This window comes from Mercenaria mercenaria, chromosome 9, assembly GCF_021730395.1.
Source record: "Mercenaria mercenaria strain notata chromosome 9, MADL_Memer_1, whole genome shotgun sequence".
In the NCBI taxonomy this organism is placed as follows: Eukaryota; Metazoa; Mollusca; class Bivalvia; order Venerida; family Veneridae; genus Mercenaria; species Mercenaria mercenaria.
Genome location: NC_069369.1, coordinates 7948104 through 8020192, shown reverse-complemented (window position 1 = coordinate 8020192; position 72089 = coordinate 7948104). Strand labels below are relative to the sequence as shown.

At 35.7% G+C, this 72089-nt stretch overlaps 5 protein-coding genes and 1 long non-coding RNA gene across 6 annotated transcripts in view; 3 read left to right on the top strand and 3 right to left on the bottom strand.

Moving 5' to 3' along the window:
- Positions 1 to 27776: 27776 nt before the first annotated feature.
- On the top strand, positions 27777 to 31078 carry LOC123528781 (uncharacterized). Its single transcript, XM_053550790.1, has 2 exons — positions 27777 to 28057; positions 30047 to 31078. The coding sequence occupies exons 1-2, from the start codon at positions 27900 to 27902 to the stop codon at positions 30504 to 30506; spliced, it is 618 nt and encodes a 205-aa protein (XP_053406765.1). The 5' UTR covers positions 27777 to 27899; the 3' UTR covers positions 30507 to 31078.
- A 1039-nt stretch (positions 31079 to 32117) lies between these two features.
- LOC123546427 (uncharacterized) lies at positions 32118 to 47284 on the top strand. The gene is made up of 13 exons (XM_053550789.1): positions 32118 to 32271; positions 32808 to 32884; positions 33305 to 33430; positions 33701 to 33758; positions 34917 to 35051; positions 35653 to 35790; positions 37433 to 37573; positions 38024 to 38158; positions 38533 to 38673; positions 38955 to 39098; positions 41540 to 41674; positions 44887 to 44973; positions 47108 to 47284. The coding sequence occupies exons 1-13, from the start codon at positions 32163 to 32165 to the stop codon at positions 47194 to 47196; spliced, it is 1515 nt and encodes a 504-aa protein (XP_053406764.1). The 5' UTR covers positions 32118 to 32162; the 3' UTR covers positions 47197 to 47284.
- A 123-nt stretch (positions 47285 to 47407) lies between these two features.
- LOC123547671 (uncharacterized) lies at positions 47408 to 49648 on the bottom strand. The gene is made up of 3 exons (XM_045334935.2): positions 49557 to 49648; positions 48695 to 48872; positions 47408 to 47715 (listed from the first exon to the last, which is right to left on the bottom strand). The coding sequence occupies exons 1-3, from the start codon at positions 49570 to 49572 to the stop codon at positions 47571 to 47573; spliced, it is 339 nt and encodes a 112-aa protein (XP_045190870.2). The 5' UTR covers positions 49573 to 49648; the 3' UTR covers positions 47408 to 47570.
- Positions 49649 to 50078: 430 nt separating this feature from the next.
- Positions 50079 to 51721, bottom strand: LOC128559670 (uncharacterized). Its single transcript, XM_053551998.1, has 3 exons — positions 51537 to 51721; positions 50471 to 50761; positions 50079 to 50215 (listed from the first exon to the last, which is right to left on the bottom strand). Exons 1-3 carry the CDS (start codon positions 51706 to 51708, stop codon positions 50079 to 50081), a joined length of 600 nt encoding a protein of 199 aa, XP_053407973.1. The 5' UTR covers positions 51709 to 51721.
- Positions 51722 to 57225: 5504 nt separating this feature from the next.
- LOC123547715 (uncharacterized) lies at positions 57226 to 68597 on the bottom strand. The gene is made up of 8 exons (XM_045334975.2): positions 68374 to 68597; positions 66914 to 66963; positions 64940 to 65129; positions 63926 to 64122; positions 61428 to 61715; positions 60926 to 61021; positions 58989 to 59166; positions 57226 to 58549 (listed from the first exon to the last, which is right to left on the bottom strand). The coding sequence occupies exons 2-8, from the start codon at positions 66948 to 66950 to the stop codon at positions 58405 to 58407; spliced, it is 1131 nt and encodes a 376-aa protein (XP_045190910.2). The 5' UTR covers positions 66951 to 66963; positions 68374 to 68597; the 3' UTR covers positions 57226 to 58404.
- A 2374-nt stretch (positions 68598 to 70971) lies between these two features.
- Positions 70972 to 72089, top strand: part of LOC128559393 (uncharacterized) — a 2606-nt gene continuing 1488 nt past the window's right edge. The window contains exons 1-3 of the long non-coding RNA XR_008372315.1: positions 70972 to 71408; positions 71629 to 71734; positions 72027 to 72089. The exon at positions 72027 to 72089 is cut by the window's right edge and continues 39 nt beyond it. This is a non-coding gene — a long non-coding RNA (uncharacterized LOC128559393). The remainder of the gene's footprint in view (positions 71409 to 71628; positions 71735 to 72026) is intronic.

The window sequence follows — 72089 nt, the reverse complement described above, 5'->3', positions numbered from 1 at the left end:
TTCAACGTTCAGAGCAGTAAGCGAAACGCTTTTGTCAACCGTAAACAGCAAGCGTCTATTGACGTCTAACTGATTAATTACTATTATCGTTGCGTACTGGAAGAAACCCGAACAACTCCGATTCCAAAAACTTACCACGATTTTTCAACTCGATAGTAATTCAATACACAGTTTTATTCATTTTCTTTTTCACACGTTAACCGTAATGCGACGCTCTGCTATTACAAGTTGCCTGATTGGAGGTATTTATCTATATATTCCATTGCATACAAATCCTTTTCAGGGACCTGTCTAGCTATTTATGCTTTCAGTCATTTTCTGGCCATCTAATATAAAATAAAGAGTGGCCCGACTTTGAATCACTTGCCCCTGACCACTGTGGGATCGAGCCCCACTCAGGTCATCATGTGAAAAAGATATCCACCTGGCTGACGGAAGGTAGGCCATTCTACCCAGATGCCAATTCTTGCCTGAGATGATGCCCAGAGGAGTACCTGGGGTCTTCCAGCACCATTTAAGTCTGGAAAGTCACCATATGGCCTATAAAATTGTGTCAGTGTGACTTATAACACAACAAATGAATATTAAAATGTATTAAATAAAGATCTTGGTCAGAAAAGTTCATGAATTAAAAATAAAAGTATGCACATGCTAAAAATGGAACCAGCCGATCAGACCATTGAAAATTGCTATTCAATCATCAATTTAATTCTCGCGGGAGATGTTATGGCCAAGGGCAAATAGTACCCATGCCCAAAGAGTGATTTTGTTAAAGTTTTTGAAATCATCAATTTTATGTTCAAGATAATAAAAAAGTTAAACACAGAATGGTAATTTTCTTTGTATTACATGTTAAATGCGTATTAAAGAAGTGTTAAAATCCTTTCAGGCAACACATTTGAAGTGATAACTTTTCGTCTGTTGTTTCAGTAATTTTACTGCCTTTTTATTTTTATTTTTTCCCCTCCTCCTGTCAACATTTTTCTGCCCAAAATCCGAGTAACAAAAAATAAAAAAACTCTGGCCTTAATATTCATGCCAAATATAAACAAGATTGCTCCATGCATGTCAAAGTTATGGTCTTGACAAACGTTATTTAATTTTTTTGAAAATTGAAAATATTCACATTTTGTTCCCATGGTAACAACATTTTGGAAGTAGATTCCCAAAACTTTTATTTCATATTCTGTAACAAGAGGTATTTTCCTTTCATAGACCAAGGCTTTTTGTTCCCAATGTGTCTGCAGGAAATAACAGCAGTTAGTTGAAGATTACGCAAAATCAAAGTTTTTCATATACAAGGACCACCCCACAATTCTGAGTGTACGCTTGACAATCACAGCTGTTTAATTATATACAGACTGGTCATTTTTTCTTTTAAAACAATGTATTTTAACACAATAATCCCATTTTCATTCTTTTTCTGTTTGTTCCTAAAAATTAACAAGGGTTAAAAAGTGGGATTTCTTGCCAAAAATATGCTGGAATCCTAGCATAGAATGTACCTGTTGGTTACCATGGCAACAGAAGCACGTATCACTAAAAAAGAAGTAGATTGATATAGTACCATCAAATAATGACAATATGCAAATTTTTAGGAAAATTGAAGGTCATGCCTGCCAAACCCCCTATATAGCTGGTTAAGTCATTACAGAGAATGACTGTTAATAGTTATATTTGTTAGTCCCTATAGAAGTATTACCAAGAGAAAGTGCCCACTCTTATCTTCACCCCCTCAACCCCACCATAACCTTAAATCCATCAGTGAGTCTATCAGTAATACTTTTTAATTACAAGATTTTTATGACATATAGATAGATAGAGGGCCATAGGCGTATGTGCCTGTCCGTCCGTTCGTCTAAGTTTTGTTGTCATACGTAGGGAAAATAATATATGTTTGTCTCAGTGAGATGAATTCTTGTGAGCATGGTCCTTGCCCAACCCCTTCAGCCAAGTATGACATTGACCTTTCAGATAGACATGTATGCTTGCTCGCGATAATCCATCTCACTGAGGCAAGCATAAAGAATTTTCCAATTGTACGGCAAAGTAATAATCTGGACAAAAAATGACGGACGGCCTGACGGACGCCCGCATATTGCCTTGTATATATGTCATGGAAAAGCTTGATATTTAAAAGTTACACATCATGTCACTGACGGACTCAGTGATGGATTGAAGGTTGGGATGGGTAAGAGTTAGCAGTTTCCTCTGGTAACATTACGTTTGGGCTGACAAATGTATCATAACTATTAATAACTATTACCACTTTTTATCTTCCATTTAAATAATACAATCATGTCATACCGGAAGGCGAAAGGTGTTCGGCAGGGCGACGTTCGGCGGGGTCGAAGTTCGGCAGGGCGCAATAACAACGTTCGGCAGGGCGACGTTCGGCGGTGCGAAGTTCGGCAGGGCGCCATAAAGGCGTTAGACGGTGCGACTTTCGACGGGACGGAGTTCGGCAGGGCGCCATAACGACGTTAGGCGGCACGACGTTCGTCGGGGCGAAGTTCGGCAGGGCGCCATAACGACGTTCGGCAGGGCGATGTTCGATAAAGTTCATTGTATCAACAAGATCCAGGAAAGCGAGCCGCATTCTAGCTTTTTTAAAAGGTAGGAATGTATTCGAAGTATAGCAAAATCTTGTTTACTTATTTGTCAATCAGACTTTCAGGGAATATTGTTAAGGGTACTTTATAATAAATAGATTTATTTTTTACTTTATTGGATTTTTATTTCTCCAGTATTAACCTGGTTTCCGAAAGATCAGAGACATGAGATCATATATGAAAATGAAATCTGTTTTTAACTTAAACTTAGGTTTGTTAAGTCATAACATGATATTTGTAAAATATGATGAATTCGTTAATTTACTAAACAAATAAACATATTTTTTTTAAATTTTCGGTAAAGTGCAAAATAAAATGTTCATATTTGGTTTAAACATATTTTATTAGCGAGATAGTTTACAAAATACATATACAATCAACAGAATTCACAAAAACGCTTAGGATAGGATCGAAAGCCTAAGGCTTATATAGATCTTTTCCTGTATGAACAGTTACACATTCAGTTAAAAAAAAAAAATTGAAAATAATAAGTGTGAGACATGAAGACTTGACGAGAATGGGCAGATGGTTAATTTCAAGTATTATTCAAAACGTTTAGAAGACTCATTGCACCTATAGACTAATTTAAATATTGTAGTGTTTGTATCATCTGTTAGGTAAGAATTGCCATAGAGTAATATATCAGTAGTAATATCAATATCCGAAGCAACTGAATTTACACCATCCAGTAGAATATTTCTTTCATCAATGTAAAACGGACAAGAGAGAAAGTAATGAAAATTCGATTCCTCACTTCCGCATTGGCATTGCGGTGAATCCACAATATTCCTGGCAAACAGATGCGCATTCAATGCGCTACATTCGGTGCGCAGGCGGGTATGGAGAATTTGAAGTTTTCTTGGACCGAGAAAGAAGTAAGAGGGGACTTGTGGTGGCTTATTTATATTACTTAGAAGGTTATTGAATATATTCAAGAACGGGGCATTTCTTAATTCATCAGGTAATGAGTTCCAGGCTCTAATTGTAGACGGAAAGAAGGAGTTGTAAAACAAAGACGTTTTACTTGCTATGGTGGGGATACAGTCTGGATTACGTAAGTTATATCTGGGTTCACTAATTCTCGTAGGGATAAGAGAGTTTAGGTAGTCAGGGACAAGAGAATACCGATTTTTGTAAAACAATGTGAGTTTATGAATATAACGTCTATTTTCAAGCGTCTGCCAGCCTGTTTCATGATAAAGTTTTTCAAGTGATACTAATCTGGTTGTACCTGTCACGATTCTTGCCGCTTCAGTCTGAATTTTATCGAATTCTTGTTTTTCATATAAATAACAGTTATCAAATACAACATCATTGTATTCCAAAAGAGGTCTTATAAAAGAAAAGTAAATAGTTTCTAATGACTTTCTATCAAGTTTGAATTTGAGTGACCTAATAACATTTACTCTACCCCAAGCTTTGTCCAGGATATAATTAAAATGTGAACGCCATGTACAATCATTAGAAAGAAATAGTCCTAAATGTTTATGTTCAGTTACTTCAGCAGTTTGCTGATCTTTCATGACTATTGGTGGATGAAATGGTTTGTTATTTTTTCTAGATATTATCATAGAATTTGTTTTTTGGGCATTAAAAGTAACTAGCCATGTTTCAACCCACAATTCTATTTTCTGTAAATCACTATTAAGAATATTTGATGCATAAATAGGATCGTCAGCAAAAAGTCTTATATTTGCTTGAATATCGCGCACAATGTCATTAATATAGATTAAAAATAGTAGGGGACCTAAAATAGAACCCTGGGGAACACCTGCTTCAATTTTGGCCGACCTTGACGATTTACCATGAAGTTGTACTTGCTGATATCTATTCGACAAATAATTTTCAAACCAGGAAAGAACTTTATTTGACAGTCCAATTGCCTTAAGTTTTAAAAGTAGTCCCTTGTGCCATACTTTATCAAAAGCTTTACTGATATCACAAAATACAACGCGCAATTCTTTACCAGAGTCCACAGCTTCACAAAATTTATAATATAAATATGTCAACTGGTTAGTGGTAGAATCGCGAGGTAAGAATCTAGACTGGTACTCTGTGTTCATATTTGATTTGAAGACATCTTTTAACTCCAATTTTAAATACATCTCCATGGTAGATAATCGTTAATATGTCATCTATATCAAAGTACAGCTGGTATTTTTTACAAAAGTATTATTAATCCATATGACATATTTTTGAAAATATTTTTTTAAGAATTTTCGAAAACAAAATTTTACTCTTTTTTTCAGCGTTTTTTTTTTTTTTCGTCTCAATCTTTTTAAACGTTTGGACTTGCGTTCTGGTGTCAACAAATGAGGGACCCACCTAGAACAAAGCTTCTTTAATTTCAAACAGTCAGTCAGAATAGGTTTGACGGTCCCTTCTGTAATGCCTATAGTGTGACTGTTACTGGTTTGAAGACTAGTATTACCCCCTTGAAATTTTTAAACCCGACGAAAATATGTTCTTAACGTCACTACAGAACTACCGTGGACACGACATAGTTAAGAAAATTTCTTTCGGAGATATCCGCAAAGAAACGCGAGCTTTATTGTAAGCCCTGATTTCTATTTCTCTTTTCGTTATCGCGCTTAGGGATGTCGGTCACACATAAAAATGCTATCGGACGAGCCTGTAACACATTTGTGAGCAAAGTGTATCATGAGTATATATAGCAAAGTTCACCCAATGCCTTTTTTTAATGTCACGGGTTTCATGACGGCATATTCTTCTGTCACTCATAGGTTTCTGTCGACAGTTTTACAGATTTATGACTTAGAAATATTGGTGCTTTGGACATTTTCTTTATTGAAAATTCATCGATGCATGTAACAGACATTTCATGTGAGTGCATTTCGGTTCTCACCAAGTAGTTTACGTTTATCAGTTAACGTTGGTGAAAGTACATACCCGAGTGACAAATTTTCAACTAAAACTGTTGAAAACTTTTTACCGGCATCTTTTCACAACTTCTATGATTGGGAAATTGCCAGTGGTGCATTTTGCTCCAATAGTACAAACGTGATAAAACGTTATGCCGCAATCCCGCGCATTTCTTGGACATTTATAGGTTAGAAAGTACTAAAATGCCTCAGGTACTATTTTTACTAGTATATAGTGTGCAACCTACTTTTTTGACCACTCAGAGCAAGTTATTTTTCAAAAAAAAATGTGGCTTCTTATTCCTGAAGACCAATGTGACTGTAGCAATAATTTTCGAAGAACAGCTCTACACGCTGAAGAGCATCGTCACGGCTGACTCTGCAATTCTGATCGGTCAAACGTAGATTTCACACTATGTCAGATAGAGTCCATGAAGAGAATTCTTCGAGAAAAAGAAACCTCGGTCGGTCACTCCGCTACGCTCCGTTTCCCTCCCTATCGGTTTCTTTTTCACGAAGAATTCACTTCATATACTCTATCTATAACGTAAACAACAATATATATCGAGTTTTATTAGCATTTCCAGCCTTTTACTTTTTGTGAGACAACCTTTGTCCTGAAGATCTGTCTTCAGGCAATAAAAAAAACCCTACAAATATGAAATTGACCATAATGCAATGAAACCGTGGTAACGTGACTGAGACATGTGCTGAAAACTATAAATAAGAGACATCAGGAAATACCTACTTTTAGTTAAGAGTGTGAAGTTGGCGAGAAGTTCGACATTAGACATTTAACATTGGATAAAAGAACGACATTGGACATTTAAAGCGTGAAGTTGGCAAGAAGTTAAACGTTATACATTAGACATTCGATACAAGAACGACATTGGACATTCAATACAAGAACGACATTGGACATTCAATACAAGATCGACATTGGACATTCGATTTCAGAACAACATTGGACATTCAAACCCAGAACGACATTGGACATTACATACAAGAACGACATTGGTCATTCGATTTCAGAACAACATTGGACATTCGAACCCAAAACGACATTGGAAATTCGATACAAGAACGACATTGGACATTTGATTTCAGAACGACATTGGACATTCGAACCTAGAACGACATTGGACATTCTAACCCAAAACGACATTGGACATTCGAATCCAAAACGACATTGGATATTCGATCCCAGAACGACATTGGACATTCGAACCAAAACGACATTGGAAATTCTATACCAGAACGACATTGGACATTCGATTTCAGAACGACATTGGACATTCGAACCTAGAACGACATTGGACATTCGAACCCAAAAACGATATTGGACGTTAGATACCAAAACGACATTGGACATTCGAACCCAAAACGACATTGGACATTCGAACCTAGAACGACATTGGACATTCGAACCCAAAACGACATTGGACATTCCAACACAGAACGACATTGGACATTTTAATGCAAAACGACATTGGACATTCGATATCAGAACGACACTGGACAGTTGATATCAGAATGACATTGGACATTCGAACGCAGAACGACATTGGACATTCGAACACAGAACGACATTGGACATTCGAATCAAAAACGACATTGGACATTCGATATCAGAACGACATTGGACATTCGAACCCAGAACGACATTGTACATTCGAACCCAAAACGACATTGGACATACGAATCAAAAACGACATTGGACATTCGATATCAGAACGACACTGGACATTCGAACCCAGATCGACATTGGACATTCGAACCCAAAACGACATTGGACTTTCGAATCAAAAACGACATTGGACATTCGTACCCAGAACGACACTGGACATTCGAACCTAGAACGACATTGGACATTCAAACCCAAAACGACATTGGACATTCGATACCAGAACGACATTGGACATTCGATTTCAGAACGACATTGGACATTCGAACATAGAACGACAATGGACTTTCAAACCCAAAACGGCATTGGACATTCGAATCCAGAACGACATTGGACATTCGACCCAGAACGACATTGGACATTCGAATCCAAAACGACATTAGTAGCCTCCTTTGGCACCGATTCCTGAAAGTCTGCGAGTTCTCCTGAAAGTGTCGCAGACCGTTTAAAATTATTTAAAAAGAAACAGGAACTACTTGGTTAGTGTTATCTCTCCTGGCACCGGTTCTTGAAAGTCTGCGAGTCCTCCTGAAAGTGTCGCAGACCGTTCTGAATGGTTTGAAATGAGACATGGATTGCTGGGTCGGCGTTTTCTACCTTGGCACCGATTCCTGAAAGTCAGCGAGTCCTCCTGAAAGTGTCGCAGACCATTCTAAATGATTGAAAAAGAAACATGGACTATTGTGACGATATTTTCACCCTTGGCACCATTTCCTGAAAGTCTGTGAATCCTTCTGAAATGGCCACAGACTTTCAGGAATCGGTGCCAAGGTAGACTACTAATCTCGTTTTGGATTTGAATGTCCAATGTCGTTCTGGGTACGAATGTCCAATGTCGTTCTGAATTCGAATGTCCAATGTCGTTTTGGGTTTGAAAGTCCAATGTCGTTCTAAGTTCGAATGTCCAATGTCGTTCTGAAATCGAATGTCCAATGTCGTTCTGGTATCGAATGTCCAATGTCATTTTGGATTCAAATGTCCAATGTCGTTCTATGTTCGAATGTCCAATGTCGTTCTTGTTTCGAATGTCCAATGTCGTTCTGGTATCAAATGTCAAAAATGTCGTTTTAGATTCGAATGTCCAATGTCGTTCTAGGTTCAGATGTCCAATGTCGTTCTGAAATCGAATGTCCAATGTCGTTCTGGGTTCGAATGTCCGATGTCGTTCTAGGTTCCCATGTCTAATGTCGTTCTGAAATCGAATGTCCAATGTCGTTCTGGTATCGAATGTCCAATGTCGTTTTGGATTCGAATGTCCAATGTCGTTCTGTCCAATGTCGTTCTGGGTTCGAATGTCCAATGTCGTTCTGGGTTCGAATGTCCAATGTCGTTCTGAAATAGAATGTCCAATGTTGTTTTAGATTCAAATGTCCAATGTCGTTCTGGGTTCGAATGTCCAATGTCGTTCTGAAATCGAATGTCCAATGTCGTTCTGGGTTCGAATGTCCAATGTCGTTTCGGGGTCGAATGTCCAATGTCGTTTTGGGTTCCAATGTCCAATGTCGTTCTAGGTTCCAATGTCCAATGTCCTTCTAAGTTCGAATGTCCAATGTCGTTTTTGATTCGAATGTCCAATGTTGTTCTGGGTTCGAATGTCCAATGTCGTTCTAGGTTCGAATGTCCAATGTCGATCTGAAATTGAGTTACCAATGTTGTTTTAGATTCAAAGGTCCAGTGTCGTTCTGGTATGGAATGTCCAATGTCGTTCTAGGTTCGAATGTCCAATTTCGTTCTGAAATCGAATGTCCAATGTCGTTGTGGTATCGAATGTCCAATGTCGTTTTGGATTCGAATGTCCAATGTCGTTCTGGATTCGAATGTCCAATGTCGTTCTGGGTTCGCATGTTCAATGTGGTTCTTAAATCGAATGTTCAATGTCGAATGTTAAACTTTTCGCCAACTTCACGCTTTAAATGTCCAATGTCGTTCTCTTATCCAATGTTCAATGTCGAATGTCGAACTTCTCGCCAACTTCACACACTTCTTTTAGTTTCCATTTACCCAGCAGCTTCTACATAACGTAGCTTATAAAAAGTACTTTTCAGGATAACACTATTGCAAAAATACCAGCCGTACCGTAATTCTTAATGTATGTACTTTGATATGGATGACATATTAATGATAAAATACCACAGATAAGTATTAAACATTGAAGTTAAAGTATGTCTTCATATTAACTGTTGACATGTCTATTTTGCACTATGCCGTTAATTAAATAAATGTGCATATTTGTTTAGTAAATAGATCGAACGCCGAGACTTAATTAACAACGTGTCAATGTTGTTTTTTTTCTTTGTTGTGTTTATCGTCGCACCGACACAATTAATTTATAGAACGACTTTAAATATATAACCTTTAAGATGGTTGAAGGCACATTGTCTCAATATTGTTACCTATCTTTCCTTCAAAACCAGGTCGTCATCCAACAGGTATAGCTACGTTTCAAGAACACAGCCCACTTAAAACAAATTAAACCCCAGCATCAGGTTCTGTGTAGGTAGTGTAAAATAAATAGAGAAAGTGTGACAAAACAAATACATAAACGAATACAATTCCGCGTTGAAACATTGGAAGTGAACCATTTGAATTACAAATATTATTCTTAATAGTAACTCTTTTCATGTTCCAATGTTACAGACTATTGTATATTTAGTCGTCCTCGCCTGATTAAACTCTAACACATATATTGATTAATTTAAGGTAAGCTATGTGTTTACCGTAATATCCATGTAGATTAGATACGCATCTATGTAGGCAGAGCAGAAAGAAGAAACCTTAATGGGATCCGACAGCAATTATCAAAGCTGTTCATATTCAGCAGGCATTGAGAACTGACTCACCTGTCGTGTCAAGCTCAACAAAAATGCCCAACTATAAAAATGGCCGAATACCATCCATGATGTGTGTCTCATGTAACCTTTTTTATTTACGTAATACGGTCCCCACCCCCCACCCCAGTCCCCTGGAATCTCATGAAGTTTGTAACAAATTGTTTCAGAATATCCTTTGGAAGGTGATTTCCAGAGGTACACAAGTAATGAAAATTGGAGTGTGCTGTGGTTTGCTGGTTCCTATTTTTTACCAAAATCAAAGGAAAAATGTCTCCCTTATAGTGATCTATGTTTGTATCAAGTTTCATAAAGATCTATCAATGGGTTACTTTGTGCTGTGGAAATTAGATTATTTTAGAACAGTTAAAGGGCAATAACTCTGAACTAACTGAAGAAAGATATGCATGCACCGCTGACCTATAGTTACTTATAAATTTGTACAATTTCATGAAGATCCATCAAAAGTTTACTTAAATACAGTAAAACAAAATCTTAATTTTTTACAAAATCAAGGGGAAAAGCTCTAATTTTACTAGGTCAATGGGGATAATACTAAAATGAACAAAGGTCCTGTGCAAATTAATAATTATGTGATGTTTGGCGATTCTAGCTGTAAAACTTTTTTAATTATAAGCATTTTAAATTCGTTTAACCAAATCTGGGGGGAAACATGAATTGAGGTTTGGTGATTCTAGCTAAATTACTTTTTGAATTATAAACGGTTTCAATTTCGGACGGACGCTCGCACATACGCACGGACGAAGATACAAACAGTCGGACGGACAACGCTAAGAAATATTCCTCCGTCTTCTGCGGGGGATAATAATAGCAAATGTATCACTAAATTGGTGATGCCAGACAATTTACGACGGACATGACGCGTAACCATTCGATGTATACTAACAGCTCGCCATGAATATCTGATGTAGGTGAACTAAAATGATTTATATCGAATAATCCTTACGAGTAACGATTTCTTCCAGATGGGGCTACAACTTCCGCTTCCGTTTGTTGCATGAATTGAAGCTGTTTGTCTGAGGTCGTCTGCCATAGCTGACAAATCACTGAAACTCTATGGAATGGTTTAGCTCCGATGATGAACACCCTGTTCCGAGATTTTACAAAGTACGCTGATATTATAAATATAGTCTTTTCTATATCTACTGGTCCCCAGTTGCTTTCATTGTTCTGGATTGCTGGAAATAGTGTTCCGTTACAAGTTTTATTCATAGTTGGTGTTAACCAAATAAACTTCGTAATATGATACCATGGTAACGTAGAATCGGATTGAATGTAAATAAACACGACAGAGTTCAAAACCATGAAGAGAAGTATAGATTTTATCCATTTAGAATTATCTATTTTCATTAACATAATTATTATATCTGATGCCGTAAAAGAATCTAATAAACAATGTAAATTATATCATCCAAACTATATATCCAGTGCCTTGAACTAGTACGTTTATTTGAACGTTACACAAAGATAACTGATAAAGAGTCACAAAATATAACCTTACTTTGCATACATAGCTATTAAACAACTCCTACATGAATTTATTGAATTGGTTTATGTAAATAGATCCATTGTTTGCCATTAGTATTCTTAAATATACTTTAGCAACCTCTTATGGATATTTTAAAAAGTTTTTCTACTGTTTAATTAGGACATAATTTCAACCATCAGCAAATTGTATTGATTATTGATAAGAGATTGGTTTTTATATCACAAAATGGAGAGTGATATAAGAGATTTTCAACTTACTTTGACGCGGACTGCGGACAGCGGACTGCGTACTTACAGACGGGGTTTTCTCAAAATATTTAAAGGTTCGCAAAAAAGAAAACATACTTAGGGTATATATGATTCTTTTAAGTATATGTATAGTAACTTTTGCCTTCATTGTACAAATTAATGTATTGTGATATAATTATCTGCTATTATGCAATACCTTCGTTTGAAAATATATGGATAATGAACAGGCTACATGTAAAACACGTAATCGCAATATTCAGATGTCATCTAAATACTCTGTCGCATTTTACTTGCGTTAAGCCGGATCTTCAATTATCCGTATGCTTTAACATTTTATTTTTATATTTTGAGTAATTTCTGGCGTTACTTAACCTCCGCGCGAATCGAACGAGATGACATATGAAGTTTCGAACCCAATGTACTATAATACCTTAGCTTAATATGTTCATGCATTAAAAATATAACTTGAAATATGGATTTGAAGATAACGGCGATTCCTGGTTTTAATATGTGTCCGTCCATACAATTCCTAGACTAGTTTTTCCTAGCAACAAAATAAGAAGAAATGCGGTACAAAATATTATTGTGAAAAAAAAAAAAAATAAAGCATTCAGAATGAAATGAAAGTCCGTTTAATTTTTGTTGCACGGGATAAATATCGTGTTCTCGTAGACATCTGTACGAAAAAGGTTATTGTTTTTCATTAATTTTGATAATTGTATCTAATGTTCGATAAAATAGAAGTTTTACTGAAATATCTTGAATGATTTAGTTCAACACTTTGTCTAAACATACAGGAAGTTCTCATACATGTGACTTTCAACCCCGTCGAAACGAGATCCAATACATTACCATATTTTAGCTAAAACATGCTGAATTAGTCGTGTATCAGCATATTTGGAAATAAACAAAGGAAATAGCCACTTCGTATTTTCATAATCTGATATCAGAATTGCATGTTAAAAGTTGTTTCAAATTTACTATCTTTAAGTGACTACTCAGTATGGATTATCAGTTTCAACAGGAATTTAATCTTTAAGTACTATTAAAACTGGCTGTCAAAATATCGATCTAAAACCTAGCGGAGACCGAAAATTGTTTTGTGAACATTAGGCATGGGACGCGTCCAAGGTCAAATTCAGATCATATTCAAAATCTGTTTTATGGCCAGTACATGCATAGAATTGTCAACGAAATTATATTTTTGACACCATTTGAGCAATTCTGTGCGGTCATTTGATACAACCAACTTAGTAGTCGAGACTAGCCTTTATCATTAATGACAAAGCCTTTTTGGTCGGGTACCTTTTCGAACACATACATACATATGGTATGTGTAGATACTCGGCTTTGGGGAACTTGGACAAAGATTTAAACTCATGAAAACTCACGGTATATACTGGTTTAAAAAATTTATAATGTAGCCATCTTTTATATCCTGATAACGTGGCCGAGAAAACTTAATTAATTCAGTAGCGTATAAAAATGAATTTGTAGGGTTTGAAATAGTTCAGAATATACATGTATAATACCAAGAAAGACATTTTTTACCGCGGTGCATTAAACTGTCACGCACCGTATCGTGCATATTCAAAATTGTGCGTCGAACAATAACATTTCAGCGACCCGAATGCAATAGTATGGGGAGGTGGGGGGGGGGGGGGCATAAAAAGAATAAGTTTGCGATGTCTTGTTTATAAATACGGTAGTCGAATGATTTGAGTAGATACATTTATAAAAAAAGATATAAAAGATAAAAGGATATTTTTTTTTAAAATGCGCCCACACTGTTAAGAATGCTTGTAAGACAAAATACATGTATATCGGTAATTCATATATATATCACCGCCCCTTTTTATTTCTCTAGTTTGTTAATTGATTTGATTGGATTTTATTTCCTCTGGTGATGTATTTCCGACCAGCGATTGTAATGTGGTTTTAGATGTTATAGGGTATGGGTTCCTTTAAGGACGATGACAAAAATTTGGTTGCAGACTTTAATATGTGTCATCATAACCATGTATCATAATAAGCATCATCAATATGGCATCATAATGACATCATATAGTTTCATCATCCTGGAAAACGTATAATTTTCAGTCCAAAATATATATATGCACAAGTATAAATGAGGTACCTATGTAAACAAAGCCATTTTGAAATTTTGACCAAGAAGTAACCAGTGCTGTGATTGGGTGTTAAAGATCACGTGCAGATACTTATTAGATATAGAAAGTATAAAGTATGGAAGGCCGGGAATGTCAAAAGTTACTATTATAGGAAAATCAAAAACAAACAAAGTATTTTCATGATTGTACTATATCTTTTATTTGTGCTCTACGACATATACAATACAAAGGATATTAATAAATCTTATAACTGTCTTTTCTCGGATAGTATTACGTGCTAAATATGCCGCTGTAATGTTTTGCATAAGAAAACGTATATACAGTTTTAGAAAACCCCTATAGTAAGTTCGCAGTCCATGGTCCGCAGTACGCGTCGAAGTAAGCTGAAAATCTCTATTACTAAAATGATAGCACGACAGTTGTGTGCAATACAGAGTACTAGTATCAGTTACATGTATATCGATGGGTTTTTATTTAAACGTATGCTATATAGCTTTTTATAGAGCAAAATACAAGTGTAATTATCTAATCATATGCATATTTTGTACAAAGGAGCCCATTAGCGTCGATATTCTTTGCATTACAAGTGATCATAATATTGATATTAAGAGGTATTGAAATGACCTAAAAGCAAAATCAATGCAAAACTTTATAGGAAAGAAAACAAATGAAATTATATTCTGTTGACAAGTAGCCTATGTGACCGAGTGGTTTATGTCGGTGACTTTAAGGTATCTGATCCACAAATACATTTCGATGCCTTCTTTTTGTATAATTTGAAAGAGTTGTGTCTGCTGAACAAGAATTAATAAATAAGATGACCATAATTATATGCACAGATCACTACAGTTATGTTTTTGACTGCAAAATGATAAATCTTACGCTGTAATAACTGGATTTCTGTTGAAGTATCACTGAAGACTGTAAAGTAAAAAAAATGAAAATTCTATAACATATTTTGTCATGTAATTTATATTTTATTTTTCACTAGACAATACACTTTCAAATGATACCAAAATTATATGAGCTCAAAAGGCATCAATTTTTATAAACAAATAAAGAACTTGCTTATTTGTTTACTGGATACATTAAACCGCTTGCCCTTTGAAACCACGGTTATGATGTGAAATCTTTAACATGAGGAAGCTATCTGTCATACTGGCTCACGGAAGATCGGTAGTTCTACTTGGGCGCCCGCCCCTGTTGAAATAATGCCAGGAGGAACACCAATCTATTATTAGATTGTTTAAAACGTGTTTATTTCATTTGACTATGTAACATTCTAAGAGTCATAATGTAAGAGAGTGGCTATAGCCAAGTATATGAGCCGTGCCATGAGAAAACCAACATAGTGGGTGTGCGACCAGCATGGATCCAGACCAGCCTGCGCATCCGCGCAGTCTGGTCAGGCTCCATGCTGTTCGCTTTTAAAGCCTATTGGAATTGGAGAAACTGTTAGCGAACAGCATGGATCCTGACCAGACTGCGCGGATCTTGTTTAATTTTATTAAAGATTTCAAGAAAACGCTTTTACTTTTTTCCAGTTTCAGTTATGACAGGAATGTAGCTGTTTGCCTAGTTATGTCACTAATTCTGGTAGATTATTTCTATGAAAGATAGTCACGATCAGGTGATTTCAGACAGAGGTCGGTGATTCAACGGGCAATTTTGTAGACGTTTATGATAAAAGGTATGAATTACATGAAATAATAGCAAATAAGAAATAATTCTAGGGTATAGTTAACTGTCTTATTTGCCAAAATTTTGTACAAGTTGCTTTAGAGTTAGATAAAAGGATATTTGACAGTATTTATAAATCTTTAATTCAATTGTCTGAGATATTATATGAGAGTGAAAAAACTGTCATGAATATAAAACAGTCCTTGTACAAAACAAAATTCATTTGTTCGCATGTTGTTTTTTTCTTAACCTTTAGCCTGCTGGCAAGTGATTCTGCCTTTGCAGCCAGTGCAGACCAAGACTGTTCGCTGTTCAGTCAGTAAATTTTCAGTAAACACCCCTTCGAATGATAAATGGTATTGCCCAAATTGAATGATGGACCAGTCCATTTTAGAAATTTAGCAGGCTAAAAGTTAATGCATAAGTTTAAATGTGATGTCTGATCAAGTGTATAAGGTCGTTATATATTCTATTCAAGGTTAGATAAGGTTATCAACTCATTGTTATCTCTCTTAAAACCAGGTTAAATTACAGGACATGCGACACAGTTAGGACTTCACCTTATTGATTTTGCCTGTCAAGCGGGATATATGACTGACAATTTGTTTGATTAGCAGCTCTGGTGATCAGTTGCTTATTGTTAATTTTTTTCTTTCTTTGCCCATTTTAAACAAGGTCAATTCGATTAACGTTTCCTGTACTTAAAACGTCGTCAACGTTAAAGCTTTATTACACTAGTGTATTATCTAACGTAAAACTGATTCATTCCAAAAGTCACGTCAGACTTGTCCACACAAGGGAACGTGTAGGAATAAATGATACGTAGACAAGCAGACCAACATCTAAACAGGTCATGTTTATTTTGTCTTGTCCGTCCATATGTCCTACGACTTTATTTATCCAGCAACAAAAATAAAGTTTGATGAAATTTATTTTCAGAAAGTGCCATATATTGGCCATGGCTGTGAATATATAATTTTGAATAAATTTATAAATAAATGCAATGATGATAATCCATAAGACTTTGTATTTAAACTTCTGCTCAGGTAAAGGTAGCAGAGCAGATTTTTATGCGTTAAAAACTTCAACGAATGTCATAAATCTTGCAGCTATTATTCTTTTGTTAATACACTAGATTCTACCACACTTTAAGTTAACAATTAAGTTTTATGACACACCTGTAACGTAATAAAACGTATAAGCGTCTGATGGCCCTTATTCGCTTCCGTAGAATCAACATTTTTATTACACGAACATCATTTTGAAAATATTTCTGAAATGTCTAGGTCTGCAGCTCTCAAATACGGAAATATCTTACATCCGAGGCATATACTGACACATTCAGACAACATCAAAAAGGACCTTTTGCGCGATTTGACGAAGTTCCAAAAATCTCTATATCACACCCGTTAACTGGTTCCGAGCAAAACAGCTCGTGGCGGACAAAACAGTTCACCGATACTTTTGCCGGTATCTGCATTGGCGTAAGTATTTTCCATCCAAGAATTGGTTGGTGCAAAATATGTTAAAGATTTTTATATCTAAAAATAGTAGATCTAGCATGAACGAAGAACATGTCATGTGATTCCCGTTTAAAAGTAACCTATATTTAGTGAGTTATGACGAGTTAAAAGTGTGATTTTGTTGAAAAGATGTAAATTCATATGTATTTTAATGTATATTTAATTCAGTTTTCAACTTAGGTGTATTGTATTAACGTTAACCTTTAAAATAATGTTTGCCCTGTATATTATCCAATTTTTAAGCGACAAAACGCAATATTCAACGAGTTATAGACATTCAAACATGACCTGGTCGAAAAAAAAGTGTGGCGGCATTGCACAGTTCAAAATTATTTGTGTGGCGAGCAAGAACAGTCCTTTGTCTTTTTTTAGATTTACTTTAATAAATGGTCTTGATAGTGATATCAAGCTCGTTACTCATTGTAATCTGACAAAAACAAGTGGTACTAGCTCAGCAATGTTCAGAAAATACAGCGGAGATGACATGATGCAATTCGTATGCATGCATATAGTGATGAAAAATACGCGTATAATGAATGTTAAACACACATCGCCCGTTCACAGTTGGCACTGTTTAACCAGCACATGCTTTTTGTAAACAGAACATATTTTTGGAATTTTTATGAAATTGCAATGCCGATCAATATCATACATTTACTGAATAACTCGGGCTTGTTAGTTGATAATCATTACTATTTGTCCGAGGCCTGGATGCAGCCACTCCATAAATAGTTTATAATAGACCTCAGAAATAGATTTTCAAGTTTTGGTGAATACGGAACACCGTTCGTTTATTTGTTGGTTCCAGAAGTAGCGTCATTTCTTGACAGCATTTCAGTTATTCAACGACGAACCTAACGTATGGTGATCCTATGTTTTGTACCGGTACTACCCTGTTCGGCACAAAATATACTGCCAACCTCTCCCCATAAATCTGATTTTAGAACATTGTCTTCTATTAAATAGTTACAGAGGTACTCAAACTCACACTCACGACCTTATGATGTATAGCTTTCCCTGTTGATCTAAGCTAGTGACCTTTCTTCGAAATATGGACTGGTTATCTATGTAAGGTGTCTTGAAATTTAACAAGTCTAAATATCCAATTAGCTACCAAATTTTCCCAATTTTCATTCACTTATTGGATCAATATGCTAGGTCAAAGAAGCATTAAATACACAGAATGGCAACTGGCTGTAATATCGCGTGATCTCGTGTCAGAGCGTCAGTCGGCGTTATCTTAGTAAGAGTTACATTTAGAGTTAAATTAAATTTATTTTTATAGCTCTTTGGCTAGGTTATAGAGTTCCTACTAGAAATTCAGTATAGAAACTTATTGATCTCCTTATTGATTAAGTTATTGCTTTCATTGCATCCATTTCTGAAAAACGTAAATTCATCAGAAGTTCAATAAATGACCTGTAACATATACACGTAATAACAAAAGTCATTATATGACTATTTCTATATATCACCTGTCCATAGTTTGTTATATTGATCGGTCTATAGTTTGACAATAAATTTTGCTGGCCTACAGTCAACTAGAAGAAAAACACACGAGAATCTCTTTTTAAAAGTAATGAAATAAAACACTCATTGAATGGCTTGTCCGTAAATATATTTAAATCAAAACCACTGCCCGAGGTCTGAGAGCCATCATTATAAGTACAATTGTCACGCACTGTATTTGTTGTATTTCATTTATTTGCAGAAACATGGATGAATCTGTAATAGAGTCAATGGATGGGTCGTTTTTGGACGGGTCACTTTTAGATGTTTCAGTTGAAGAAGTGGTACGGGACTCCTTCTCCTGTGGTATTTGTGAGAGAAGTTGTAAATCTAAATCCTCATTAAAATGACATTTAAAGGTGCATTTAGACAAATATCAATGCAAAGCCTGTACACTAATCTTTGACACTGAAGAAAAGTTAACATCACACAAAGATGCTAAACATCAGCCACATTTATGTGTTGCCTGTGGAAAACAATTATCATAGAAACGATTCTAATTTGAATGTAGAAGTGTTTCCTAATTCCTTGTTATCGTTAACGTTTAGTGAAAGATTGTCTTCTGCTATTTCAGATAAAAAAGAATTTTCAGTGTTGTTTTCTTCAAGTAGAGATATGTGTAACCGATTGTTTTTATCAACGGATAATATATGTGATACATGTTTAATACATTCAATTATTTATTCGATTTCCTGTTTTTCCTGTATGACAGTCAAGCTCATGTGTTTGTACTTTAACGTGTCAAACTTATGGCTATTACGGAGGTGCTGAATTTACTGGCTATAAACGTCAGCTGTTGCATTGCAGTATACGTAGTAGCACAGGTACATATGCATTGTGATCCTGAAAGAAATATCACAAATGATATAAAAAAGAAAGTGGAACGTTCCTAAAGGGGAAGGCATCACATCAAACTACCGTACCACTGCAAACATAATTTAAAAATGTAGGAGGACGTGTTGATCATATATTACATTGTTAGGTGATTGTATGATTAATATATGCTTTGATTTACATCCGTTTGTTAATAAAAAATTAGTGTAAATTGCCATTGTCTAATTAAAAACGTTATTTTAAGACTTGCGAGCTTGATATAACTATTTAGACCATTTATTAAAGTAATTTTTTTTAAAAAGGACACAGGACTGCTCTTGCCCGCCACACAAATAATTTTGAGCTGTGCAATGCCGCCACACTTTTTTTCGACCAGGTCATGTTTGAATGTCTATAACTCGTTGAATATTGCGCTTTTTCGCTTAAAAAATGGACAATATACAGGGCAAACATTATTTTAAAGGTTGACGTTAATACAATACACCTAAGTTGAAAACGGAATTAAATATACCGCGATAAACTTTCGTTTTCACATTTTTTCAACAAAATCACACTTTTAACTCGTAAATAACTCACTAAATATAGGTTACTTTTAAACGGGAATCACTAGGCATGTTCTTCGTTAATGCTACTTTTTACAGAAATAAAAATCTTTAAGATAGTTTGCATTAGCCAATTCTTGGATGGAGAATACTTACCCCAATGCAGATACCTGCAAAAATGTCGGTGAACTGTTTTGTCCGCCACGAACTGTTTTGCTCGGAACCGGTTAACGGGTGTGTATATACCCTTGCTCAGTTACGGACCCCTGTGGGATTTGTGTTTATATGTTTTCGTAGATGAAAAGCTGACATGACGTGCTAAAGCCCAGTACTTTCAAATCGTTAGAAAATGCTGAAAATTGACTACCCATTAGCAAAAAAAAAAAAAGTCAACACGCATACATTTTGACGGGGTGATCCCTGCGCGTGACCCCTGACAATCGACCAATGCAAAGCCGACTTTCGTTTTCAAGTTTAGCATGTCTACTTTCATTCTCTTTACTTCCAGAAATAGCTGAAGGTCGAGTGGCGTCATTTTCTGTGTTGTCAAAAACATACATACGCCTGGCGAGATTGTATAAAAATGTGCCCGGTGTCCTAAGGATATAGTGTATAGTCTGTACATATTGTTTTCTGTACTTCAATATATGTATTTATTATATACCTATATAAATTCTGTAAAAATTCGGCTTGTATTTCACAATTAAATATGAACAGACAGACAAAAATTCCGTATTGTACTTTAAAATTCCATATTGTACCTTCCGTATTGTATGCTGCCGGACTATTTTCATAAATATGCATGACCTGACACATTTCTATAAATAGCGCACATAAAAACTTCACTTAGTTCCATTTAATATCGATAAACTTTAAGATTTCGTTCAAGAACGAAACAAGAATCAAAATGGAAAAGGTATATAATAAAAGGGTCATTATAACCGTAGCCAGATCTGGGACTTTGTATTCGGCTCTCGTGGATTTTGCAAGGTCGGATCACACTCGGCGCTTGCGCGCCTCGTGGGATCCGATCTGGCAAAATCCACTCGAGCCGAATATTGCATCCCAGATCAAGCTACTGTTATAATAACCCTATTTTATCTTCTCAGGAAGTATGCATTTCTATGACGCATCCAGCCATGACAAAGTGGAGTTGGAGCTGAAAGACACAACAAAAAAGGACATCAAACTATTGAAAACAAGAGAGGCAGGGTGGGTGGGCAAACCCGACCAAACTTCATCGAAAGTGGGACTATCATTAATATGTATAAACTTTCATAAAATGATAACATAATCAGTTTCAGTGGTTCAAATATTGATTTCTTTATACAAACGCATTAACAGAGGTTAGAAAACCACAGCTGTACTATAATTAAGTTCTCGCTTCAACGCCAGCAGTAAAAGCTAGAAGTGCGTTGAGAGTATTCTTTTTTTACCAAAATATAACCAATTCTTAGAGCTTTCGCAAAAAATAATGATGATAGAATTAGTACGAATTTGTAAGCTTATAGTGCATTAACTAAATCTATTAAAACTATTTTTATTCAAAATATTGACACTATCGGAGACTTGCTACTTATAATACACAAAATTACTAGTTTTGTTCACGAATGTTTACGAAGAATTAAACTGTAGCATATATGTCTTGTTATGAACAAAATAAAGTTGACAGTCCCCTAATAACTGAAACGTGCACAACATGAACTTGAATGACGTCTGGCTGATCTATTTATAAACTTATTGACCTCATTTGCAACCTGCCTTATCTCTGTCCGTAGAACCAAATACTGAGATAATTATATCTATATACATATATAGTGGAGCTTTATGCAGGTTTTTATCAAAGGCATTACATAAAGAAAGAACAAAATAGGAAATGGCGTTCATAAGTAAACGCATCTTGTGCTTGGTTTTTCTCTTTGCCTATAGCAAAGCCTCGGTTTATGAGGATTATTACAAAAACAAAGAACAGAAAAGTAAGTCAATTTATTTATCTAACATCATTAATAAAATGTTGCCACTTTATAGGACTCTCCGAATTAATCCGAATTCGTATTTCCTTTATCTTTTACTTGTATTAAAAATTATCAAAATATATATATATATATATATGTTTATTTGTATGTAATCAAGTTTCATCTCACCTCGAATAAGTTTAAGATATATTCTTTATTTTGTAACATTTTGAAAAAGAAATATTATATTCCAAATAGTGAATTGTCGTTTAAAATTATTTATTGTTTGCAGTTCAGATGCGAAGGAATTTTACGACGAGAGCGCATTCTGATCCTTTATCTTCAATTCAAAAGTCCTTCTCATAAGACACCAGTACTGGTTTTCCCAGGAAGCAGACTCTAGAGTGGTTCAGATAAGCTTGAAGCCTTCATCATGATCGAGTTAAAATAAAATATTATAAACTAAACTAAACTAAATTAAAAGTACAAATTAACTGGTTGGTTTCCCAATCGAAGATGGTCTCGCCTTTATACTAAGACATTCCGCCATTACCGCCCAAACCGGAATACTCATTTTTCTTAGTCCCCCACCTTATATCTGTTAGTCTTCCACCTGCTATCTGTTAGTCTCTAATTTTATATCTGTTAGACTCCCACCTTAAATTTGTTAGTCTCCAAACTTATATCTGTTAGGCCTCAGCCGTATATCCGTTAGATTTCCACCTTATATATATGTTTGTTTTAAACCTTATATCTATTAAGTCTCCCGCCTTATATATGTTAGTCTCCCATCTGTTAGGATCCCACTTTATATCTGTTAGTCTCCCACCTTATATCTGTGAGCCTACCGCCATCCTTATATCTGTTAATCTCCCGCCCACCTTATATCTGTTAATCTTCTACTTTATATCTGTTAGTCTCCCACCTTAGATCTGTGAGCCTCCCACCTTATATCTGTTAATCTCCCACTTTATATCTGTAAGTCTCCCACTTTATATCTGTTAGTCTCCCACCTTATTATCTGTTAGTCTCCCACTTTATATCTGTTAGTCTCCCACTTTATATCTGGTAGTCTCCCACCTTGTATCCGTGAGCCTCCCACCTTATATATGTTTATCTCCCACTTTATATATGTAAGTCTCCCACTTAATATCTGTTGGTCTCCCACTTATTATCTGTTAGTCTCCTAACTGATATATGTTAATCTTCTACTTTATATCTGTTAGTTTCCAACTTTAAATCTGTTAGGCTCCCACTTTATATTTGTTAGTCTCCCACCTTGTATCTGGGAGCCTCCCACCTTATATCTGTTAATCTCCCACTTATTATCTGTTAGTCTCCCACTTTATATCTGTTAGTCTCCCACCTTATATCTATTCAACTTAGTCTCCCACTTTATATTTGTTAGTCTCCCACCTTGTATCTGGGAGCCTCCCACCTTATATCTGGTAATCTCCCACTTATTATCTGTTAGTCTCCCACTTTATATCTGTTAGTCTCCCACCTTATATCTGTTAGTCTCCCACTTTATATTTGTTATTCTCTCACCTTACATCTCCTAGTCCACTTAATATCTCCTAGACTCCCACGGTCCCACCTTACATCTCCTAGTCCACTTAATATCTCCTAGACTCCCACGGTCCCACCTTACATCTCCTAGTCCACTTAATATCTCCTAGACTCCCACGGTCTCACCTTACATCTCCTAGTCCACTTAATATCTCCTAGACTCCCACGGTCCCACCTTACATCTCCTAGTCCACTTAATATCTCCTAGACTCCCACGGTCTCACCTTACATCTCCTAGTCCACTTAATATCTCCTAGACTCCCACGGTCCCACCTTACATCTCCTAGTCCACTTAATATCTCCTAGACTCCCACGGTCCCACCTTACATCTCCTAGTCCACTTAATATCTCCTAGACTCCCACGGTCCCACCTTACATCTCCTAGTCCACTTAATATCTCCTAGACTCCCACGGTCCCACCTTACATCTCCTAGTCCACTTAATATCTCCTAGACTCCCACGGTCCCACCTAATTACATTAGGTCTCCTTCCCCTATGCCATCGAGCAGTTTTAGAAATGTTGCACTTGCTGTATCATAATCTTTCTTTTTTCTCTGTTTATTATTTGAAACACTTTCTTTTTTTAGCCCGAATTCTTTTTACTTCCTTCTACTAATAATATGGTTGACATGTATATGTTCAAGTTACGTGTTTGGCTGGCAGACAGAGAACATAGATATATCTAGATAAAGGACATTTTGTAGTGAAATACGTGTCCATAAAGACATTCAAAATGGCGCTGAATGGAAATTTGACTTTAGACAATTATCCTTTTCTTATCTATTGCCTAAATAGACTTTTATTATATAAAATGAAGTACAAAGAATTTTTTTTCAAAATAATTCTAGCATAGTTCATTTTCAGGTAAGCAATGACCACTGTCTTGTTTCAAAACTTGTTTAAACTCGTTTAAGCATTGTACATCTAGTACATTAATATTTGATCGTTTTATCGAGAAAAGAGATCTTAGTGTCATATTGCCGTCACACAGATGAAGTAGTATTCGACGTTTTTTAAATGAGCTTTAGCCCTGTCACACCAAGTTTGCGTTGATACGTTCTAGAAATGTTGCCAAACGGACTCAGACTGTATGCCAACGAAACAGACGTAGTAGCGACATTCTACAGCCTGTCTAAGAACTTTATGGACTGGCTCGGACGGGTTTGAACGGAATGGTGCTCCAGAACTTTGAGCGTGCTCATAATTTCCTGCCGATCATCCCGTCTTGCTGTAAGACGGACTGGCAACGTACTTAAAACGAGATGGACGTACTAAGTACTGAACTGCCTTACTTCGATCGTACTAGAAACGTTGTATGACGTAATGCAATCAGGCATCAATTTCAGTACTTGTGCACACCAACTGGATCCGTTTATAACTCGTTCAACCCGTTCACAGACAGACTTAACTCGACCGCGTTACATTTTAGTGCGTCGTTATTCCGTCTGAATACGATCAAAATAAAATACTAAGTTTGCAATACATTTCTAAACAGTTCTAGAGTTTGCAGTAGGTTCCTGCAACGTCAATCCCGTCTGCAGTACAATTACACAATGTAGGGTATAAAACAGGACGTTGCCGTACAGGTTCAAATTTTGGACACAAGGTTTAGCCGGAAGATGAATATTTATTTCATGCTTTTCAGTGGTTTACTGAAATATAATGGTAGATTATATCCTGGTAAACCCACAGTGAAATTTATCAAAATATAATTTTCACTGTGCCGGACTACTTTCTTCCCCCAATTGGACACCTCTCTATGTACATGTATATACATGAGGTGACAGGTTGGTTGTAGTAGCTTCCCTTTGTTTACATGTTTGTAACAACAACAACAACACCTGTCAAATCTGACGTCTGCTTTAGTATACAATCAAGATGTCTGTAGAAGAACTGGATCCAGAGGTCTTGAATGACATTTTCACAAATTTCTTTGACCAGGAGGAATATGGAGACTTTCAGGTTGCAGACAGGAACTTTAGACAAGTAGATGCTGACCAGTTTCTTAAAGAAAATGAAAATAAAAATACCCAAAAGAAGACAGAGAGTGACATGAAGTTATTCTTCTCTTTTCTGATGTCAAAAAATGAAATGAGAAAACCAGAATACATTCCCCCATATCAGCTTAATTCATTACTGTGTGAATTTATCTTGGGTGTTACCAGAAAGATGGCAGGGAATATGAGCCTACAACTTTGCGGGGCTTTATAAGCTCTGTTGACAGATATCTAAAAGCAAGTGACAGCAATGTTGCCATATTCAAGGACAGAGAATTTTCCAAAACACGAGCTGTCCTTTCAAGAAAACAGCAACAGCTGAAAGGCCAGGGACTTGGCAATAAGCCGAGAGCTGCAGAAACCATGACAGAGTCTATCATTGACCAGATGCATGAAGCCAGGACACTAGGTGACTACACTCCAAGGTCTTTGTTACACTCCATGTGGTTTGTATGCACAAACCATTTTGGAATGCGGACAGGCAAAGAATGCCGTGATCTCTGCTGGGGAGATATTCATCTTAGAATGGACGAAACTTCTGGTGAGGAGTATCTTATATATGACCAAGAGAGACAAACCAAAACCAGATCTGGTTCAAATCCACGGGACATTAGGTACGTTTCAATTGCATTTTTATTTAATGGCTTTATTACACTCCCGCAACGTCGAACATGTGATAAATAGCGGATATTACATGAGTGTCTTTTCATATTGAATTTATTAAACTCGTTGAATAAAATGATAAAATGCGAGGCTCTGCCGAGCATTTTATCAATTTTATTCAACGAGTTTAATAAATTAAATGTCGAAAGACACAAATGTAATATTCTTTTCATCACATGTTAGCTATTCATGTCGAAACATCAAAAATTCAACTTTCTTTTACTATACAAATAAGTCAATTTGTCCAGCGTCTCCTATACCGTAAACGACGTCGACGTCAAAGCTTTATTACACTAGTGTATTATCATTTTTATTTAATGGCTTTATTACACTCCCGCAAAGTCGAACATGTGATAAAGTAATTTAATTCATATACAGTAGATCTACCATAATTTTTGTGTTGTTTTTTTTCAGTGTCACTGAATGAGCACTAAAATTAGTAATTTCAAAATTTGTGTCACAAATTGAAATATCTCATTCTTCCACTGATATTTCTTTTCGGTTTATTTCATGCACAAAATGCTTTAAATATTTTGTATTTTTGATACCATCTTAAAATATCTTTAAAATTGCACAAGCTTTCCTTGTGAAAATGTGAAATCTGTGAAATAAAAAAAAAAAATATATGTGAAATCTGATATTACAGGAGTGTCTTTTCATATTGAATTTATTAAACAAGTTGAATAAAATAATAAAATGCGAGGCTCTGCAGAGCATTTTATCAATTTTACTCATCGAGTTTAAAGGCACTGACCTCCAGATTTGGATAAATAATATTTTTTCTTTCAAATTGAACTTTGGTCATATTACGAACATTAGAATATGAGTTTTTGTTTCTAAAATAATTTAAAAATCCTATTCAAGAAAAAAGATGACCGTCTCGGCAATCGAACCCCGGACAACCACGGCAATAAAGACATTTTCCCGTCTTCGTAACCAATAAAGCTATTGAGGAATTAGTGAGTTATGATTTCAAAATACAGATTTTTATAATTGAGACAGTTTACCTGGAGTAATGCGTTACAAACGCATTTCGATTTTCATCGTAAAAAGTAGAAAAAACAGCAAATTCTAATGTGTTTCCGTAACATGATATAGTTTGTCAGTAATTAAGTTTTAACCCTTCTTAAGAAATATAGCATTTATTTCCAGATATCTAAAAAATCTTTTAGTAGACTAGTAGAATGATCTGGAGGCCAGTCCCTTTAATAAACTCAATGTGGAAAGTCACAAATGTCATATTCTTTTTTCCCCACATGATAACCTTCCCTGGCGAAACATCAAAAATTCTACTTTCTTTTACTAGATTATATGAATAAGTCAATTTGACTAACGTCTCCTATACTATAAACAACGTCCACGCGTTTACTGAAATATAATGGTAGATTATTTGTAATGATAACGATAAACAACAAAACAGCTATCCAAACTGGGATTCGAACCCAGGCCTACTGCTACTTAGTAACAGCCGTCCTTCCGCTAGACTATTTGGATGCACAACTGTTGTATGTTGCTACAATCACCATTACGATTTAGAGTTTTAGACTTGCATTTTTTCTGTAAAATGTCTGTCAAAAGGTTAGAGACTGTAATAAAGATAAATGCTTTAATGATGTATAACAGTGTAAATTTCATTACTTCAGAGGTACAAAACCCAAAGCCTATGCCACTGCTGACGCCCAGAGAGATCCTGTACATCTGTACAAGCTGTACAGCCAGAAACGACCGGACGAAATGTGCAAACCTGACAGCCCATTCTTCCTTACACCAAATGATAAACCACAGAGATGCTGGTTCAAAAAAACCCCACTTGGAATAAATAAACTTTACAACATTATGAGAGACATGAAGGCTGAAGCAGGAATTGAAAATCCCAGAATAACGCCTTACAGGTGTGCATATTATACATCTATATTCTTATTTTATGCTTTTCCATGGTTTATCTAGATATAATAAATGAACAGCTGAAAATATCCTGATATAGCAACGTTTTATAAGCCTGATTTTATAGCCGATATTGTTCTGAGTTCCAAACTGAAAATTTTTCCCCCCATTTTTCTGCAAACATTTTCAATTCAGAGCTTTAAAACGACAGTTTTACTGGAATGTCAAGTACGTAAATTATAAGCCGTCATATGGATACTAAAACTTTTTCCGACAATCAAAAAAATTCAAATCTGACATCTATTGATCTTTTCTTTCCTTTTCAAATTCATTTCTGAAAAAAAGAAACACCCTAAAACTGTAAAATATCTACTTTTGAAATACCCTTACCAAAGTCATACCTGCATAAATTCAGTATATTTAAAGTAGTTTGATAACAAGAATCTTCAAGTACTTATCAGACTGTAAGCCCAGGCCTCCAGATAATTTTTCATGCAATTAGTGTTTCAATTCTTTGTTTTTTCACAACCAAATTCAATCAGTATTAGTTTTGCATCGCAAACATTTAATCTTTCTTAGTTAGTTTTTTTTTTTTTTTTTTTGCTGGAGGGAGTGCATCTATCATTTTTTGTCCGTTTTCAATGACTTTAGTAATTTTTCTGTTACGTTTTAGTATTTCGCTATTCATCATGGGCTATTTCCAACCAGAATCAATGACATTTGTTATGATGTCCGGTACAATTCCACCTGCGATTTCTTCATTAAGATTTTTTCCGTTCTTGTCATAAAATTAACCATAGAAGGACATGCACTGTCAGTTTGATGCTTTGCTCATCCTCGCTTTCTTACTGCCGACGTCATATTCGCAATTTCTTAGAAGGTGATATCATTCTAGCAAGCTAATAAATGGCACGATTAAGATTTTATCGCTGACTTGAATTAGCCGTGAAATTAAGAAAATTTTAGTAATAAGTTCCCAAACATGGTTTATCGTAGAATAACCCGTGTTTTCTGTGTTCTTATGCGTACATGTAAGAATGTATCAAGAAGGCCGTATTATTTTAAATACTGTTTCGCATAAGAACGAAAAACTCGTGTTATTCTACGATAAATCACACTTGGGAACTTGTTATTTCGATTCTAACACTACATACTAGTATCAACAGTGTAAGAAAAAAACTACTTTTTACAACCGTGCTATGCACCTGGATCGGTAACGTCACTGCACGCGAGTGGTTTATTTAAGAAATAATATATCTCATCGGTGATTTGTCGCTGAATAAATCACTGTTTGGAGTTCAGATGCGAAGGAATTATATCACGAGGGCGGAGCCCGAGTTGTATAATACTACGCAGCTGAACGACAAACACTGATTTATTCAAGAGCAAATCACTAAATGAGATGTATTATTTTGATTCTAACACGTTACCAAGGACGGGACACCTGCACTTTACCAGTACGCACATTAAATAAACACTCCCCATTTATTCTTATGGGGGCTACTGCCCCCACACCCCCGTTTTTCTGTTTTCTTTAATGAATAGATTATTGTTACAATTTATTTAAATGATTGTAACGAGCACATCCTACCTTTTACAATCCTAGCAAAAAGTGCGTACCAGTAAAGCGCATTCTAGCCCCAAGGACTTTAAAGTACATCTTTGCCGGCATTCATTAATTATTTGCCCGTTTTCAATCGGTTTCTTTCTAGCGCGCTGCTACGCCGTTTGACGCAATAATTGTGACGTCAGAACAGTGAATTGTTGTTTGATAATTCACTGATTCCAGCCTTCTTTGTTTAATAGTAAAATGAATCGGATCGTGTTAGAATGCAGAATGAGAATAACCCGAGAGCCCTCCCATGTCAGCCAACTTAGAAAAACGAACTTATGCCTGCATACTTATTCTAAAGAAAATGCACTTGTACAAAATAATTTATGCCTTCAAATAATTTCATAGGTCAATGATATGAAAATTCCATTCATTTTTTTTTCAGCTCCAGAAAACATCTGGTTCAAACTCTAAACGATGCTGGGGTCCCTGCCAACCAAATCATGCAAATTTCTGGTCACAAGAATGTGAATTCTATAAACAACTACAGTAAAATCAACAACGACCAGTCGAGAAATATTTCTAAAATACTGTCGAATCAGAGAAATGAAACCAACCTTCAAACTCAAGGAAGTGGTGCTGCCAGTGCTCCGGAGCCATGGACTGGGCCTTTCGGATCCAATCGCTCTCGCAGTCTTTTTGCAAGCAGCACTTTCCACGGACCTGTGACTTTCAATTTCCACAGTACATCTGTATCGGAAACACTGTCACAAATGTCCACAGTTAACGTAGGCCGAAGTAATGCAACTGCTGAAGAGTCCGTTTCCAACATGCTCGATTCGCCAGTTGCCACTGCCAGACCATTCAAACGAATAAGAATGATTCCAGAAAGTGACAGTGACTAACTGTAACACTCACGACACGAGAGTTTACATATAAGTCCATTTAAAATCCCACTGTTACACTGTTCGTATTGTTTCTCCAGTTATTTGTTCTAACTGTTTACCGATTGACTGAAGTAAAACAAAATGGCGGACTCGAATTTTGACAAGCGCAAGTGCGCGTATCTGCGCGTATGAATTTCACACATTGTTTGTTTAAATATATCTGAAGTTACATGAATAAAATTTTTGAAGTACCAAATATATTATTTATATCCCTTACAAATAAATTAATCTCCTTTCTTCTGTTAGACAAAACACAACCTGGACCAAATTTGTAGAACTATTTGGGACGCATAACACAGCGCTGACAGTCGTAAACAGTGGGGCTCCCTGCGGGGGAATTTTTAAAAAGTAAAACGATTTTATAAAAGAAACCACTGAATAAGCATGAAATAAACAGAAAATTTGTTTGTTTCGGTGAAAGATCGAAATTTATTTCATCTCGTGAACATCACATGTTAATATTTTCACTCGTGGCTTCGCCACTCGTGAAAATATTCATGTGATGTTCACTCGATGAAATAAATTTTCGATCTTACACCGAAACAAACAAATATCCTCTATATATTTGATTTTTGACTCTGTCGTCCTTCATCCTCGGACTTTGAGACACAGTCGTCAGAAGGTGCAGGGGACAATTAGCGTCCTCTCCACTTTTACATTCAAGGGCTGGCTCAGGATGCTCTGTATCGGCTTCCGTTGTGCAGGAACGATAAGACGTTGGGTCTTTAACTGCTTTAACACGCCGTCTTTGTTTGGCTTCACTTTTCTTAAGAAGGGTATTGATACTTGCCAATTGCTGTGCATTTTTTTATCTTGAGAGGTTGAAGGGAAAATGAGGACTGGACGAGACGTGATGGTTTTTTTATAGCCGTCGGACCAGAACGTGATCGGAATTTACATTCTGAACGTACTAGGGACTAGATGAGGACGTAATCAGAACGAGTTAAACTGTCTGTGAACGAGTTGGCCGAGTTACAAACTAGTTAGAACGTATTTCAACGTACTCGGAACGAAGTAGGGCTAGTTACGAGCTGCTTTATTCTGACTACAGACGGACTTGGAGGGGCTTGGACTGCTTACAAACGGTGTCCACACGAGGTGAACATGGCAGTTTTCCCCAAACTAAACTTACTATGTAAACGGACTTCAGACGAGATAAAGACGCGATGGGCTTATCAAAAACTGTTTATGAACTAACTACAATCGCATCACGGATATATCTGGCCAAAGTACAAACGTTCTAGCGAGATCACAGCCGGTTTTTAGATTTTTAGGACGGGTTGGGACGTTTTGAGAACTAGTTAACTTTGTTGTGATGAAGACAAGAGTCGGTAAAGACATTAATTCTGTCAAGTAGTTTCTGTTCACAAGAGTGTATACGTCAATATGGAAAACATTTAGTTCAAATATAGGTTTGAAATGGGAGTATACATTTTGTACATAGCTGTCCTACATATTGTACTACGCTATGTATTTTCAGAAACATTCTACACTGCAAAAAAAAAACCCTCATGAGTCACATTATTTCAGTTTAGTAAAAAATTATGAGCTACATTTTTATATTCAGATTCCTGCCCCTTGGGAGACTCTTCGAAGCCAAATGTGGCATTAAACATGAACTGTCAACAGCTTGTTGCTAAGAGACCAAGTATGTGTAACGACCACCAGATTGGAAAGCTGTGGTGTTGCGCTTCTTGTGGTGCCCTTAATAAAACAACTCCAGGTAGGATGATGATGTGGAGGAGGAGGAGGTGGATTATGATGATGATGACGATGATGCCAATTATTTTATTGATAATGATTATAAAAATAACGATAATATCATCATATCTTTACAACTTTATCTATCTTTTGGAAAAGGGAAAATTTCCCCCAGCATTTTACATATTTATAATAAGTCCCCATTTTTGTGCATTTTTTTGGCATAACATACACTGACACTACCAAACCTGCACTATCGAAGCTGATTTTAATTACTGATAACAGGAACGTTTCGCAGCAAATAACTGATTATAGTGTACACTTCCCGTTGCATGGGTTATAAATTCTAAGTAAGATATATGATAATATAATTTACTAAACTGCAACGGCGTCAGTTATTACTTGCACAACAAACTTTATGACTAATATAGTTTACCGCTGAAGGCACACCGTTTTGTACAATTTTAGTACTATTTTAATAATATATATACAAATACAAATTACGCATTCCGTGTCAGCTTATATTTCTATTCTATGTTAATTGTTAACCTTCTTCAGCTACATTTACTGGTCCAGCGGTCAGCGCAAATCACGATTGTCAAGCTGTCTTTGGTCCATTGTCTTACTTTTGTCAGGTCAGGTTTGAAACATTTCAGTAGTTTTTGTTTATAAGTTTTCGATAGCATGTGAATAGACATGTTTGGTTTGCATTGATTAAATATCGTTATAAATTATTTTGAACTGTAGTATTAGAAAATTATAACATGCTTGCAGTTATGGCATCAAATAGAACCAAAAAATGTATTACTAATATAAGAAAGGGCAGTCTTTTAACTTAACGATGTTTTCGTGTTTCGTTTCTAGAAAGTTTCGTTTGACTTTTTCATCATTTTTTCTTTATTGTAAGTCAGAAATAATCAAATAAAAGACAATTTTCATAAAAGGTGTTATTAATTATTGTTGCAATTGTTAATTTTCTTTTTTTTCAATTTCTTCATTTTACGATGCATCAGTTGCATTCATCTGAAATAAACCTGTGTTTGTATTTATTATAGGGAACTCAGTATTACAAGAATCAAGATTTCACTAGTGTTTGTACTCGCATGATGTGTTACAATCCTTCAACTGGTACGTGTAATCCCATTACATCTGTTGACGGTGTACCATGTGGAAATGGAAAGGTATGAATTTTACATTAAACAAACGAATAAGGAAACATAGAAAATGCAGTATATTTTTACTGGTGCGATTCTTTTCGGAGGATTATTGTAGAGTATAGATATGGATAATACATTTTAGCTGTTCATATTTATATTTAAAAATGTCAAAAGTTAGCGGCTATATATGAAGCTATATTAAATAAGCCTATTTCCACTTACTGCATTTGTGAAAATTCCTGATATAATAAGATTTTTGAAATGTTTCACTCTATTGTTTGAGACATTTTCTAGTGGTGTGTTGCTGGACAATGTGCGGCGTCTTCCTCGGCTCCAGTCGATCCAAAAGCAGGTACTGAGCTGCATTAACATCGTTACCAAAGCAATTAAGGTTGTCCGGAACCGTAATGACAGTCAACAATTTCCGTTTGATCACGTATTATACGGATATTGTTTCGACATCCAGTTTATTTTTATTAAAAGCCATATTCTAGTTATGCTACGTATTGTCCGAGGAATACCGAATTGTGAAGGATAGACGTTATAGCGGAAATTGCTGACTATTAATATGGTTCAACTACATTAATTAACTTGATAATTTTGGATGTGAATTCAGATGTATTCAAGGGTTATACCAACAATTCGTATTGATAGGGTCAAATGCAGTCGTCATTTTTCGTTAGTGTAAGCGGCAGGTTCCGCCGGTTAAATTACTGTCTTACACCCATCATGTCAAAGTAAAATGATGTGATCGGTCATTGCCATAGTGTTTGATTGGCTACAGCTGCTAGTCTTACAATAAAGGAATGTTGTGTTACCAAAATACTTTCTTAATGTGCTAGACTTGTAAAACGTTGTCTAAAGTTCTAGAATGTTAGATTAACAACATAAAATATTTCAATGCAAGAATGCAGGAATGACATCATGACAGGTAAAGTTGTTTTGATACTGGCATAGTTACTGGATGAATAATGATACTTTCTTTTATTGATAGAACACGTGACTACATTGTAGGAGCATAACTTAAAATGCTCAAAAAGTGCAAGAATAAGTTAAGCTACCATCGACTCACTCCAATGCCTAATATCAGACGTTATACAGTGTCGTAGACTGAAACTGAAAAAAACTGAAAACTGAAACTGAATAATTTGATTAAACGCCTTTTTTTATACAATGACATATTCAGTGGCGTTGTACATAATAATAATAATAATAATAACAATATTAATAATGACTCAGATCTCGCACATTGTTGCTGAACTACCGCCGGCTCACCTAAACGTTATACAGCGTCATATTTATACGGATACAGATACATATTTTACGCAAAGTTGCTGAACGATCACCGACGATAGTTTACGTCTTATGTCAGAAGTGACTCAACGTCGTATTTATTCAGACAAAAGTCAGTGAAATTTAGATCCCATTAATTTCTGACTGTACCTGAATGATAAAATAAGTATTTTATAAACCATGTGTTGTATCACCCTGTATTTCTATTTTTCTTCAGGATGTTTCTATGGAAACCAGTACGAAACGTTTTGTAAAACTAATATTGTTTACCCAAATATTGCGACCTATTGTTCACAGTATGAACAAGGATGTTGTGATATCTGCGCTAAATACAAGAATACTTCCTTGCCTAGTAAGTTACTGTTATTTCAATGCTAAACATTTACGAAACCTTGACCTTTTAGCACAATACTTTTTCTGATTTGACGGTCAAAAATGATGACAGGAATGACTGACTTTATCGGAAATTTAAGTTTTGCCTGTTAGAGGCACTGTTAACAGTATATTCGTACATTTAGAAAAACCAGCAAAATTGTCGATTATTTCATACAGTTTTAGAGCTTAAATTAATATCTATATAATTTATTAAGAGAAGTAACTTGTTTTAACCCTTAGCCTGCTGGCGGCAAGTGATTCTGCCTTTGCGACCAGTGCAGACCAAGATCAGCCTGCACATCCGTGCAGTCTGATCATGGTCTGCACTGTTCGCTATTCAGTCAGTAAATTTTTGGTAAGCACCCCTTTTAACAGTTAATGGTACTGTCCAAATTGAAAGATGGACCTGTCCTATTTAGAAATTTAGCAGGCTAAGGGTTAAATATGGTATGCTTATTTTAGATTTCAAAATACTAATTTAAAATAACACACTTAAGTAGTTACTATTTCTTTTGATTTTTAAAACTCTCATGGTTATTATTTGCCTTTGAGAGCAATATAACTACATGTTTATCCAGGCGGATGTCAGTATGGAGACAAAACTCCAGATGTTTGTTCCCAGAAAATTAAAGATAACACCATCAAGGCATACTGCAAAAGCAATGAAGCAGATTGTTGCCAAACCTGTTCAGAGCTAAAAGACAATACAAATAATGGTACGTAGTTGTTACACCTGTCAATGCATACCCGGATAAGCAGTCATGGCAACGCCGATCACAAACGCAGGTACGTAGTCATGAGAACTCTGAATTTATACCTGGGCAAGCAGTCATGGAAACACAAATCACAAATACAGGTACGAAGTCATGAGAACTCTGAATTTATACCTGGGCAAGCAGTCATGGAAACACAAATCACAAATACAGGTACGAAGTCATGAGAACTCTGAATTCATACCTGGGCAAGCAGTCATGGAAACACAAATCACAAATACAGGTACGAAGTCATGAGAACTCTGAATTTATACCTGGGCAAGCAGTCATGGAAACACAAATCACAAATACAGGTACGTAGTCATGACAATTCTCAACGCATACTCGGGTAAGCAGTCATGGCAAACCGATCGCAAACTCAGGTACATTTTCACAACAACTCTCACGCATCCTCGGGTAAGTATTCAACGCAAACAGGTCGGAAATTCAGGTACATAGTAATGACAATTCCCATCGCATACTCGGGTAAGCAGTCATGGCAAACCGATCTCAAGCTCATGTATATATTCATGACAATGCTCAAAGCATACTCGGGTAAGCATTCGTGGCAAACCGATTGCAAAATCAGGTACGTAGTCATGACAGATTTCAACGCATACTCGGGTAAGCAGACATGGCAACACCAATGAAAACTCTGACACGTAGTCATGAGAACTCACAAAGCATACTCGGGTAAGCAGTCATGGCAACCCGATTGCAAACTTAGGAACGTAGTCATGACAACTATCAACGCATACTCGGTCAAGCAGTCATGGAAGACTGATCTCAATTCAGGTAGGTAGTCATGACAGCTCTCAAAGCATCCTCGGATAAGCATTCAACGCAAACCGGTCGCAAATTCAGGTATGTAGCCATGACACGACGCATACTCGGAAAAGCATTCAAGACAACGCCGATCGCAAACTCAGGTACGTAGTCATGACAACTCTCAACGCTCACCCGGGTAAACATTAAAGACAACACCGATCGCAAAAATCTTAATGCAACGGTATGTAGCCATGGCAACTCTGAAAGACGAATACAATCAAGACAATGCCGATCGCAAACTTAGGTACGTGTTCATGACAACCCTCAACGCATATCCGGGTAAGCAGTCATGACAAACCGATTGCAGACTCAGGTACGTGGTCATGACAACTCCCAACGCATCCTCGGATAAGTATTCAACGCAAACCGGTCGCAAATTCAGGTATGTAGCCATGACACGACGCATACTTGCATAAGCATTCAAGACAACGCCGATCGCAAACTCAGGTACGTAGTCATGACAACTTTCAACGCTCACTCTGGTAAGCATTAAAGACAACACCGATCGCAAAAATCTGAATGCAATGGTAGGGCATGTTACTGCTTTGTCCGCCCAGTTATCTCAATTTAGCGATAGACGATTGTTCTACCGGATGATTTGATAAATGTTCTACGTTAGAAGTCACAGATTTTTCTATCTCCGATGTTAACTTACTTGCAGGAAAAGAAACTAGTACTTGTATACAAAAAAGTGCATTTTAACCGTTCAATACTTTAACACAAACTTCGAAAAACATTGTGAAAACAATAAAATAAACATTCTGTTATCTTGCTTCAGCTTGCCCTTACGGAGATTTTGACGTAGCTAAGTGTAAGCAGTTAATGAACGACAGTATAGGACCAGGAAACTGTTACAGCCAGAGCCGGCAACAAGAGTGTTGTGACACGTGCACGGAGTATTACAATGCTTCTAGAACAGGTTTGTAAACACAAGACGTTCTACGTCATTTCTGTTTACGCGCGTCTGTTTCCCGCGCTGATATTTAGATGTATTAGAAAATGCGTGTTTCAACGTAAATAAGCGAAATGTTTAAAGGAAACTTGTTTGTTTTTCATACATATGGAATAGTACTACCTCGCAGTGAAACTTTTACATTTGTATAACAATTGACTGATTTCTTGTTGGGATATAGTAGATTAATGTTTCTCGACAACAAAAAATTAATACACAATATTCAAATAGATCGGCAAATCAGTATCACTCACAATGTACCTGATTTGGAATATATCTTTCTAGAAATTACCAGTTTTTCACTGGAAAGCATCAAATAAATTAGATCTAAATTACCTACTTGAGAGATTGCTTGCTGCATTAAATTTCTGATCAGCTGAGTTTCGCTGTAAAGTTAATTTATAACTGATATTTAAGGATGCGTGTACGGAGATCATTGGAAAGATTACTGCGCTCAGAATGTAGTCCCGCCGAATGTTGCTGATGTATGTAGTAGGTATGCTGACAAATGTTGCGGAACATGTAAAGAATATGAAGAAACTGGACACCCAGGTACATACCTCTCAACACTATCTATTTAGGTGTTGTCTATAGAAGGGCTTGTCTATAATGTCTTTTTTACCTTTAAATCTGAAATCAGTTGTGCTGTAAAACCCGGTTTTGATCAGATACAAAAGGCCTTCTTCTTGAAATCGTATATTATATTTGTCGATGCTGTGTCATTTATATGCAAGCAATTACAAGACAAAATAGCGCTCAGACAAACGGTTGTGTTTAGTACGTCTCTTTCCTCTGTAATATATCATTTCACATAGTTATTGAATTCGAATATTTAAGAAGACCTTTTTCACTCTTTCCGTTGAACTGCTTTACAGCGATGTCATATGTACGGAACCTACTAAACTATAAGCCTCTCTTAAATTTAGGTTGTAGATATGGAGACAGAGACCCGGTATCATGCAAGGCTTTGATGGACTCCGATCTTGGAACAGCCAATTGTTACAACATTGTACACCAGACGCAATGTTGTGCCACATGCGAAAATATCAAAGATCCTTCAACGCCAGGTATTCATGTTTTACTTAAAATAAGCATGTTTGTTGAAGAAATATGCACGTCTTTAAAATCAGCAGGCCCAGCCTGAAACCGTTTCATTTTTGAAGCTTTAACTTAATGTGTAGACATGCTTAAATTCATTTTGTATTCGTTCCAATATTTAATAGAATGCACGGATTTGTATACAAAACTGTCTTCCAAAGAATGTGTTTGTCTGTAATTCTTTTAAAAAATGGCACCCATCAGTTAAAATTTACATGTTTGAAAAATTACGCTGTATGTGTCTACGCAGGATGTGTCTATGGTGATACGAAACCTACTAACTGCGACCAGAAATTCAACGACTCTCGCGCTGAAGGCAACTGCTATGATTTACAAACCCAAATTGAATGTTGCAGATCTTGTGCTAACGCAAGAAATGACTCGCGTGGAGCAGGTACGGTACCATAATATTAAGACAACTGTACGAAATGTGATCGATCAAATTCTGTGTTAGATACTGTTCTAGCGGGCATACAGATCGACTATTAGGTCTGACATACTTTCATTTACCTCTTTAGATTTAAGAAATAATTTATAGCAAAAGAGTGTTTTAACACTATTTATGCACGATGGGCGGTTATACGTCGGGCGTAATAATTTCACGATGGCGCAGCCCGAGCGAAATTATTTGTACGACGTATTACCGCCCGAATGTATAAATAGTGTTCAAACACTCTTTTGCTATAAATTATTTCGATTCTAATATATCCTTAATCTAAAACAGTAAATAAAATATAGTAGCGCTCTTTCTTGGTCGCAACAAAAGCTTTGACGTCACCGCACGTTAACGTGACGTCATTCTAGCGTAAGAGTGCTTTAACAGAGACAAGTCTTAACCTTGTGAAAATTTACACATTGAACCGGATCCAAAATCTCGTCACAGAGTGAAAATAAACACATCTAACCTTATCAAATATTTGGTACTCCGCGTACCTTTGCCCTAGCGGTATTGATTACAAAACTGGTTGAAGTACGCCTGAATGATTTGAGCTATACATGAGAGATTTTTAGCGAGTCATTACTAGCGACGACATCGCACGATTTTACAAAGCCATGTAAAAGTTTTTTTAGTCATATTCAAAATCGAAATTGTTAGATACAGAGTTAAGTTGTATAATTTGCACGCTTATACATTACTTTATAATCTTTCACGACGATATAAGATAATACTTGTTTTACGTAAACGTATATTTAGTTAAAGTAAGAAATGTTACTCTCAGAGGTTTTGCAAGAATGAGACCCAACATTCAGTGGTACTAGACAGTCGCTTACAAGCGATGACAAATGGGTACAGGTTTCCAGAGTTGTTCTCAAAATAAATATAAAAAGAAAAGAATTACAAATATGAAATACAAAACTGAGTTTTATTTCTGGTTTTTCCTGTGCGAGTCGACCACGTTTTGCAAAACATCAAAGTCCATGTCGTTTGTTATCAAGTTATAGTTTATTTAAACTATAGTTAACAGTAGACTGGTTATTTCAGTATAGATATACATGTTAATATATAAACAGATATGTGTATTTCAACTATGATTAATTTAAGAAATAATTTATGGCAAAAGAGTGTTTTAACACTGTTTATGCACGATGGGCGGTTATAAGTCGGGCGTAATAATTTCACGAGGGCGCAGCCCGAGTGAAATTATTTGTACGACGTATTACCGCCCGAGTGTATAAATAGTGTTAAAACACGGTTTTGCTATAAATTATTTCGATTCTAATTTCTTTCTTGGTCGCAACAAAAACATTGACGTCACCGCATGTTAACGTGACGTCATTCTAGGGTAAGAGTGTTTTAACAGAGAAAAGCGTATTAGAATATGTTATATAAATGTGAAATAGTTTTGTTCATGCCGAAATGTCATGTTGTATTTCACCTCACATAATCTCTAAATACAGGCGTCTCGCAAACCGCAGTGAGCGTTTGTTATTATTTTGAAAGGGTAAAGTTAGGACTTTCTCTTTACCTTGTGAGAAGATTATAAGATTCTTTCACTAGTTGTAGGTGCAGATGGGAATGTCTGGCTCGAGGGTAACTGTTTAAGCGGTAACGAGGCTCATGCCGAGTTACCGCGTTAACAGTTACCCGAGAGCAAGATATTCCCATCTGCACCTACAGCCAGTGATTGAATCTTTTTCTTGCATGCCATATTCAAAAAATAATAGTAAAAATAAATTAAAACAAATGATTTTCTTATAGCACATTTTTCTTATAGTAGCGTACTAACAAAGCGCGGGAACTTTACGGCCGTAAACAGGAAGTACATCATGACGTTACAAAGTCGAAAACAACGTAATAGTTCCGGTTTTGTTTTATCATCTGCATTGAAACGTTATGTTATTTCCGTAAAATGACGTTTTTTTTAATCGAGATATATAAGGAACAAGGAGAAACTATCAAGGTATTTTATTTTTATCCCGTTTTACGTAAAACATTATTATTACTACACAAATCTTCTGTACAATATATAGTTCGGTATACGTCATTTACAGCACGAGAGTCATCTTACACCCCGGGGTGTAAGATGGAGTTTTTCCAGCACCGGTGAAATCACCAGAAATCCCAGTCTGGTATGCAAGAAACATTTAATCTGATCCGAAATCTCTTCACCTTGTAAAAACAGACACACATTTCACATGATCCAAACTCTCTTTTCATTGTATAAGTAGAAACATTTAACCTGATCCAAAATTTCTTTACATTGTAAAAGTAGACCCATTTAAACTGACCCAAAATCTCTTCACAACGTGAAAATAGACACACCTGACATGATTTAAAATTCCTTCCCCTTGTGCAAATAGACACAGCTAACTGAACCTATTATGATTATTCAGGATGCGAATACGGAGACAGAAACAAAGCATTTTGTGCTGCTAATATCAAAGGCAAGTCGTCGGCCTTCTTGTGCTTCTCATACGAAGACCAGTGTTGTGAGACATGTGCTAAATACAAAGTTTCAGATCATCCGGGTAAGACATTCTATATAGTAATACATGTTCACTGTGGTAAAACATTCTATATAGTAATACATGTTCACTGTGGTAAGACATTCTATAAAGTAATACATGTTCACTGTGGTAAGACATTCTATAAGGTAATACATGTTCACTGTGGTAAGACATTCTATAAAGTAATACATGTTCACTGTGGTAAGACATTCTGTAATACATGTTCACTGTGGTAAGACATTCTATATGGTAATACATGTTCACTGTGGTAAGACATTCTATAAAGAAATACATGTTCACTGTGGTAAGACATTCTATATGGTAATACATGTTCACTGTGGTAAGACATTCTATATGGTAATACATGTTCACTGTGGTAAGACATTCTATATGGTAATACATGTTCACTGTGGTAAGACATTCTATATAGTAATACATGTTCAGTGTGGTAAAACATTCTATATAGTTATGCAATTCACTGTGCAAACTTACAGCCCAAGTTTCAGTTCACCTCGGTAAGACAGTCTATACCTTAATGATCAATGAACAAAATGATAGGCTGCGTTTCAAGTCATCCTAGTATGACAGTGTTTAAATCAATTTACTGTTATTTTCATGTCATTATGTCTAATAAATGTCGGTAGATATAAGCTGGTACTACGAGTTTCTTTCATCATTATTTTCATCATTATTCATTCGTCATTATATAAAAAATTAATTAAAATATAAAGACAATACTCATTCCTTCAAGAAAAAAATGCTGTAAATGTATTAATCGGAAATGTATTGTTTCAAAAATGTCTTCTAAATCACCGAAAGGTTTAAATATCCGAGATACTTCAAACTTGATAAATATGTCACTTTAATATAAATAGAGCGATATTTAAAAGTTCGCGAAATTATTTGGCCAGGTAATACACGGCTACTAAACGCTAACGCCACCACCAAATTGTGGTGATAAGGAAAAGAGCTATCGACATTTCCGTGGTGCAGCTATCGCCCGTTCCTACTTGTAAACAAGTGAGTAAATTTTACATTTTATCTGATACTTTTATTGATAGAACTTTTTTCGAAAATCGGAGAATGTAGTTCCGTGTAACAACACTTTAACTACAGGTTGGCTGTAATTTCATTAAAATATTATGCAAATTGTGGTGCCAGGAGCTTTTCTCCCGAATCTGACAGTGACACAGTGATTTTTATATCGGCCAGTATTCGAGCACCATTCCGTGTAACAACACTTTAACTACAGGTTGGCTGTAATTTCATTAAAATATTATGCAAATTGTGGTGCCAGGAGCTTTTCTCCCGAATCTGACAGTGACACAGTGATTTTTATATCGGCCAGTATTCGAGCACCATTCCGATGAATAGACAGACTGTAAGAACATACCTGCATATTCAAATGGTGTAGAAATGAATTACACGTATTCCCACACACCAAAAAATGACGAAAAACATAGTAAAAAGAAAAAAAAACACCACTATTTTTTGAAAGTGGTGGCGCTATCACTCTAGGAAGGTAGTGGTGGCGCTATACAGTAGTGGTGGCGCTGTTATGGCTAATATATTCAATTTTAATGTATAAAAAATCCCACAGCGGAGCTTTATATGGTTGTTGAAATCGAGGACTTGAATTAATTGTAAAATTTCTTTCTGTTACAATGTAAATACGTAGATCTTTCAATTTACCTGAGCGGTCTAGCGGTGCCACTTGAGATTATTATTTACCTTTACAATGTGATAAATTTTGTGAAAAGATGCTTTGGACAATGGACCGAAACCGACAAACATGACAGCAGACTCGGTTTGGTCGTGCATGAATTGAAATGAGATATGTATCATCCCTCACGTCTTCTACCAGTAAAATCAAAAGATTACAGTGTGTCTTTAAAACTATTTTATATTTGAGAGAGAATTTTGGTGAGGACTATTTTTCTAATTCACACGTTAAAACTGATTTATCCTGGACACAAATCTTTGTTTAAAATAAATGTATTGCTACTATTTTTCTTGACTGAATTAAAAGTACATGTTTGTATTTAAGTAGAATATTTAAGGTTAGAAATAATTCTACATTAACATTTTAAATAAAGGAAAGTATTTACTTTGACTACAAAAATCTCAAGGGTCTGTGAGTATTTTGTTCTTTTTTTTCTTTTGTGTATGTGTGTGTATGTGTGTGTGTGTGTTCGGGTTTAACGTCTTTTTCCAAACAATTTCTGTCATATAAACGACGGTCTCTACTTGTAGCAGTGAGCACAATGTCCAACTTTACAGTGCTGCCTCACTGGAATATCACGTCGTAGACACGTGGCATGATACCCCACCCAGTCACATTATACTGACACCGCGCTTACCAGTCCTAGCACTATCCTCTTAATGCTTAGCGCCAAGCGAGGAAGCTTCTAGTACCATATTTTCCGTCTTTGGTATGACGCGGCTGGGGTTCGAACCCACGACTTTCCGCACTCGAAGCGGACGTTCTACCAATAGGCTACCGAGGCAGTTTGTTTTTTTTTTGACAGAGGATGTTTCATAAGGGTAAATAACCTATGATCGTGTTTTTCATTCTTTAATAGCATAATTCCTTGCAGGAAAATTACCAATTAGAGAATATTGGTGTTTGTTTTGTTCCGGATGTGTCAGCAGTTCGTATTATTGAATGCCGTAACAGCGCCACCACTACTGTATAGCGCCATCACTAGAGTTATAGCGCCACCACTTTTAAAAATCCTGGTATATTTCTTCTAACCCAAGATTCTATTATTCATGGTGTGTGCGTATATAATTATTTATCATTTCTACACCATTTGCATATGAGGTATGTTCTTACAGTGTGTCTATTCATCAAAATAGTGCTCGAATACTGGCCGATATAAAAATGTGTCACTGTCAGATTCGGGAGAAAAGTTCCTGGCACCACAATTTGCATAATATTTTAATGAAATTACAGCCAACCTGTAGTTTAAGTGTTGTTACACGGAACTACATTCTCCGATTTTCGAAAAAAGTTCTATCAATAAAAATATAAGATAAAATGTAAAATTTACTCACTTGTTTACAAGTAGGAACGGGCGATAGCTGCACCACGGAAATGTCGATAGCTCTTTTCCTTTTCACCACAATTTGGTGGTGGCGCTAGCGTTTAGTAGCCGTGTAATACGGCATTGAAAACGATATGATGTTTTGAAAATTACTGGTAGTAGTATGAAATAATCTTTATAACTTAGAATGCAAGTATGGCGACAAGAACCCTGTCAACTGCAAGTTCCAGATCTCGAACGGGCCCGCAGCATTAACCAGGTGTCCTACATTAGGTATTTCTGCAATTTTCAGATTATCTCCTAAAAACACATATCCCTTATGTGCACAAAAATCAAAGATGGAATTTTCTACTGTTCAAATTACATATTTAGAATGTAATCGTTTACTATAATTTTAAGTAACGTACTAGATAGTTTTAAGGTAGTTCTGCACATTTGAATCGAGATTTTTTTTAACAATGTAGATTTTAATTAAACTCTGATTTTTTCAAAACTTTAGAATATACTAAGAAAATTCAGCAAAAAAAGGGTAGGGTCGTGTACTTGATTTTTTGCTAGACTGATTTGAAAAATTGGGACCTCACACATTTTTTCATAATGGGAGTCTATAGGAAAGTCACAGGTTTCATAACATTTTTGCGAACAGAAGTTTTTCTACAATGTAGATTTCGATGAAACTTCTCACAGTCGTAAATAAACATATAACCTTTAATGTGGTGAAATAAAATGTATAGATCCGCGTGCTTAATTTTGAGATATTTGACCATAATTAAAGCGAACCGCACTTTTCAAGCTAATTTCAAGACATTATTTTGAATTATTTAACGTTTTAGATGTATCAATATCATATTTAAACTTAAGAAAGATAGTAATAGTGTCATTGTAATAACTTTACTCACAGGTTGCCATTAATTCATAAAATGAGTTTCATATCCGTACGCCGAATCGGCTTTATTCTACGTTTTCCGGATAAATGACGTTACGCCATAATTTCCGGTTTATCAGACGTGCTGAACTACCTTAAGTTTATATATGGTATATTGCATTTTATTAGTTTGATGCTTTATTGTACCCCCCGAACAACGAAGCTGTAAAGTGGGGAGGGGGTGGATACTGGTTTCAGGTTGTCTGTCCGTCTTTCCGTCTGTCTGTCTGTCTGTAGACACAATCTTGTGCGCACCAACACTCCTCATCCCCTTGACACAATTTAATGAAACTTCACACAAGTGGTCAGTAACAACAGTAGCTGTGCATGGTGCATGTTAGGTTCTTTCAGAAAAAAAATGTAGAGTTATGGGACTTTGTTTTTGTTACTATACTATATACATAGAGTCTGCATATGTAATCTTGTGCGCGCTAAATCTCCTGAACCCATGCACACAATTTAATGAAACTTCACACAAGTGATAAGTAGTAACCCTGGTTGTGCATGGTGCATGTTAGGTTCTTTCAGAAGAATATTCTGCACAGTTATGGGACTTTGTTTTTTGTTAATATACTATATTCACACAGTCTGCATATGCAATCTTGTGCGCGCCAAATCTCCTAAACCCTTGCACACAATTTAATGAAACTTCACACAAGTGATCAGTACCAACCCTAGTTGTGCATGGTGTATGTTACGTTCTTTTAGTTACATATTCTGTAGAGTTATGGGACTTTGTTTTTTGTTACTATACTATATACATAGAGTCTGCATATGCAATCTTGTGCGCGCTTATTCTCCCGAACCATTGCACACAACTGAATGAAACTTCACACAAGTGATCAGTACCAACCTTACTTGTGCATGGTGCAAGTTAGGTTCTTTCACAAAAATATTCTGCAGAGGTATGTGACTTTGATTTGTGTTACTATACTATATACATAGAGTCTATATACATACAGTCCACATAATTATGCAATCTTGTGAGCGTCAGATTGCAATGTACAGTGTCAGTGCGTGAGGGGAGTACATTCATCACCTTCAGTGATAGCTCTAGTTATAACAACTAGGGCTTAAGATATGTAACCTTATTCTCCTTACTCTTCGTAGACAAAAAAAGAACATTTTGAATATATTGCCATGGTATTCATGCTAAAATCTCGTTATGACGGTCGGCACTTTGTTGACAAACGATTACGAGCCAATGGTCCTCTGTACCAGACTCGCACTCGAATGGAATTAAATGAGCCGCGCCATGAGAAAACCAACATAATGGCTTTGCGACCAGCTAACGGTTTCTCTAATTGAAATAGGCTTTGAAAGCGAACAACATGAGTCCTGACCAGACTGCGCGGATGCGCAGGCTGGTCTGGATCCATGCTCGTCGCAAGCCCGCTATGTTGGGTTTCTCATGGCGCGGCTCAAATTCCAATTTCATAATGAGTTAATGAGTTCACTACCTTATATTGATTTTATTGCAAGGTTTGGACTGCTGTGAGACATGCAGCCGACTTGGCCACCCTGGGCCCGGTGGAAAAATCTACAGTGACAGTGACTCTGTTGTCGGATAATGCTTCGTTGACGCCGCAAGCCAGTGAAATGTCTGCATAATTATGTTCTTCATGCATAAATAGAGCAATAAAAGTTTGTTAAAAAGTGCTAATGTTATACTGAAATCTATTGTGAACTAATATGTGTATTTTTAAAGACAGATCAGTGTAGAAATTAATGGGGTTTTTTCCCCAGTTTTTTCAAGCGCTTCCATTTACTAAAAGATCAGAATAACCACTTTTATATATATATATTTTCAATTTTAAAAACAAAACTGCGTATTGTTTGTTACGGCTGATGTAACTGGTTTTTGGTGGTAATGATGCTGCAAAATGGACAAAAATGATGTAAAACTGATCTGTCAGAACAGCCGTGTGAAACTGAAAGCTTGTGTCTAGCAGTCTGTCTCCTCCACAGCTACGGAGTTCTGAACGTCTGCTGATGTACAGAATAAATCTTTGATTCCCGCCAGAATCACATTTAAGTCGAGTAAGAAAAGGCCACCAAACACCGCTGTCAGTAATCCAACACCAAGATAACTGAAAATCAGAAAGTAAGCAGGACTATGTAGACAATTTAGACATATCGTGCGTAGAAAAATCTGCAAATAAACATATATTTCTGTACACCAAAGCAAGGCTTTTATTGAAAAATCCACGTTACAGCTATTATATGTTTAAGGTAGCAAAATATGGACATGTAATATAAACACGCTAATTAAATATCAACACTTTGTATCACTTTTAACTGAAGTAGGCTATGAAAAAGAAACACGTGACTTTCACAGCTGCGCTATATACAAATAGATATGACTTTATAGAAACTTATAAATTCATCAGTCAAGCTAACCGTGTGTACTAATCGTGTCAGGCTTTATGGTAACTATGAATACAGTACACAATGACGCAGACTTCTCGGAATTCAATCCACATGCAGCCAGTATAATTAGTAGTTTTATATTTGCAAAATAGATAAGGTATAGTTTTCAGACCAAAACAGTTAGTACTGCTTATGGAGCACATAAATATTTCCATATAGTTTCTATAACGTAATCCCCAATTATTTTGCACGAAACTGCATACACAATTTTTTACACAATATGTGTAAGTTAGATATTTGGGTAAGGGCGTTAGGAGACAATGGACTAAAACAAAAAACAACTAAAAGTGTCCGGGGTAAAGTTATGCGACATAAGGCCAAGATAGCGAGAATATGTAACCAAACAGGTTTTATGGGAACAAATATCTATGAAGTAACAAACTATTGACTAAGCGTCAGTCGTTAAAACGATACTAAACAATATGTCCCTTGGATAACTGTAAGTGATTTCACTTTCTGCTAAATAAACATGACTCTCTATAGGGCATTTGCAACTTTAATTTAGTTTCTATACAAATACTACTCTCTAATTAAAAATGTATTATATGTTCAAATTTTCTTCTGAGATTTTATTTCAGTAACAAATTACAAGAGTATAACTTTTTTTGTCCATTTTAATGATCCAAACTGAAACTTTACCCCACTCCAACTGCACTCGGTCTGTTGTCCTCTGCACTGGTGAGTTTGCGTAAAGCAGCGCTTGTGTTTGTTGGGTTAATGGCGAGTTCTTGTTCCAGCTGTTTAGCTTTATCCTCGCTACTGATCGGTTCTGGTATTGGGGGATGTTCCTTAGTGGAACAGTAACAGACATCTGAAACTGAAAACGTTCACGTTCACTGATATATTCGTCAGATTGTGCCATTTGAGGTATTATTTACGAAATCTTTTCTGAGGAAGTGGGCATACCTGGATCCGGCTCTAACAAGGAACTATGACTACAAGGGCATCTTATTCTATATTACTTTCTTATCAGATACACTAAAACACCACCTTACGGCACTCCGCTTCTAAGGAAAAACCGCTATTGAGGCAAGACATATCCGTCTTTATATATAAATTGGGACAATACAAACGACGTCACGTCCGTTTGGACGCGAACGTCAACGTGACAAAAAGCGCAAATATAGAATATATTTGTATTAATGTACATATAGATACGGACCATAATGATACGGCGGGTATTTATCGAAAACATATTTCTTCAATATGAAGCAGAGAAAAAATAAAACCCAACATATCTACATGCATAGGTGAATCATAAGTCGAGGAAATCATATAATTACTGATTGTGGTATTCAAGAAGCACGAGCTTAATAGACACGTCAAATAACTAGAAAATTAAATTACTAAATTATATAACTGTCGGTAATAAAGTTTAAATACAATCATGCTACAAGTATAGCAAAGGAAACTTCGTGCTGATTTTGGTTCTCTTTATTGTTTTCAAAATTGGAAACCATTGCACAAATATTTAATCATGTTAATAGAATAACACTAGTACCTGTTTCGTTCGACATGTATGTTGTTGTCGTGCATGCACTGTCTGGTTCCCGGTTTTTATCTTGAAAACTATCGTACACCTTTGTGTCTAATATACCTGGAGAATATAGAAAAATTCACTTTTCCTATCCTTTTTATCTTTATTTTATCTAACAAATAATGTATAGAAAACCGTGTTTTAACGTTACTAATACACAAAAATGGTTATACGTCCGCGGAATAATTCTAATACGTATAACCAATTTTTAGTGTAAGTTTTTAATTTAAGTAAAACAGGATTTTGCTTTACATTATTTCGAGTCCAATATGCCCTGAATCTAAAAACAGTTGATAAAATTAAGTAGCGCCCTTTCTTGGTCGCAACAAAGACACTGACGTGATTGCACGTTAGAAGGACATCACTTTACCGTAAGCGTGTTTTAACAGAAATAAGCATATTAGAATCTATTTTACTTTTTCTTTTAAATTTAATTTATAGATAAGCTTATATTCCAAGTATTATATAGCTCAAAGTCCTACCATATCATCTGTCACCAAAAGTGCGTTCTAATAAATCAATTGGTGCTAATGCCATCTCCGGTTTATACAACTCCAGAACAGAGAGAGAGAGAGGGGGAGAGAGAGGGAGAGAGAGGGGTGGGGGAGAGAGAGAGGTACACTCTATAACAAAGTAACAAAGAAATGAAAAATAAAGAAGCAACAATATCCTGTAGTCGGTTAACAACGAACTATGCAACAAATGCAGATGTCAGATAAGATAATAGCTAAAATCATAGGTACAGCTCAAAACAAAATCGCAAGATTATTTTGTGCAACGTAACCTTTTGTTGATATAGCAACGCCAACGATGACTTAAGGTAGTATTTTTAAGAAATTAGTCGTTGAATGTTTCAATATTCAGTTTTTTAACTTTACCTTCGAAACATCGGCGAACATAAAATGTAGAATCCTCGTGGCCAGGCCTTCTCTTTGTGGACAGAAGATAATTTGACGAGGCAAATGGTGAATCATCGACGTGCAACGTACACATAGTATTCGGATAGAACGTAAACCCCCAGCATTCACTTCCGGTAGTTGCATCGTAGAAGTTTCGGCATTCTACAGCGCATGCGCTAGCCTGGATGTTTGGATCCTCTATTGTTATAGATGTTTCTGCAAGGAATACTTCCGGTTCCTCTTCAAAGAAAGGCTCGTACCAACAGTCACCTGTGGTGAAGAAGTGAAGTCGTACAGAACACAAGATCGGATATACGCGTTTAGTCAAAAGTAAAATAGACAAGTCCTACTTGAATATATATTGACAAATAGAATATGGAATGAATTTAGCATAACGCGTACAAAAGAACGATGTTCTACGAACAACGGTCGACATTTTCCTATCAAAGAGAATGACCAAAACCGTAATTATAACACTTCTGATAATTTCTATATATTCGAGTAACAGCATTTTGTGACTTGAAGAATCAAACACTACACTTTAAATTGATTATATATGATGAATATATAGCTGGAGAAAAGATTGAAGGAAATGCCTTTTTGGTATTACATAATTTAATTGAGTAAAATTACAACTTCTGGATATAGATTTACCCAGTAGTGTATAACACATGCGGTATATTAGAACAGAGATTCAACATCGAAAGACACTAGAATTGTTCTTGCTGTAATCCTTTCTTGGAGAGAGTTTAGAAGGTCTGCACTGGTCTTAATTTCAAGTCTGTAACATTTGTGACTTCAACACATTCCGTTACGGCTTTTTTTTTACCACAACTCAATATATATATAGGATAGAGTTGGGAAAAGAAGACACCACCCACAGACCGGACTGCTCTCAACACCTTGTGATTTTATTAAACACACGCCACTAAACGGAAATGACCTAATGACTTATAGCACCATGTGTTGTTGTTGTTTAAAGGGAGATAAGCTTAGCTTTAACGTCATATAATATAAGTGACAACTTTCTTTGAAAGAACTGTACCTTCATATCTCTGACAAACAAACATTTTCTCCTCATCACAAGCTGAAGCTCGCAACGTGTAGCTGTTCCTGATTGTTGAGCATTTGTCTAATGTCTCAGAAAAACTTATAGTGACGTCATCACTGATTGGTTCACAGTCCTGATATGTCCAAGAACTGTTCGTAAACGGCATATGTAATGATGACCAAATCCCAGAAATTGACAATCTAAATAAAAAATGTAATGTTTACTTATGTCCTTTAAATTTGAAGCAAATAAGTTAACTGTATAGATGAATATTTCTGAACAAAATACAAGAACTGAACTTAATAAAACGAATCAGATATAAATTGAATTTCATCGTTGTAATCTTAAACAAGGATTTGAGATATATTTGTGCGATACAAGATATCCATTTCAAAACATGAAAATAATAAAGAACACTGTAATCTATAATATTTCAAGTCTAGTATAGATGACGGTCTATTTTACATGTACAATATCACTGTGTAATGTGTTACAATATATTTTTACAGTATATTACACATTGATATTTAATCCCCTATAAAAATATAATCGCGGTTATTGCGAAAAAGGAAGTACCGAAGAAAATACTCACTCATTATCAACACGATTTTCCCATTGAAAAATATCCAGGTACTTTAGCTCCTCTATTTGTCTTTGACTCTTTATTTTGACAAGTTGACCATGCTGACTTTCACACACGTCTTTTGCTTCGTTCCATGTTTTTCTGTCCGTGAATAATGTGTAGATTTTCCGCTTTGATATGGCCTCACTTTGCCCAGCAACTTAAATAGATGTAACACTCACTGAAGTCATCTAAAGCGAACCGACCGAAATTCAATATCTTTCTCAAATAAACCAAAACTTAAATAAAAAATACGATATCAACTCGCTAAACACATCCACTTATAGAGTAATTTTGATAAAAATTAGCGATTTCAAATGTCGTGCCAATACCAAAGCACAGAGGGCAAAAACGCTACCTTTTTAAGTTTAGTGGAGGTCAGAGGTCAAATAGTCAGCAGTTTGTATCCGCTGCATATATTTCAACCCTGGAAGCTTTTTTTATATGTTATTTGGCATAAACTTTTCAAATAACAAGATGATGTGCACTGCTTAAGGTAATTCAGCCTTTCAGATGATAAATTCTACAAAGCAGAACTTGATGAAAGCTTATTTTTTCAAAACTTCAGAGTGTACTTAATGTATTCGGCAAATAAAAAAGTGTGGATCGAGTTCTTGTTTTGATCATATGATTTGAAATATTTGGACATCTTCCGTGTTTTCATGACGTGAGTCAATGGAGGAAATCACAATTTCCATGATATTTTCACGAATAAACTTTTTTCTACACTGTAGATTTAAATGAAGCTTCTCACATTCGAAAATAATCATATTGTCTATAAGATGATAAAATAAAAGGTAGCGGTCCATTTCTTTGTTTAATATATTTGCCAGTGATTAAACAGATCCATACATTTCAAGACATTATCTAAAATTATCTAATGTGTCAGACTTTTAATTGTCACAATATACATTCAGAAAAATAGCAGTATCCCCGTTTTAATAATAAAATTTGCTCACAGGTTGCCATTTATTCATAAATGATTAATTTTGTTTCCATCTTTATTCTACGTTATCCAGATAAATGACGTTATGCTATTACTTCCTGCTTATCAAACGTGCAGAACTGTCTTAAACAACATCCAATTTGGTTCGAGGTGAGAGCAAAGGCAACAGACTAGTCGATAATAGATCTGCAGAAACTTAGGACAAAGTTTGACCAAGTGAAAGTTCCGACATGTGATTTAAGGTCAACGATATAAAGTGAGATTAAAAATATTGACAATACTTTGTGTCTGCTCTATATTTCTAATCTATTGGTCTATTTTATAAAAGTCGTATACCGATATGAAAGCAGACCCTTGAGCTGCCAGGGTCTAAAGATACCGACTATTTGACCTTTCATTTCACTTAACGACATTTTGACCTTTATTCTACAACTGTTGAAAGAATATTCTTTATTATTTTCATTTCGCATCCAAGAGACAAAATTTTCGTTGTTTTATATCCCATGACAAAGAAGGTAATAAAAATAGTTTTGTTTGCATGTTTGATGAGATTTTTGTACATTTTTTCTACATCCTATTCACCATCCCTTGTTTCTGTGGCAGCATATGTAGCCCGCCCGCTTTGTTCAGTAGGAAGAGCACGGATAAAAGGATCACGGGATCACGAGTACAAATCCCTGGGCGAGGCGTATGTTCTCCGCGACAATTTGATAAAGGACGCTGTGTCCGAAGTCATTTAGTTATCCATCTCTTAATTATGTGGAGAAGTTGACAGTAACTTGCAGAGAAATTTAAACTGAATGAAGAAACAAGGGTTAGATTAACTGTTCGCCGTTACATAACTGAAATACTGTCGAAAAACGCTGCTCAACCCAAAACAATATAGATCAAGATGAGTGACGAATGACTTCATCTTGTATTTTGTGAAATCGTCATTGAGGGCGTTTATTTCAGCCTTGACCTCTTCACTGATACTAACATATTGATGTTGTACTGGATGGTCGGAAAAATGTTGACATATTTATTTACAAAAAAAAATGAGAAGATAATTTGAAATAACGTACGTAATAGCACAGTAAGCAAAATGCACAAAGTCTTCATTTTCCCGCTCTGAAATGTATAATCATTCACTCATTTACGATTACAACATAAACAGTACATATCAAATTTTAATGACGAAACGTCGAGTAAACAAAACTTTAGGCAAACATTTCTTATTTTTCGTCTATGTCCTAATATATATCCTATTTATACGCGACATATTATTACTCAGCAGCAATGATATCTGTTCAGTACAGATCAGATGTTTGACTTTAATTGTTGAGTCTTCATTCACGATTTCATAACAAAGAACAACACTTTTCCTTACATATTTTATTTATGTTTGAAAGACACATGCTTTACGGGCAATTTTTATAAAATAAAAAAGTCAATACACTCTCATGTAAATGGCTGTTTCAAGGAAAAATGTTTTTATTCTGTACAGTATGGTCTAATTCAACTAAAAAGTTAAACTTTGTAAGTATTATTTGTCCGATTCATTTTTATTGCCTGAATGTAAAAGCATTTTTATTAGTATTCAATAAAATTAATCTAATTGGTAAATGTAAAAGAAATCGCCAAATATAAAATGCAGGCAACTTTTAGAAATAACACTAGAGGCGACTAAATTTCAAATAAAATAGAATCAGATACACCGTTCTAGACAGTACTATAGTTAATTTCAACATAGAATTAAACAAAGTAAACAATTATTTTATTACAAATTTCTGAAACGGAAAGTATAAAATCGTAGTTTCACTATCATACCTTTGATCCCTTGTCTGAATAACTATTTTCGATGCTATATATCAGTTACCCGCACATAGTCCTTTCCTTATTTGTGCTACAGGATGACAAAGACTATATATACAAATGCACGTGTGTTGAAATATTATATCTCTCATATGAAATAATGACGAAAATAAATGACCTGATACAAATAAAAGAAATAATTATTTCAATTTAGCTGTATTCTTTCTAAAACATAAAATTTAATTTCTAAGTTTTGTACATGTGCACACTTACTAAAATAATTTGCGGGACCTGTCCTTTACAATATTATCAGTCAATAAAATATTGATAAATCTCTCAAAACATATATTTTCCAAATTATGTAATATTACACGTTTATGCAAAGATCATATTTTGTCTTTTGGAATTGTGTTGCAGTTAAACGATAAATTCCATATGAAAATCAATTCATATTACTTAAATTAAAGTTTGACGGCTAACGCTAAATAAGACATAAATTTCTTATGATCACATATTGTAAATCATCTAATAAAACTGTCTGTAAAAAATTAAAACATTTTATCCCATTCGTATCAAAACAATTAAAGAAAGGACAATGTTTGCTTCTCATAGTCTCAAAGTCAGTTTGTTTACTTTTGACAGACCACTTATAAAATTTCAACAAGGTACCCGCCATATGCATAACAATGCAGATCAGAAAATAGTTATCTAACAGTAAGCAGTATATTAATGATTGATTCTATTCAACTAGAGCCTCCATATAAGCTCATTATTTTATATTCTTAAGTCGGAACTTTAAATAGTCTATATCAAAGAGCTATACAATAAATTAGTCCTGCGTCTGTTTTAAGAGAATTGTAAAGCCATCGATTTTAAAGCTGAGTCTGTGAAAAATCAATTACAACTTTTCATTAGTGTTGATTAGACGCTACGTGACATAGTTTGTATAAAAATTTTAAGACAGATTATCGATATTTCTTGTAGTTTTTATGTTAAGGAGGTTAGCACACCAGTCTTTCGAGAGGTTGGTACACCAAGCTTAGGGAGGTTGGTACACCAGTGTTAGGGAGGTTGGTAACCAGTATTAGGGAGGTTGGTACACCAGTATTAGGGAGGCTGGTACACCAGTGTTAGGGAGGTTGGAAACCAGTGTTAGGGAGGTTGGTACACCAGTGTTAGGGAGATTGGTATACCAGTGTTAGGGAGGCTGGTAAGCAGTGTTAGGGAAGTTGGTAACCAGTATTAGGGAGGTTGGTACACCAGTGTTAGGGAGGTTGGAAACCAGTATTAGGGAGGTTGGTACACCAGTGTTAAGGAGGTTGATACTCCAGTGTGAGGGCGGTTGGAAAGCAGTATTAGGGAGGTTAGTGCACTAGTGCTAGGAAGGTTGGTACACCAGAATTAGGGAGTCTGGTACACAAGTGTTAGGGAGGTTGGTACTCTAGTGTTAGAGAGGTTGGTAAACAAGTTTTAGGGGGGTTGGTACACCAGTGTTAGGGAGGTTGGTACACCAGTGTTAGGGAGGTTGGTACACCAGTTTTAGAGAGGTTGGTACTCCAGTGTTTCCAGAGGTTGGTACATCAGTATTAGAGAGGTTGGTAAACCAGTTTTAGTGGTGTTGGTACTCCAGTATTAGGGAGATCGGTACTCCAGTGTAGGAAGGTTTGTACTCCAGTATTAGAGAGGCTGGTAAACCAGTATTAGGGAGGTTTGTACACCAGTGTTAGGGAGATTGGTACACCAGTGTTAGGGAGGATGGTACACCAGTATTAGAGAGGTTGGTAAACCAGTTTTAGTGGGGTTGGTACACCAGTGTTAAGGAGGTTGGTAACCAGTATTTTGGAGGTTGGTACACCAGTATTAGGGAGGTTGGTACACTAGTGTTAGGGAGGTTGGTACACCAGTATTAAGGAGGTTGGTACACCAGTGTTAGGGAGGTTGTTACACTAGTGTTAGGGAGGTTGGTATCCGTATGTTTTACGGTGAGAAATTTTGGTTAAATGTCTAAATACCATTATTAGTATTGTTAGTGAAACACGTACTCGTTGTTTGTATCGGTGGTTCAGTGGTTGCAGCACATGGCTCGTATGCTGGAAATCGCTGGTTCGAGCCAATGAGCAAGAACATTTGTATTTTTTATTTTTAATTGTTTTTTTTATTTATATGTTTTAAGCAAAGGGACTCTTGAAGATTGAAATTCACGGGCTTACGATAAAAGTATTTCGTACTGAATTTTAGCGCCAAACCAAAGCATTGCCGCACGGTCATTGCACTTCGATTTTATAAAGCGTTTGTTAAAATTTGTTGGAAAAAAACCCACACAAGACAATGAACGGTTTCGATCTTACGACCTCCAGGTTTCAAGCTATTGACAATGATCACTGAACTATTGTGACTTGCGTACATCCGTATACACGCTTTAAATATAAACCATTTTAATTGCTGGTTACTTTCCGTACACTGTACGGAATGTACCGAAAATCATCCGAATTTATATAAGCGTCTCGTCAACTTAAATAGTTGCATGCCTTTATACAGAGCGAAAGTATCATTTCAACCAACGGCATATTTGCAGAAAAAAAGTTGATGTGAACTATATGTTAACGTTTTGACAATTATCGAAGCGATATATAAAACATTCAACCAATCCAAGGAAAATTGCTTAGAATTGTAGTAAAACGAAGACACAGTACCTTACATTTAAATCTGTAAAAAGTGATAAAACTGGTTATTATCATTAGTTATCTTTTATAACAGAGTATTACACAGGTCTGGATTTGATCATGAATTTTGCAGTACGTTTTATATATTTTCTGAAAATTCTTATGTAATATCCGCGAAGGTCCTCTTTCAAATAGCCCTATCAGGTCAGTCCCCATTTAGAATTGGACAACAGATGGAAGAACTATCCGACAGTGAAGAAGTTGTCAAATGCGTGTATGACTTCAGAAAATATTTTACAGTCGAACAAAAATAATTCCATATCCATTTATTTATGCATGCAATTTGATTTTAAGCTAATTTGTCATGCGCAAATATGCACAGGTTCTTATTTTTTTAAAAAGTTTTTCATATCTCACAGACGCATTGTGGATGATATCGAAGGAAAAAGTAAAGTATTATTGGCTTTATTTTCTCTCCTTCATGGACAGTCGATACAACACAACTCACACTGCTATCAAACAAACAGAAAATTTGAAAGAAAATAAAACTGATGAAAATGTCTCTAATTTGAGCTTTATGAACTCATCCAGTTTATTACATCAAACATAGCCTATGTTTACGAAATTTACATCTTAAATAATGTTGATTTACAATGATATACTTCAACTATAACAAAACGACTTCATATTGTTACATTACAAACAATATTCTCAGTTTAATCTCGAGAAATCAACTTTTAACTGCTGTTCAACACAGTAAGCCTCGAGACAACAACTTAAATGTATCATTCGGAAGTTTTCGTCCTTTACATCGGGTTATACATTTTGCTGCGGAGTTTAACAACTGGATTCGTCGGAATTTGTAGGCGTTTGTATCTCTGTCATAGATGAGAATAATTCCTTTATTCCAGCGTACAGAAGATTTAGGTCCATGAGGAAGAGACTGCCAAACACTGCTGTCAGAAGTCCTACACCGACAAATCTGTAATAGAAAATAATCTCAAATTTGTACCAGAAAATTACAAATTATCATAGTGGTTGCAAGTTAGTACAGGCAAGAGGATTCATATAACCCGCTACAATTGTCTTACCTTCCTATTGACAACACGGTCCAATTCAACTTCAGTTACCAAAATGACACTAATGCTGATAAAACAAGTCGAAATATGTACACTAACATTCCTGTACAAATAATAATGATAGAAATATCTTACACGGAAGGGTTACTAAAACTGCAAAGTTATAAAACGAATATAATCGACACATATATGTTTAATACGTTATATTTAAATCAGCCCAATGTTTGCATTTCAATAATTAACCTGCCTCAGTTTTTTTCACTTTGTCAATTTCCTTCCATGCTGGATAGTATTGCTCTGATATACGTAGTCCAAAATTATATATATTGCAGAAACATTTACCCAACTCCAACAGCACTTGGCCTGTTATCTTCGGCAGAAGTAAGCTTGTTTATTGCCGCGCTTGTGTTTGAAGAATCAATGGTTAGTTCTTTGATATACTGTTGTGCCTTTTCTTCGCTAGTGATAGGTTCAGGAATGGGTGGCTGATCTTGTGTAGTACAAAAGCAGACTTCGGCCGCTAAGAAAATATACAAAGCATGATTTTATCCCAAGGCCTAATTTAAAACGACCATCTCACCGGTACAATAATAAAAGACTGTTCTATACATCCTCGAGCTGTTACCTGTAGACCTGTTCTACCTTTCTATCTGGCGTTACCTTTATGGTTGGCGTTACCATGGTTACAATAACAAAAAAGTCTTTGCTGGTATACCATCCATATATATGTGGAATAAAGAAGGTAAGGGTATATTTCCCGGAGATACAGAGCGTTCTAAAAAGCCAAAGCGCCATGGATCGCAAGGTAGGCACGCAACAAAAAATGAAACTGTAATGGAAAGATATAGCAGACAAAAGCAAAGATGAATATTTAACAGAGAAAGCAAAGTTCCAAAAGCTCAGGCTCCCAATACCGCAAACCCCATCAACATAAACAATACATAGCATAAAGTATGAAACGGACAAAAACACAAGTTGAAAATAGGATCACCGCATTCGGACGGTCAGTTACCTAAATGAAGAAAACTTGGCGTTTAAATGCATTTAGGGCATGCTCACATGTATGGAGGGAGGGAGTTAAACACCAAACATGCACTCTGCTATATGATTTTCGCATCGTATCACCTTTTGACAAAATTACTAACACGTTTTATAAATACTGTATTAGAGGCGTTTTAAGGTTTGTGTAATATTTCTTTAAAAGTTCGATCTGTAGTAAAATTCAGTAAAATCCCTCCATAGCTTATGACGTTGGTAACCCTGTAAAGCCTGTTTTGTAATTACTTTTTATGCCCCCGGCATCTACTGATGCGGGAGGCATATAGTGATTGTCCTGTCCGTCCGTTCGTTCGTTCGTCCGTCCGTAAGAGGTTTCGTCTAGCATCAATACCCCTTACTAAAAAGACTTGATACTAATGCAGATGTAACCTGTGACCATTCCTCATCTTCAGACATCACCTGACCTCAGTTTGACCTTGGTCATGACCTCATTTTGGACTTAGGTTGCTTTATATGGGCCATCTCTTGGTTAACCAAATGGGACCGTTTCGTCTAGCATCAATACCGCTTACAAGCATGAATTGATACTGATACAGATGTAACCTGTGCCCATTCCTCATCTTCAAACATCACCTGACCTCAGTTTGACCTTGACCTTGACCTTGACCTCGTTTTGGACTTTTGTTGCTTTGTATCGACAAGGATGCCACCGGGGGCATCAAGCATTTATTGAACGCAGCTCCTTGTTTGTAATTAGAAAATTTCTAAAATTAAAATCATTTAACTTTAAGCAAGCTCATGCAAAACAAATAAGTTTGGAAATATTGACACGGTAGGGTGTCGTTCGAGAAGAATCCCCATCCAGGAAAGGGAAATTGAAACCGTTTCTTTTATCATAATTTTTTGATTCCATGTTACTGTTCACAACTGATAAATGTAAGTCCACAACTGACGCTTCTAGATCCGAGTTAAGCTGTAATTCATTTGAATAAATGTGTTTCACCGTATCTAAAAAAATATAGGTTGTCCATATCTAAATTATCATCAAGGTACCTTGAGGTTGCATTAAAAGCTTATTAACTGTGTCTCAGTGGACAAACTGTGCATACAATCTATTTCATAACAGTATAAGATGAGTAATGAGTAGAGCGCACATAGCCTTCATGGTAATACCTCTTACTTGTCTGTAAAACGCATTATAAAAAGCGATTGTTTCGAACAGAACATTATTCTATTAGTGTTTCAATGTTATTTATCATACTGTCCTAAAAGTTACCCACCTGCTTCGTTACCAGCGAAAGGTGTAGAAGTGCATTCCGTTTCCGGAGTTTGTTCATTATTTTGAAACGAATTGTAAGTCTTTTTGTCAAGGGTACCTGAATATAAAAAAGAAAATATATTTGAAATTGAGTATTTTTATAAATATATCATTCTCGTGTGACTGTAGGGGACAGTGGAGCATTAAACAAAACATTTCTACTAAAACATACAAAATCTATATAAAAAATTATGGACTATCAAAAATAACACGGGCATTTGAACTCACGAGTAGAACATTTACAAAGGAATGAAATAAGTGGTTTCTTACAGACTGGTAATGTTCACTTAACATTACATAAGTAAAGCAATAGGTATCTTACTAATCTACAACAGCTTGAGCTCTTGATGAAAAGCTTTGCTAAGATTAAAAAAATTTCAATCTCAGGCTAGCATTTATGCCATTAACCAATAAAACGCATTTTTCTCAGATTTGAACCTTAATAAAATACGAATTATTCAAACCTTCAAAACATCGACGAACATAGAAAATCATATCAGGATCTGCAGACGACGTCATGCTCGTTGTCAAAAATGTGGAAGAGGCAGACTCCTCATTTAGGTAGAGAAGCTGACATCCTTGTGACCCACTGGGGTCATAAATAAATCCCCAGCATTCAATATCAGGACTAAGGACATCTGAGCGGCAGCTCACAGCACACTCGCTAGCTTCTGTACCTACACTCAATGTGACGGTTTGGTAGATTGGTGCAGTGAAGGTTTCACCGATAAAAGGTTCATACCAACAGTCACCTGGAAGTAATTGTGTTCTACGTAGATCAAATGTCAATGCAAGAATGTTTGTTGTGGTGACAGTAATCACAGTTACCCGGTACAATGTAAATGTTTAAGCGGTAACAAATTTCTGACGAGTAACTGTGAAAATAGTAACTAGAGTATATTCAAATCTGCAATATCCAACAAATAATAGTGACACTAAAATCAAATGAGTGATTTTTATAATAGCATTGGTTTCTTAGAAGCGTATTTAAACAAAGAAATGAAATTCACTTCACTAAACAGAAAAGTCGTAAAGACGTTTCAAAGGCAAAAAAAAAATCTGTATCGAGTTTCGGTTTTGTTTTATCATCTGCGGTGCAGTGTTAATATAACATGGGCCGATGGTCTAGTGGTGGGACGATGGTCTAGTGGTGGGACGATGGTCTAGTAGTAGCACGCTTGACTGTCAATCCAGAGGTCCGGGGTTCGAATCTCGGTCCAGGCACTGGAAATTTCTGAGATACCTTTGAGTGTCTCCACCTAACTAAGAGGCCTGTACTGGTTCTTCCCAGGAGAGACGGCTTCGCGTGTACCGGTGTGTGTGGCTGCGTTTGCTATAAGTAAAGCGCCTTTGAACGTGATTATCTTGAAAAGGGCGCTATATAAATCTGGTATAACATGTTATAGCTACAGTCACACACATGGATATGTCCGTGCGTTGAGGTACGGGGCGGATGGGATTGGTCTGGTGGGGGTGGGGGGGGGGGCGATCACGGATAAGTACGGAGCAGTACGTCTTATTAAGGGAAAAAATGGTGAGAAACAGGGAACAAGAAATACAGGACGCGAATAAGTACTAGGTTGAACTACGTTTTACTGCGCCTGGCAATTTGCCCAGCGCGTGGAAGGGTCTGCGGTGAACTACGTTGAAATACGCTTAAGTACGTGCAGCCTCGGATAACTACGTTCAGCTACGGATCAATACGGCAAGGTACGTTTCAGTACGGATAACTACGTTTAGTTAGCGTTTAGTTAGCATAAAGGCAATATCTATATGCAACTATAAAACTGCGGCATGTTTTTATTTTTCGAAATTGTGATGATTTTGTCTGATTTTAGATTAGGCCTTAACACTGATATTATTACAGATATCCTGAAAAACATCCTACTAAGTACTATCCTTTTCGGAAACCTTTCGGTAGATCTACAAATTATACCTAGATCTCAAAAGATAATGCCGCAGTTTCACGGAAAACTCTATAACGGATACGGTTGGTCAAATTGAATGCAGATTGTTCCCGAATAAGGATAAACACTAAAAAGAGTTTCCGTGGCATTTGTTGAAAAGCCTTTAACCTACACCCTTCAACCTTGGTAGCATAATTGGCCAAATGGAGTAGACAACTTATTAAGGATCAGTAGGTTAAAGATTAATGATGCAGCAGCCGGAATGATTCCTCTCTGTTTCTTCCTTTAAAAATACAGAAAAAAACACTTTCTTCAGTCACACCTTAAGCCAGTTTACTCCAGATGTTCATCAGGTGAGCGACCTAGGACCATTTGGTCCTCTTGTTAACTGTATTTGCCTTAATCTGGGGACAAAAACAGAATACTGACAAGAGTTTGGCTGAATATAATTATGCCCTTGTTTGAAATTAAAAATGATTACGTATTTTGTACCAACTTGCGTTCTGTAAGCCAAATCTAATATGGTGATCTACAAATTTTCTTTTTGTTTTAGATTAGGTAGACATAAGCAAATACGTGTGCAGAGTTTGATTTAGTTTTATTCCGTGAAACTCGATAAAATAGCAGAAATACCAAAATAAGATCGACGAAAATATGAAAAATAACCATTGGGTCTGCAGAACAACTATTGTTGTTTTTTACAGAATCAATTTCTTTTGATTTCTCTGAACATGTTTCCACTAGAAATAGTTTTCCGTTATGAAAATGCTTAGCTTTCAAATTTAAGCTAGTTATTGTACTTTACTTAAGTACATGATAGGAGTATGGAAATTTTGAAAAATGTTCAAAATAGTATCATATCTGGGGGCAAATAAAACTGAAACAATGCTGGTGACCTAGTATTTTTATTTCATTTTTCAAAACATCATTACATGATCTTGTAATACAGAACATTTCATCAAAATCTATTATTGCGAAAAAAATCACGAAACTGCCGCGAGTGTCTTTAAAGATAAGGTTGTTGCAAAAAGGTAAACAAAAGACGAAATACTGACCTTCATGACGTTGACAAACAAAAATATTCTCTGCAGAACAATTTGCTTCTGACAGGGAATAAGCACTGTTGAAAGTAGCACACTTTCCTCCAGAAAAGCTGTTTGCAAAGACCAGATCGGTTGAAATAGTCTCACAGTCTTGGTACTCCCAGGTGTTGTTGGAAAACGGTTTGTGTAGTCCTGACCAAAACGCAGCCCTGAATCATTACAATGCTTGATAACTTGATAACTTAGCAATCTCTCAAAACGGAAAGACCATTGAAATGAAATACTGAAGTCTGACACCACAGGACAAATTATTCGTTGTGGTATAACATTATTAGAAAAGTGTATACTTTGTAATGATCTTTAGTCATGTTTAGTATTTACCAGTAGTGATATCATATGCTATATGTTGCCAACAGCAGTCATGTCATACTTTATTTATGCTATATGCTTGTTAGTGATCATTAATCATGTAATGTGCATTCACAAAGACATGCATTAGGCATGCAGTTGGATATATACATATATAAAGTAATGTCAAAGATTGAAATATGATAAAAGTTTGTCTTATTTTTCTTTGTTTTGTTGTTTTTCTGGGATTAAAATTGAAGTCAAACCGACACCCTTATAGGTCATGTTGCGAGTTCCCAACATATCTTGGTTAAGGAAGACCCCAGGTGCCACTCCGAACATTATGCCAGGCATGGACGGACATTTGGGTAGAACCACCGACCTTCCACAAGTCAGCTGGATGGCTTCCTCTCACATGAAATACTTCTACAACCCCATCAAGATTTCGAAAACCAAGTTGGTGAGTGGTAAAGTGATCCGAAGTCAGCGACCTGAACCACTCGGCAACGGAGACCCCTGATAAAGGTAATACCTCCATCGCTACCGTTTGTACACGCATCAGACTCTTGAACTCCTGAAACTGGAGATTATACTCCAACGATAATTATTGTAAAACACAGAAGGTTAATTATTTATGGGCAATTTTTCTGACAAGAACAGCTTTAAAAATATACATACGCATTACTGATGCGATTTCCCCATTCTGCACTGTCCAGATATGCTAATTCTTCTGTATGACTTTGACCTTGAATCTTGACTAGCTGCCCAAACTGACTTTCACATACTGCGCTTGCCTCGTTCCATGTTTTAGTGTCGGTGAATAGCGTGTAGATACGACGTTGGGATATTGTTTTGCATGGTCCAAATACTTAAAAATAGCAAGACGAAATTGAGAATCTTTATCGGGGTAAGGTCTTTGCTTTCAGAAGGATAAGTAAATATCTGACAAATTTCAGGGATATCATGCTGTAAAATTAATACGTTAGAATGTAGGATACAAGTGCTGTGTTGCTGTAAACAATTATTACCTCTGGCGTACACTGTACAGTACCTTTACTGTGGAACATATGTTGAAATAAAAAAGTTAATTAACATTGCATAGTTGTTTAATACTACGTACCATTAATAGTTCACAAAACGTTTTCCCTATAAAATTACTAGTATTTGTAAGATAGTTTGTAAATACATTTTTCGTTTTCTGTTTCCGGTACTAGCATTCACGAAAATCAAAATGATAATAAATACACTTTTAAAAGAATTACATGTACAGTGTCTGGTAATATTTTGTAAGTAGGCAAGTGTTAGAAGAAATCAAAGCCTTGAGATGTCTGGTGGTTGCGGGTTTTGCTAAAGTTATTTTCATTTTAAATGCCAATGTATAAATATACAGGTATAAGAAACAAATACTAATGTGCCCCATATCTAAGATAAACTCTGTCTGACCTTACATGAACAGCTGGAAGTTAGTGATGTAACCATGGGCTGGAATACCTAATCATTGACAGATCTTATATAATCTAAATGGCCAGTGTGAATGGATAGAGGATGAATAAGAACTGCTTGATCATTGATAATTCATCGCATTGTTCATGAATGGGACTACTTTGTGTAGCACATGAACAAATTCCTTTGGATGTGATTTGGAATCAAATAAAGATGCTACATGATTGCCAGAAATACACTTAACTTTGGTAGCGGGATAAACCCGCAACCAAAAATGAAAGGCGATATTTAGTTGGCCTCATTTTTTGACACGACTGCAAACTTCCGTGTACATTTAATTCTTTTATTATGTTATTATGTGTTTCAGACGTTTTCTCGGCCAATTTAGATCAAATTTAAACAAGTGCTGGAAATACACGTCCATTAACAGAAATTACGTCATCCATTAAGACGAATGACTGTTTAGGGTTCTTGTTATGTTTGCTTGTCTGTAGCTTAACTTTGTGCATTTTATTTGAAATATGTTTTTGAATCGAGAAATTTACTACTAAGTGTAGTAGTCTGACAGAGTTTGGAATATATCTGGTAAGTAAATCGAATATTGCATAATGAATTTAAATGTCGGTTTAGAAAAGACACACATTTTTCACTTTTCTTCAGTCTCGTTGACGTCAGAAAAAAAGAAATAAATATTCTTACACGACCCGATTTGTTTTCCTGTTTAACAAAGGAGGCTGAAAACTGTTTGTCATTATTCAACAATTCATTTTTCTGACGTCAAAGCGTTAGACGGCATAACAGCGCGTTGGAAAAGAGATCAAAAGAAATCAGTGAAATATTTGATGGATATCGTCAAGGACGTACAAATAATTCTTGATAACGTGTAAAAATCGGAATAATATATCTCAAACAGTGATTTGCTCATGATATTATTTCTTAATTATAAAATAGGTACTTTTTCATCATTCTAATGAAAAGCTGTCTTATTCCTAAGTAGACTTATTTTGTAGTATAGTGTTTGAGGTATTATCATTATATCATTTTTATAAATACATAACACAGATATTAGAGATATGTTAGCCAATGCATACATGGATGTGGAAAAACTTGTTTTGCAAACCAATATTCTGCATGTAACTGTATACGTACCAGATTGCAGTTTATAAACCTTGAACCAAATAGTTTCTAAAAACCATTGAAGCAACTCACCAAAACAGATGATCAGGAAAAAGACTATATATTTCATTCTGCGACCTAATCTGAAATATATGAAAAATATGCTTTATTGTGCTTCGTTTTCTTTCTCTACTTGTAACTGTTATTGATTCGGAGATGAGAGTGACGTTGAAGAATGTCGCATTTTGTTACTTAACAAATAATCAAGGCCTTCGAGTGGTTTATCGTCTGATTTACCACGGTTCATAGTTCAGATGCGTAGGAATTGAACCACGAGGGCGTTACCGTGGTAAATTAGACGATAAATCACAAGAAGGCCTTGATTGTTTTCATTCTGACATGCTCATTGATATATTTTAATAAATATTATGCTGGGCTTCATTTACGCGAGGAGTAATGTATCGGACGTCATGTGGCAATTTGACGTCATAATTGACGTCATAATGCTCTCGCGCGTCAACCGTTGTTTATCGCAGATTCTAACATGACTCGATATGATTTCCAGTTAAACAAAGAAGAAAATCAAGCTCTATATATTCTGCGATAAACAACGGTTGACGCACGGACCGGTAAGAGAGCATTATGATGTCAATTATGACGTCAAATTGCCGCATGACGTCCCATATATATGACTCCTCGCGTAAATGAAGTCCAGTATAATATTCATTAAAATATATCAATGAGCATGTCAGTATGAAAACAATCAAGGCCTTCTTGTGATTTATCGTCTAATTTACCACGGTTCATCGTTCAGATGCTTCAGTATTTAACCACTCGGGCTAACGCCCTCGTGGTTCAATTCTTATACAGCTAAACTCTGAACCGTGGTAAATCAGACGATAAACAACGCGAAGGCCTTGATTATTTGTTAAATATACAGAGCTTGATTTTCTTCTTTGTTTAACTGGAAATCAATTCGAGCCATATTAGAATGTGAAATAAAATATGACTACAATTTATTTTTCCAGGTAAATGATGTTGATCTACACATCCAATTAAAGTTCTATAATGCTTGCTTTTAATATGTGTTTAAAGAGTTAAACCACTGGCTAAATAGTACACGATTGAAAAGGAACTACTTTAAATGTTGCAGTCAAAGTCATAAATGGAAGGAATCAATGATGTGTTCTACTATGTTAGTCAAATAGCTAAACCTATCGCAAATAGGTTAGAGAACAATATCAAGATTAGGAAATATCACAAAATAATATATTTTATGTTTAAAACAAAAATATAAACATATACATTTTGACCATTTAAGTACATTGCTTTCTTTGACGTACACTATTCTGAACACTGACATGCTGAATAATGTCTTAATAGTTCATGGCACTCTCGACAAACGCAGTATTATATTTGATGCATTAAATACTAAATAAATAAACGTCAAAGAAAACAATTAAAATCGAATTTTTTTATGTACATTTCACTCCTTAAAATGATTTTTTCATATTGAACAAAAATACACAAATTAAAAAGATATAATTAATTACCTGTTTGCAGCAGCCGTAAGAAAGAAATCAACAACTCCGCTTCCGTCGCAACCCCTTAATTAATTTGACAGTGTTTACTTTTGTTGTTTTATGGATTTCCAATAACGTACGTCAAAGGTTCTTCTTGAAGAAATGAAAGGTAAACAGTTGATTGTATCAATGTTTGAAAATTCTGTAATGAATACGTTAATAACATTGATCAGTAGCTAGACTTGTATTATAATTTTAGAGTACACTGCAGATCTAACGATTGAATCAACAGTGCCTTTTTGATGTTTGAAAGTCTTGAGTATACACAAGTTTTTCATTATAGTTACAGATCAAATATTTAAACTGAACATACTACATTGAGTCAAACAAGCCATGAAATAATAATCTTTAATATTACGGCAAATCCGTTTAGAGTTCAGACGCCCGTGAGAGTTTTCCTTTCTTCTGTATGGTATTTACATGCCAATTATCGGAGTAAACCAAATTTTGTTTAGTTATCACATGCTTTTAATGTTCATCAATGTTCATCAATTAATGTTAGCTATTCTTAATGTTTGTACTTTTAACTATTCGACTACAGATACAAATTGTTTAACTTGTGTGTTGTATCAACTACTGTAACCTAGAAACGAACGTTTTAAAACACGCTTCTGGCCAATACGCTGACCAAAAAACCATTCCAATATAAAATTTAACTAAGAACAATAAACCAACCGCCAAAGTTCATTTCCTGTAAAGCCAAGGTTGTCTCCAACACTTCGTTACTTTTATTCGATCAAATGTTTCATTCAAGTAGCTGCCATTACAAATCACGCGACTTTGGAAAATCCCAACTTTGACGGTTACTTTGTTATTTTTAGTTTAAATTCATATTGCAATTGTTGCTTTGTTCGCACAAGGTCCCGAATGTTCATTTAACTGACTGCTTATAGATTGATTCGTTGTTACGCGATGTTGTCAGACTTGGTATTTGCCCTGTGTACTGTACGATACGATGTCGGATTGTCGAATTAAATGATACAGATATGAAAGTGTGTTGATGCAATTTTAAAAGTTGATGGATTTAGCTAACTAAAGGCAATAGGCCTATAGCTGGTAATATTTTTTTTCTGCACAGGTTCAAACATTCTGTAAAATACACCAGGCATTGTTGATTTAGTGTGTTCAAGGCTTTTAGCACCATAAAAACAGTAAAACAGAGAAGTATGCGAAACAACTGTGACGTTCTTGATCAATTTACAGCGTACACATACTGACTGTGCGTGGCAGTCACAACTGCATTGAACAAAATGAAAGTAAAAAGTTCTCTCTTAGTTTTGGAGCTTTATGGAATAATTTGGAGGATTTGGAAGTAACAAAATGAAAAGGTAGGTGGATTTTATGTCAGTGAATGACATTATCTTGCTTTGATAAGTTTGTAGTGGAAATAAACACTTTATTTTGACTTTTTTCGCGCAACGGCATGTGTGCAGATTGATGCAATTTCTGTCAAATTTTGGGAGCTCATATTTTGTTAACGCATGGATGTAAAAAATATCTCTTTTAGGACAAGAAAGTCAGTTCGCTAGCGTAATGAATGCATGCAAAAATCTTGTTCTGAAACACTTGGTTATGTATTTTTTTTACTCTGAAAAATTGTTGAAATTCATGTGAAATGCTCGCGAAAATGAGTGATTTTGAAACGTAAATATCTTATTCATTTCTCAATGAAAATTCATGATGTTGGTCTCATTCGACAGCTAAACCCTTTCTTGTTTCGATGTTAATTTGGTATAATTTACAAATGTGTAGAAATATGTGATTTTTAGCTCAGAAGTGACATACCGTATTGTCAACATAACAGTAATGCGCCATTTGCAAAGTTGCAAGTTTCGACCCTCGTAGTTTTCTATTGCATGGATGTAAAAAATATCTCTTTTAGGACAAGAAAGCCTGTTCGCTAGCGTAATGAATGCATGCAAAAATCTTGTTCTGAAACACTTGGTTATGTATTTTTTTTACTCTGAAAAATTGTTGAAATTCATGTGAAATGCTCGCGAAAATGAGTGGTTTTGAAACGTAAATATCTTATTCATTTCTCAATGTAAGTTCGTGATGTTGGTCTCATTCGACAGCTAAACCCTTTCTTGTTTTGATGTTAAAATGTCAGAATTTACAAAAGTGTGGAAATATGTGATTTTTAGCTCAGAAGTGTCATACCGTATTGTCAACATAACGGTAATGCGGCATTTGCAAAGTTGCAAGTTTCAGCCCTCGTAGTTTTCTATTGCATGGATGTAAAAAATATATCTTTTAGGACAAGAAAGCCTGTTTGCTAGCGTAATGAATGCATGTAAAGATTTTATTCTGAAACATTTGGTTTAGCATATTTTTGAACATGAAAAATTGTCAAAATTTGTGTAAAATGCTCGCGAAAATAAGTTGATTTTGAAACGTTAATATCTTATTCATTTTTCAATGTAAATTCATGATGTTGGTCTCATTCGATAGCTAAACCCTTTTTTGTTTTGCTGTTAATTTGTCACAGTTCACAAAATTGGGGAAGGACCTGATTTTTTGCTCAGAAAATGACACACCACGGTAAACAACAATGGCCGCGCCGTTACAACAAAGGTGAAGGTTTGGGCGATAATTTTGCGAAAAGTAAATTTATAAGATATGAAACTGAAAATTCAATACAATGAGGAAAAATTGGCTTTTAAATGAGACCATTTTCATCTTTCTGCGATCAGAAATAAGTTCAAAACATTGATTTGAAATGACCCTGTCATTCACCATTTCTCGTCTTTTTTTTGCATTTTCCGAGAATAGGGTCACGTAAGGTCGCTACGTCATCACTCACGTCATTTAGGAGCTGGACATAACAATAACAATATGGCTTTCAACGGTCACAAGTATTTCTCTGAAATAAAATAATTTTATTGTGTTTCAGTTTGTAGATGGAGGATCGGAAAAAACTTTATGAGAAAATACATCTCAGAATGCCTGCGGTTGAAAACTACCAAGGAAGGAGGCGGATGCACGATACAGGAGCTGAAAAAAAGGTAGGTGTATGTTTTCATCTGTCACTGCTCAGTATGTTGATTGTGATTTGAACTTTTGAAGTGGCTTAGCTTTCTTAGATGCTCAGTTGTACATATTAAATATACTTATAGACCAGATTCTGTCTCATTTTATGTATATAAAAAATTAATAAGTACTTTGACTGAATGAATCTTCAAAAAATCAATGATAGAATGATGTTTTGCTTATTTTTTTTTTCAGAGCAACATGTCCAGACCTGCTAAATATTTACAAGCATACTGAAGAAGTGTGAAGCATACTGAAGTGATGTGTGTTCCACAGCTGTAAATTATGGAAAGAAAAGCAGGTATTTATTTTACAAAAATTCTCTATTGAATTTTAGCAGACATAATGCCTTTTCAGCTTCATCACAGTGTAAGGCTGTAGAAACTTTGTAATGAATTTATGTAAGGCAGAAAACTTGAAAATCTAACACTGTTTGAAGATATATGAACTAGCTCAGCTTTCAGAAATGTTCAGAAAATATTTCTAGACTTAATTTTATCTCATTCATTGTGTGTAAAAATACATAAGCACTTTTGCAGAATGAGTTATCAAGAAGCACTGATTTTCTAATGTTTTGCTTATTGTTTTTTCAGAGCACTACAGTGATTTGCACAGGCCAAGATGTCTCAAGTTGTACATTCAAACAGAAGTGATGG

Excerpts from the sequence above, each read along its gene's own strand:
- LOC123547715 (XM_045334975.2), bottom strand. The coding sequence starts at position 66,950 with ATGAAATATATAGTCTTTTTCCTGATCATCTGTTTTG. Across the intron at positions 64,123-64,939 it reads GGAAATCGCATCAGTAATGC|GGCTGCGTTTTGGTCAGGAC; the intron begins GTATGTATATTT and ends GTAATGATTCAG. Across the intron at positions 58,550-58,988 it reads CCAAGTGCTGTTGGAGTTGG|ATTTGTCGGTGTAGGACTTC; the intron begins GTAAATGTTTCT and ends TTTCTATTACAG.
- LOC128559670 (XM_053551998.1), bottom strand. The coding sequence starts at position 51,708 with ATGCCGTTTACGAACAGTTCTTGGACATATCAGGACTGTGAACCAATC. Across the intron at positions 50,762-51,536 it reads TGTTTGTCAGAGATATGAAG|GTGACTGTTGGTACGAGCCT; the intron begins GTACAGTTCTTT and ends TCTTCACCACAG. Across the intron at positions 50,216-50,470 it reads TGTTCGCCGATGTTTCGAAG|AGTGTACCTCTCTCTCTCCC; the intron begins GTAAAGTTAAAA and ends ACTTTGTTATAG.
- LOC123528781 (XM_053550790.1), top strand. The coding sequence starts at position 27,900 with ATGTGCAAACCTGACAGCCCATTCTTCCTTACACCAAATGATAAACCA. Across the intron at positions 28,058-30,046 it reads CCCAGAATAACGCCTTACAG|CTCCAGAAAACATCTGGTTC; the intron begins GTGTGCATATTA and ends TTTTTTTTTCAG.
- LOC123546427 (XM_053550789.1), top strand. The coding sequence starts at position 32,163 with ATGAACTGTCAACAGCTTGTTGCTAAGAGACCAAGTATGTGTAACGAC. Across the intron at positions 33,759-34,916 it reads TCCAGTCGATCCAAAAGCAG|GATGTTTCTATGGAAACCAG; the intron begins GTACTGAGCTGC and ends ATTTTTCTTCAG. Across the intron at positions 44,974-47,107 it reads AACCAGGTGTCCTACATTAG|GTTTGGACTGCTGTGAGACA; the intron begins GTATTTCTGCAA and ends TTTTATTGCAAG.
- LOC123547671 (XM_045334935.2), bottom strand. Across the intron at positions 47,716-48,694 it reads CCGAGTGCAGTTGGAGTGGG|TTATCTTGGTGTTGGATTAC; the intron begins GTAAAGTTTCAG and ends TCTGATTTTCAG.